Below are 71,655 nucleotides of genomic sequence, written 5' to 3' on the forward strand. Positions count from 1 at the left end.
TAGAAATACCAGAAGTTAATAACCTAGGCCAAGTGGGAGAAATATTAGGTATGAGATACCAAATGGTAAAACCATGGGTATGGGATGCCCTAGTTTAGTGTATTTCTCTATAAAACTTAGAAACTCAGTCTTATATATCAGATATATAAGTTATCACTGGAGTTTTAGTCCAAGTGGGAGTTTGTTGGGTTTTATGTCCTAAAACTCGTGGTTTGTAAGCATTAAAACTTATTATGAGACTTCGATAAAGTTTTTGTTGAATATATTGTTTTTTAGAAATCCAATAAACCTAAGTCCTTTGACTATTATATGAGTACTTGAACTTTATGTGGAGATATACAAGTGGATCAGGTTCGAGTAAATAGTCAAAATGATCTATAGTATATGAATAAGATTGGGTACCTTATTCTGGTAACACTATTAGATGCGGCCTACTCTGTAGTTGTTACAAAGTGTTATAAAGTGCTACATATGAAGTGATCCTAATTCGTGCATGTTGAGACATGAGAAGTGGTGGTGTCCTGTTCAAATGAATTTTATGCAAGATCGGACCACGAAACCTATTACTCTTACTTTATAACGTTGTTTACTGTTTAAGACTGACTATTTCAAGCGATGACCTAGGTAACTTAACTTTAATCCTGAGCTAACTATGAACTCCTGTTTGTTCAGGATTAACCTTTGATCTACAAACGGTGAGAGTAGACCAATTGCCTCTTCTCAATAAGCTTACCATTTTGGGAAAAAGACTGGATGAATAGTTGGAAACATAGGATGCAAGAGGGAATTCACTCCTACCCAATTAGGGTTAGTAGAGAGATTGTTCCCTTCAAGTGCTGATTCTGGGTCTTGAACAAGAAATCTCACCCTCTCATTGGTCTGAGAGGGATTCGATTTGTTGATTGGATCACAAATCAATTGTTCATTAGGGGATCAGTGCAACTTAAGGAATAAGAGGTAATTTCGGGGGTAAAACAGATATTCGACCCAGCCATTATTACGAGCAACCTGTGAAGGGTTAACTACTAATCATGGTTATATCTAGTGGATATAATATATCTACAGTGAGGGGAGTTCAGCTATGGGCTTTAGTGGAATCACCCCTTAGTTAATGAATAGGGGTTAGATCGGTCTAATGAGTTTAGCCGATTAATCTCGGATTGTTGAAGCCCATGATCTATGGGTCCGCAGGTCCCCCTACTAGCTCGTAAATGTGTAAGCTTTAGGATAGCTTGAGAAATTAATTTGAAATGTTCAAATTAAACGGAACCAGAGAATAAATATTTAAATATGGTTTAAATATATGAAGATGATTATTGTGCAAAAAAAAATTTAATATTTGATATTAAATTAATTAATTTTTTAAATTAATTTATGAAATTAATTTAAGAAAATAAATTTTGAATAAAAATGATTTTAAATCATTTTTTATTTTAAAAAGAAAATGGAAAAACAATTTGCATGGTTGCACAAAATGGAAAATGGATTTTTCCATTACCATCATCTTTATGCTCACACAAAAACCATTATCTTCTCTACTTTGATTCTCCAAGCATGAGCTGCAAGCCATGCACTCCATCACTTTGCATGTTCATCTAAATATATAAAAAAGATTGGAGTTGTTGGAGAAAATAGAAGAATACAAAATTTTGAGAGAAAAAAAATAACGGTGAAGAAGAAACTGTCTTTTTCAATTTACTGCTGTGAGCTTTTCTTGTTTCTTCACATCATCAAGTTGTTCTTGAGTCCCACAACTCTACCTAAAGCTCCAAGAGCATAGTAGGGAAGGCTTTGAGGTGGTTCACGTTGATATCAAGTGAAGATAACAGCTGAAAAGACGTTTTTCTTGGAGAGTTCATCAAATGTATGTTTTGAAAACCCATTTTTTGTGAAGAGCATGCTTTAGTTTTTGCCAAAATTAGCGAATTAGAATGCTTGTGGATCCTTGATACTTCCACTGCATGTTGTTTAACTCTTAAACCGTGAATAACTGACTAAACTCTTTAGCCACGAGATCCACCATTCGTTAACTGTCAGGCATTCTAATAAAGACTAACAGCTGAACTCTTCTTACTACAGATATATTTCTGTGTCCATTGGATATAACCAATCATGAGTACAATGATCCTTCACAAATGCTTGTAAGTACAACTGGGCCAAATTATCATTTTGCCCCTATAGTTACATCTCACTCCTTAAGTACCACTGATTCCTCTAATGAACAATACAGCATAGTCCAACTATTGTGAACACCTCTTGAGCCAAGAGAAGGTGTGTGGCACCACATCGTTCAAGCCCTGGAATCATCCCTTAAGGGAGCTATGTATCTACTTACCCTACCTTGGGGAAAGAGTGAATTCCATCTTGTATAGCTGAGTTCCCAGCTCCCAAATCAGACGAATCCCCAAAATGGTATGTTTGAATCGGTGACCTGGTCACTCGCATTTATACAAATCAAAGGACTGCCCTCAATGATAGGAGTTCTCAACTCACTCAGGATTGAGGTCATGTTACCTATGGTCATCCTAGTGAAGTGAAGTCTCTGTCATGAACGGTGTTATATAACGAGATGTTAACACTTCGTGGTCAGGTCTTATACAAACTCTTTGTATAGGATGTCCCCACTCGCATGTCCCCAACACGAATGATCAGGATCAAATCATCTGTGACAAGTCACAACACCTGTGACCATTCCACAAAGCGGGTCACATCCATAGCGTTACCAGGATAAGGTTTCTCTCCTATATCCATATACTACAGACAATTTTGGTTATCACTCAAGACATGATCCACTTGTATGTCACCACATACATGTTTGAGTCACATACAGATAACTAGGGATTTTATGTTTATTGGTTTGTGGTAAATCAAATAAAACAAGTAACTGAGAAAAATACGTGAAGTAAATATCATATATTATACAACACAAACGTTCGTACAAACTGTTTACAAACTATAGGACACGAGACTTTAGGGCATCAACCCCAATACATATATCTACTATAGTAATTTCTCCTCCACTTGATATAAATCATATCTATATCTAATTTCCTCCAAAATAATGTATCTCATATATTTAGTCAATTATATCATATATAAGTAACCAGTTCAATTATATCATATATAATCAAACTCCTTCTTGTCAATTTGAACATTTCAAACTGACCCAAAAACTAATTCTTTATCCAAGCTACCTAGGGGACCTTAGGGACATGTGGCTCAAAGCTTCAACGGTACGTGATTAGCTGACTAAACTCTTTAGCCACAAGATCCACCATCCATTAACTGCCAGGTATTTCACTAAAGACCAACAGTTGAACTCTTTTTAGCACATATATATTTCTGTGTCCATCGGATATAACCAATCATGAGTACGATGACTCTTCATAGATGCTCGTAAGTACAGCTGGGCCAATTTTCTGTTTTGCCCATGTATTTACATCTCACTACTTAAGTACCACTGATTCCTCTAATAAACAATACAACATAGTCCAACTATGTGTGAACACCTCTCGGGCCAAGAGAAGATGTGTGGCACCACACCGTTCAAGCTCTAGAATCAGCCCTTAAGGGAGTTATCTATCTACTTGCCCCTGCCTCAGAGAAGGAGTGAATTCCATCTTGTGTAGTTGAGTTCCTAGCTCCTAAATTAGACAAATCCCTAAAATGGTAGGTTTGAATCGGCGACTTGGTCACTCGCACCCATACAAATCAAAGGACCGCCATCAATGGCAGAAGTTCTCAACTCACACAGGATTGAGGTTATGTTTTCTATGGTTATCCTAGTGAAGTGAAGTCTCTGTCATGAATGGTGTTATATAACGAGACGTTAATACTTCATGGTCAGGTCTTATACAAACTCTTTATATAGGATGCCCCCACTCGCATGATCAGGATCAGACCATTTGTGACAAGTCACAACACCTATGACCATTCCATAAAGCGGGCCGCATCCGTATTGTTACCAGGATAAGATTTCCCTCCTATATCCATATACTACAAACCATTTTGGTTATCACTCAAGACATGATTCACTTGTATGTCACCACATACATGCTTAAGTTACATACAGACAACCAGAGATTTTATATTTATTGGTTTGTGGTAAAGCAAATAAAACAAATAACTTATAAAAATCAAGATGTGAAGTAAATATCATATATTATACAACACAACCGTTCGTACAAACTGTTTACAAATTACAACACACGAAACTTTAGGGCATCAACCTCAACAGTTTTACCGCCAAAATTACATCTTGCTCCTTAAGTTCCACTGATCCTTTAATAAACAGTTGGTTTGTGATCCAATCACTAAACTGGATCCCTCTTGGGCCACTTAGAGGGTAGGGCCCCTTGTTCAAGACTTGGATTTGGTACTTAAGAGAACAACCTATCTGAAGAAACTCTTATTCAAGAGAATCAGTGAGTGGAAGCAAGATCTTTCCAAGCCCATTGTGCAAGAATAAATGCATTCATAAACATACAAGAATAGTTATGCATACAACAAGAATTGAGAGACATACCTTTGAAGAACTCTTCTTCTGGAAATATCTTGCTCTCGTGAGCAATCGTTTAGCCAACCTCTCGTTGTCGTTACAATCACGAACAATCTACTCCTCAAATAGCAACCCTTCAACACTACCACTCGGTAACCTTGGTAATCTCGGAATGAGAATCCAGGAGGTGTGTGCTCTGTATGAATTTGGTAGAGGGAAGGAGCAAGAAAATGATCGAACTACATGATCAAGTAAGTGTACGAAAGATTTTTGTCTATCGCATAAACTGAGAGTACTTGATCGTTTAGTAATTTCTCGCTCTCGTAAGAATCGTCTAGTAATATCTCACTCTCGTGAGCAATCATCTAGTCGATCATTTAGTCTCTTGCTCAATCGTTTAGAGCCGATCGTTTAACAAATCTCACTCGATCATTTAGTCTCTTGCTATATCATCTAGTCTCTTATGAGGACTATCGTATAGTCTCTTGTGAGCAAACGATTAGTGAAGCAATTAATGAAGCAATCGTTCATAAAATGAAAACTTTTTTCATTTTATCCTTCAGTTATTCAAAACTGAAATTGACCTCCCACTTGCACGTTTAATGGAAAAAATAACCAACTAAACAATTATCTCATAATTGTTTTTATTATAAATAAATATAATAACTAAATTATCATATTATATTTATAACCTATAGTTTTAATATCACATCAGATGTAATATTTAAACCATAATTCTTTTCTCCTTTATTTAATATAAATCATATTTATATCAATTCCTTCAGTTAATGTATCTAATACATCAAATCAATTATATCACATATAATTCAACCAATTTAATTATATCATATATAATCAAATTCTCTCTTGTTAATTTGAACACTTCAAATTAACCTAAAAACTGATTCCCAACTTGAATCCATTGAGCCACCAAAGGGATCTTATGGACCTGTAGCTTGAAGCTCCAACAGTACGTGAATAACTGACTAAACTCTTTAGTCAAGAGATCCACCATCTTTTAACTGTTGGTCACTCCACTAAACACCGATAGATGCACTAATCGTACTACAGATATATTTCTGTGTCCATATAACCAATCAATAGTGCGATGACCTTTCATAAATTACTCATAAGTATAGCTAGGCCAATTTTACGTTTTGCCCCTATAGTTACATCTAACTCCTTCATCATGCGTCCATGCCTCACAAGCCTCGATGTATGGTTGTCCTGGGCTTTAATACTTAGCCAGATTTCCACCTGTTAAGCTCCAATTCAAAGCTACTCAAACGTTTACTCCAATACTTAGAATTTTTTTTCCCTTCAACATAAGATTTAACTTATACTGGCTTAATTTCCTTAATTACTTGCTTAAGTAGGGAAATTGAGATCCGAGTTTCACAATTACTTCCCCCTTAAGAAAATTTTGTCCTCGAAATTTGCTCGGACCTACTCTGATTTAAGGTTTCACAACAACCTCTGTCGCAAACCTTTATAACCTTGTCTAGCACTACGTTTCCACTGCGCTACTTTGATATTAACTTCCCTAGTTTGTCCAACGGTATTTCTCCTAGCCATCTCTTCGTCAAACCAAACTATCTACAAATAATTTTTTTATCTCAAACTCTAATTGAGAATAACTTAATTCATTCTTACCTTTCCCAACGGATCTTCAGGTAGCGTTATGAGTTCCAACTCAGGTTGTGTGCTAGGTGCGCCACTTCCGCTATTCCTTTTAGTCTTACCTTGACTAATTCTTAGGTTTCTCTTTAAACCTATGGAATCATCCCTCTAGGTTTCCTGAACTCAAATTTCAGGTTTCCTAGGAACTTATGCTTTGATACCAACTTGTCACACCCCCTTCTGAGCTTACCTCTTGAACCTGAAAGAAGGCGTAAGGACGACAGATACCACCCTTTTGTGATACCTACTGCCCATCTAAACATTTTGCACTCATTAAACTTTAAGTCAAGGATATAAACAATAACTATTTGGCTAAACTTATTTTATTACAAACAGTATAACATTTATACAATTCCTAGACTTAATTATAAAGTTTATATCAACAACTTTGAACCAGAAGTGTGGTTGTGGTGTGGCAGACCTTGACCTTAGCAACACCCTAAAACTCCTCATCTTTCGCTATCTGGGAAAAAACATAAAGAAAAGAATGAGCTTTAAGAAGCTCAGTGAGTGGTAAACAACTTATAGAGTCTCTTTCAACTCATATAATAATACAAGCATATCACAAGTACGAGATTAACATCCAAACCTCAGTCTTCTATGTTCCCTATATGCACATAGATTCCCGCTTATAAGCTCAGAAGCTAGGCTCGTCAACCCTCTAACCATCCCATACGAGGTTCCTTTCACAAGCTCAGGAACTAGGTCTGTTAACCCCCTGACCATCCCAACCATATATTCTCATGCTCGTTCCAACTACTCATTCACAACATAACATAAACATGAAAGATATGCTTAAGACCTTAAAAGAAATACCACTCACCTTGATTAGCAGGAACCTTTCTCTCTTTCCAAGTTCCTTAGTTTCCGATGGCTTCCTTTTGAATCCTAAATTCTATATTCATTCCGAAGCTCATATTACTCATCATTCCAGACCTTATTTTAAGACACTTCCTTCTACATATATGTTAGAAATTTCTTAACTAACTTATCTTAAAATCTCGGCCCAAAAATCCTCGTGGTTTGGCCGGAATCCTCAAATCATCAAGACTGGCCCAAGCTTACCCAAGAGCTCGAACCTTCTGTCTTTCCTTTACTCTCCAGCCCGATTCCTTTGATCCTTTCCTCCGGCAGCCCTACCTTGAAAATTGGACACTTAGGGCTTTCAAGTGGATTTGGAATCACTCAAAACGCACGAGTAGTTTGGGAGAACTCGTTCCAAGTTGATGCTACTTCATGACCTCATTGTCCGATAGCATCTCCACCTCTTAGAACCACTTGATCAACGCATGCTCTTCATGATCAATGCAAAGCTTCTTCCGAATCTATCCTCAAATACTCCTCCTAATATTCTTTGAAGAGAATTTATGTTATGAACTGAAGAAATGCCTTATGGTGGTATTTATAGGCCTTTAGCAACAAATCCTCATCATTTCTTAAGGTTTCAACACATGACACCTCCTACTTAGGAACTTTTAGAGTGTCTTCACCTTGCTTTGCCACCACCTACTTCCATGCCACTTCCTACTTGCATGAAGCTGCGTTGTCTTCCTCATGCACAAGTTCTCTTTGCATGAAACCCTATTTGTCCACCTCCTTCTATCTTAAGCTCAAACTCTTCTCGGTTTAACCACTTGTTCAGATGAATCTATTAGTCTGCATACCTTTCATGGCCACATGCTTACTTGATCGCATGACTTGATCATCGCATCACCCTCCTTTGTGCCACACTAACCTCAAGTCATCGCAAGTCCTTACTTGGCTGCATACTCCTCTCCTCGCATGGCTCACCCTTGGCGCATGCGTTCAACTAGGACTATGACCATCGCATGTTACTCGCGCTAACCTTGTCCTATGCGCCCACATGCCCCTCCTAACCTCGAATGTGCTTAGTGCATAATCAGTCTTAGTGCATAGGACATCATCACCACATGCCAACCCTTGGGTCAAGCTAGGTCTCAAGTCAACGCCTCATGGTTTGTCTTATCGCATGCCCTCACTGCATGCCTACTACTAATGTGCCCTTGCATCAATGCCCAAGGCTTGCCTTGCCATCGCCTTGCATCCTCTCATGACCAACGCAAGCATGCCCTTGTTGCTTAAGATCAACACATTCACCACCTGACCTCGCAAGCCTTGTGTACCGCAAGCCCCATCAATGCATAGACACTACACCATGCGCCCATCATGGCTTGGCCCATCGCATAGCTTCCATGTAGCTTTTACGCATACAGCACACAACCTTGTGCTCATTGCCGTGCATTGGACAACACGCACGCTCAGCCTCAATTTCCTAGCTTTGCGCTCATCGTCTACCGCTATCGTGCAACCCTACAAGCACTTGCGATCGTCCTCGCGCAGTGCCCCAACGCCCAGCGCCCACGCTTGCGCACAATCGAACGCATCCTTGCTCGCGCCTAACCCATCCTCGTCACTCGATGGCCCTTCTTTGTTGCTTGCTAACGCTGCTTCTTATCATCCCAACGCATGAGCAGCCCTTGTCACGCTAACGTTTGGGCAGCGCCTCATGCCAACGCTCAGCCAACATGTGTCCATCATGGTTTGACCATCGCTTAGTGTCTTGGTCGCACACCCTATACCAACGCATAGTCTTTCATGCGTCCACCACTTTAGCAAACATGACACCCTCCAATGTCAAGACCAACGCATAGCAACTTTCACCATGTGCCCATGCCTCACAAGCCTCAATGTATGGTTGTCCTAGGTTTCAACACTTAGCCAGATTTTAAAAAACACACCCCCTTTAAAACTATTTTTCTAATTTTAAATATCATATAATTTTTAAAAAAAAAATTAAACAAAAAAACATTTCAAAGCTTAGAGACCGAGAAAGATCTCTTTGAAAATTGACCAAATAGAGCTATTTTATTAAATTTGAAGATTAAAAAGGTACATTTTTTAAACTCGGTACAAGGGGTGTTCATGGGTTGGGTTGAGTTGAAAGACTTTTTAGACTCAACTCAATTGTTCGGATTGTAAATTTCTTTAATCTAAATAACCCTTATTAAAAAATGACCCAATCCAACCCAACCATGAAATATTTGAGTTGGATTGGTTTAGGTTAATCTAGTCATTTATTTAAATTTTTGTTTTAAAAAAAAGCAAAAAGCAAAAATCTAATTTAATTATTTTCATATATTGAATTAAAATTAACAACTCAATTTCAATTTATATAATGAAAAATTTCAACTATTTTTAAAAATTGTTAAAGAATAAATTATTAAAAAATATTAAAATTAAATAGAATTAAAATCAATATATATAAATAATTATATTATGAATAATAAAAAAATATATTTTAAAATTAATAATAAATTTAAATCGAACCGGATTCTACTGAGTTAAACAATATTTTCAAATTATCATATTTTTTTTAACACCTCGTACATATTCTTTGAAATTGGGAGATTTTTCGAACATATTTCCTTGTTTCAGATTAGAAAGGAAAACAAAAATCTTTGGAAAAAGAGAATCCCTTTTTTTGAGGTGGGGTCAGTGAATAAAATCAAGTAAAATAAATATTTGAATCAGAGAGAGAGAAAATTCGTCATCTTGGAGAGTGTAGATTCACGTCACTGTCCTGACTGTGGACGCCCTTCCATCTTTTCACCTTTTTTCAAGGCTCTCCTTCTTCTCACGCGCTTAACAATGGCGGTGCTTTCCATATTCTTCGTCTTCTTCCCTTAATTCCTTCAATACCTCTCTACTCCTTCTTCTTACCTTCTCCCTCTCCCTCCGCCTCTCGCACCGTCGCCTTCCTTTTTCATTTTTTTTCTGCGTTTTTCGCCATGGAGTTCAAGTTTCGTGCCGGCGATCACCGACCTCCGCCACCGCCACCGCCACAGTATGTTCCTCCTTGGCCGCTGGCTGTTTATTGTTTATCTAACCAAAGATTTCCAGGTTTGTTAACTCTCTGTTTGTTTGTCTATTTGTTCGCATTGCGATCTTTTGTATTGTTTCTGTATGTTTGGATGTTCTGTGAAAATCAAGCGGCTCGAGAGGTTGAAGAGATCTCTAAGGATTTTGGATGATGTGAAATAGAGAATAGTTTTTCCTTTTTTTTTTTGTTCATTCGAGTTGAGAAGCTTTTTCTGAATGCGCTGGTTTCTGCGTTTTTACTCTGTTTGGATTCCGTGAAAATCAAGCGGCTCGAAAGGTTAAAGATTTCTTCTGTTTTTGGATGATTTGAATAGTGAATAGTTTTCTTTTGTTTTTTTGTTTTTTTTTTCCCCTTCGAGTTGAGGAACTCTCTCTGACTGCGTTGGAATTCTGACCGGTTTCTGGCGTTTTCGATGAGAGGTTTTACAATTTTTTATGAGCAGTGAATGAAATTTTGAATCTAGGGAAAGAAGCTTTTAACTTTCATTTTCTGTGTGTATATTTTACCGATGAATTTTGAAATTTACTTTTCCTTTTTCTAGCACAGTTAGGATTCGTTACTTTTTTTCAGTTGCGGAAGCGGTTCCTCTTTTTTCATATCCCCTAACAGATCATCTCAAAAGGTTTTCGGTTACGATCGCACTTTATAGAACGCATTCGAGAGTGGAATCTTGGATTTCTCTTACTTTTCTCTGATTTAACATGATTTTCAATATCTCGATGGATTCAACAGAACCCTGTCTCAGACGAACCACGGACATACTCGATTCAAACAAGGAAATGCTCTGGGAGATGGAGTTAATGCGATTGAGAGAAGAGAAATTGCTGGCGGAGATTGAACGGCAGCGATTTCTGAAAGAGGAAGCGAGGAGAGAATTGATGTTGTTCGAACGAGAGATGGCGATTCGAGGAGTTGCGCAGTTGGCGGGATTTCCTCTCCGACAGCCGCAACGCTGGGGAGTGCCTTTCAGCGCTGCTGCAGCAGCGCCTTCTCCGTCTTCATGTCCATTGCCGTCGCCGGCGGTAGTGGTGCAATCGTTTCATGAATGGCGGAAGATGGAGCAAGCAAAAAGTTCTGACCGCCTAGGGTTTCGTGCAGTGGCGTTGCCGCCGCCGCCGCCGCCGCGGATTCAGCCATTAATGGTGGAAGACAAAAAGGAGCTTGAAGTACTAGAGGCCGTTAAAAGAGAACTCATTGTACTGGTTTGGCTCTGTCTCTATCCTTTTTTTTTCACTTTCCTTTGATGAATAGGGTTTTTCAAAATCATCTTAGTTTCCCAAAATCATCCTAATTTTCTAAGAAGATTAAATTTAACTACTTAGTTTTCTCTCTTTCCTTTGAAATTTATGCTTGTTTCATTGCTTTTTCTTCAATATAGTTTTCAATCTTTTGAAAAGTTTGAATTCTTAGTCTAAATATATCAAAGAAATGAGTTTTTGGAAACTAAAAAATAGTTTTTAAAGACTTATTTTTTAGACTAAAAGGATTAAATCTTTTCCTAATAAAGAAGAAAACTGTAATAGAGAAAATGGTAAAAATAAGCTTAATTTTCAAAAACAAAAATTCAAATACAAGGAGAAGTCCTTAAATTACAAGTTTAGTGACTTGTAACTTATAAGGTTTGTGCATCTTAGGTCTCAACGGTCTTTCTCAACTTTCAATTATTTATGTCCATTAAACCTCTAAATATGGTAGAAAATGTCTAAACATTTAATTTTGTGTCCAATAAATTCTCGATTTTCAATTTTGTATTTAACAGTTCCTTGTCCTATCCAATGTATTTAAAAGTTAATTTAGACACGGAATTGGTAGTTCAAGAATCTGTTAAACATTTTTTAAGTTCACAGACTTATTGGACATAAAATTAAAATTTTAATACAAATTTAGTGACTAAATAGATATAAACTTAAAATAAATTTAGTCCCTTAACTTAGAGGTTTAAATCTCTTTGGTTTTTGAACTTGTAAAAAATGTCTTTATAACTTTTAAAATGTCTAGTGGGTCCCTAAATTTTCACATCCATATCTATGGGAGCTTAACATATTTAAAATTTTGAAAACTGTATTGATTTTTATTATACATAAATTTAAAACACATGCATCATAGGACTCTAAAATTTTTCAATATTAAATGATTATTGAATTTAAAAAAATATCAAATAGGTCAATGACCTATTTACACAAAATTAAATATTTAAGGATCTATTGGACACAATTAAAAACTTGAGGATTTATCACACTTTTTAAAGTTTAGGGATCCTTAAATTTAAAGTTTAGAGATCGCACTTCTTGAAGTTCGAACCAAATATACGGTAGTTCGAAGTTTAATAACTAAATTTGTAAGTTAATCATGTTTATCAATGTGATTAAGGTGGTGTTCGAAATACATTTTGAAGTGTTTAATTTTTTAAAAAAAGTCATTTTAAAAGAAATTAAAGTATTTGACAATCATTCAAAATAGTTAAAATAGTTTTTCAAGTGTATTTAATCACTTTTTATCAAAAGTGTTCGAGTTTTTTCAAAATATTTTTTTCTCAAGTCAATCCAAACAGTCCTAAATCTGAATTTTAATAGAAACTCAAGACAAATTAAGATTCTAATGGTTGCCAATTTTGGGTAAAAAAGCTGTAATATAGGAAGATGAGGAACTAAACTAAGGTATTTGTACGAACTTTTCTTCAAATTTAAAAATTTACTAGGACAATAAGGTAGTTTTCCATTCTCTAATGTACCAATTATGTAGGAGTGATTGATGATCAGTTTTCTATTATAAAAACATGGTTGGAATTCTAGGAAATCACACTTCAATTAATGGCATTATTTAGAAATTATCATATTGTGGATGAACTAACTTCCTTGTCAAATGGTTTACAATAATCTGACTTGTGTCTTAAATTTGGTGAAATTTTGCCACTCCAGAGTTATGTTTGATGGTTCATACCAAAAAAAAAAGAGAGCTTTTTATAAGAACTGTGGATATGTGTGTGAAGTTGTTAGGGATATGTTTGTAATGAGTAAGTCCTTAGAAAAGTGCTTTTAAGTGCAACAAAAGTGTTTTTAAGCGCTTAGAAAGTCCAGTTCATTCTTTATAGATTTGAGAGCGGTGCTGCAGGAAAAGCCTGACCCAAATGTTTTTAGAGAAAAGAGAAAGGCCTCGACATCACTGTCCACCAATGACATCCAACTGTCTATTGTGAAGAAGGCTTCCAAGGATGAGTGGAGCTGTGCCCTGTGTAAGGTGACCGCAGCAAACAAAAGGATGTTTAATCAACACCTTCATGGCAAGAAACACCAGCGCAAAGAAGCAAGTCTGAGGGCTCAAAAGGAGATCAACATTTCCCGGGCTGCACCCGAGTCATTACTGAAGAAAAGGAGAAAGCTATGCAAAGCCACAGAGATGCTCAGTTCTGCTGCAGTAGGTGCAGAAGCAAAGGAATCAAAACATGAAACACTTCAAGGTGAGAAAAATGATGGCAGTTTCGACATGAATGCATTAGTAGTTCCAAGCTTTCTGAAATTAGGGGACAAAGAGGATAATAAGCAACAGAACAACCAGATAACATTTGGCCAAAACTTGATTGGTGAGGATGATATCGTGGCAGAAAAAAAGTTTAATTTCTGGTGTGAAAAGTGCAAAGTTGGTGCTTATGATACAAAAGTGATGTTAGCTCATGTGAATGGGAAGAAACACCAAACAAATCTTAAAGAAGTTGGTCAAACTGGGACAGGGCAGCCATTGTAGTAGCTTTAGCTTTCAAGAAATGTAGATACTGGACAGAAGAAGAGCAACGGTTGACAGGTGTTGCTTGGTGTTTTGGTGGGCAGGGTGGTAAAGTAGGGACAGTTTAGAATGACTTTTAGAATGGTAAAGCTAACCCCTAAGTGCTTTTCAAAGTTTTCATGGCGTTTGATTGCACAGTTAAAATCACTTTTAACAATTGTTCACATAGAAGTCTTAGGAGTCTAGTAATTTATGAGTTTATTTAGTTAATATATAGTCTCATTTTAATCTTTTAGTGCTAAATTATCCTTTACTTAGCTCTTGCTTTGGATAAAGATGCTTGTTTCTTGGTAGCTGTGGCCATGCTACAAAAAGCTAACTTGATTTGTACAAGCTTAGAGTGGATGGGCTGGTTGTGAACAATAGGGGTGTATATGGTTCCGGTTAAGACTGGGTTTGAAGAATTTTGTGGACCAATCTAAAAATTTGGGTTGGCTAATAATGAATTCAGTTTTAACTCAATCCAAAATTTTCGGGTTGGGTCATTGGTTTTTTTTTTATTATTATTTTGAATTTTGATTTTTTTTTTTTGCAACTCCTTTTCTATTGAATAATTTGATTTTTACGGATCAATAAACCTTCATATTTACAAAAGTCAACTAATCCTAAATATATTATATCAATTAATAATAAAAAAACATGTAATCCATGTAAAGTCAAAAAAATTCAATTCAAATGTTCAAGTTCAAAGTATTTATTTAAAATATTCAAAGGGACATTCAAAATAAAAATAAAAGGTCCAAGTTTTAATAATAAATATTGGCCTATTATATGAAATTTCAAATTCAATAAGAATCATTCAAAAGCTGTCATGACGAATGACTAATTTTGTGTATTAGTATCTCAAAATCATTTATCTTCTATAACCTTGTCAGACAAATATGAAGTCAAATCATTCTCCACTTCTTTCTTCTTCTCTCAATCTTTTAAAAGTTATCCATAGATCTTCCATTTTTTCGTCCACTTCATGAGACTTTGATTGTTGAGAATCATTGGTACTATGAACATTACAAGTCACATAGGAAGATCCACTTATCGTTGTGGTGGTTTCATAAAACATTTTTAAAGAGTTAATAAACACTTACATGTAACTAATTAGATGTAATTGGGGTCTTAATATTTTATTTTCACGGTCCTCTTCCTCGAAGTAATCAACAAAATCTGAGTCATTTTCTCTAAAGTTCTAAAAGCTTTCTCAAATTTAATTGCATGTCCAAACATTAAATAAATAGAATTCCACCTAGTTGCCACATCTAAACAAACAAGAGCCTTTTCACACAAGTTTTAAATTTTTTCATTCTCCTAGGTGATGATCGAACATATCTCACAGCATTACGAACACGCAATAGAATCATGCATATTTGGTCCATCATTCACAATAAGATTAATAATGTGGGCACAACACCTCATGTGTAATAGTTCTCCATCTAAAACAACTTATTTCCCATTTTAAGTCTTCTCTTAACATAAGAAATTGATAGGAAAAAAAAAGCTCTCAATCATCTTCCCAATAGTTTTCCCCTTATGATTAGCAACTTGACAAAAACTAAAAATCTTCTAATGCAAAACCCATTCAGAATCAATAAAATGTGTAGTGATGACCATGTAGTTCACATTTTGTAGTGAAGTCCTGTCGGTAGTAAGATAAACTCTTTGAGAGTTTTAAACTAGAAATGATTTCAACTTTTTTTTCTCCTCAAGAAAAAGATGATATAATCTCTAGCGATTGTGACTCTTGATGGAACATCAAACTTAGGACATGAAACACTACAAAAGTATCTAAAACCCTCTGTTTCAACAAATTTGAATGATAACTCATTCATAATTATCATCTTAGTGCTTGCTAGTCTACAGCTTGTTGGCTAAATATTGTCAGTCACAAAATTACCCTCTAATAACATATTGCCAAAAGTTTAAACATTGTCAAAAGTCTTTCAAATCTTGTCACAACACAATAATCTGTACTCCAAATGTCAATGTAAATTTTAACAGTTTTAACTTCCTTTTTCTAGAATTACCATTTTTTTTACCGAGCAAAGGAATATAAAGACACAAGATCTAAGAAAGCAGAAGATTGTTGGACAAAAAAAAAATGCATACTTTCATTGGAAGAAATAGAATCACAAATCCCAAATAAAACCCCCAAAATTAAATAGAGAAGTAAAAGTACTCAAAAGAGAGGAAAAGTACCCAAAAGATTACAGATTATAGAGAGGAAAAGGGGAAATTAAGTGATATTATGAAGTTAATTTTTTATTTCAAAAGTACCCAAAAGTGAAGAAGTAAATGAAAAGCAAAAACTCCACGGAAGCGTGACTCGTAAGGTGTGGACCGAATCGACAAGGGTTTACTGTTTAGGCGACAACTACGAGGGGAGGGAGGGACGAACGTAAGGGGATCGACGAGGGGATTAAGGGAAGGTCGGGACTGTGAGGGTTCGGAAGGCCGGTGACTGCGAGGGTTCGAACGACTCACGACTGGACGGATGAACGAGCACAGCGACTACGAGGGTTCGGACTAGACGAGCGAGCAGCAAGCGGGCGACTGACTGAGAGTTTTGAATTCTTTGTTTTTTTAAAATATATATGACAGCCGCTCAAGTTTTCTTTGTTTTTTTTTAATATATATATATATTCAGATCGGATTGGGTTGACCCAACCCAAATGTGAGCAACTTGAGACCCGACCCGGAATTTAAATTTTTAAAAAAATTTAACCCAACCCAATCCAAACCGTCTTACGGTTTGGGTTGGGTAATCCAAGTTGGTCGAATTATCGGATTTTTTGAACACCCCTAGTGAACAAGCCTTTATGATTTAATAAAGACTTGTTTGATAATGCAAGTTATATGAATACTATGAATACATAAACAAGTTAAGCAGTTAAAATGTCATCTTAAAAATAGTTTTTGGTGATTGAGAATGTCGATGTTTGAAGTTTGTAGTTTACAATTCTATATGGTCAATATAGTTTTTGTCATGAAGCGCAAATACTTCATGTGAGACAAAGAATCAATATCAGATACGTATCGGATACTGATTTTTTCAGATACGTATCTGACACGCAATTTGACGTATCTATTTCTATGCGTACTTTTTTTTTAACAAAAAAGACAAGTAACTCATCTAATATTTCCCAATCTAAAATTAGGCAACATATTTAAAATGCTCATTACTCGAGTCCAAAAGTAAAAGAAAAAAAAATAACGGACCAAATTCTAGACTAGAATCATCCAATCTCCATCTTCACTTTTAAGTCCCCACAAAATCCATCAAAATATAAATCATTTGGATATCTTCACCAATAAGCTTTTCGTTTATCTTCATATTTCTTCCTCTAATTTTCTTTTTCTTCTTTGTAATATAAGTCACTTTTCTATTGCATTTTATTAACTATTGTACTTCACATCTTAGATGTTGCTTTTTTTGTATTGTATTTTAGTGTTTATATTATATTTTGTGCTATTATTGTTAACTTGTATGCTAAATTTATCTACATCCTAGATTTTTTTAAAGAAAAAAGAAAATGTATCCTCAATATATCAGTATCCTCGTTTTTTAGAAATATATATATTAAAAATATTGCACCCTTAGACGTATCCGTATCTTAGTTTTTTAGAAATTGATGAATCATCGTATCCAATCGTATTTATATCGTGTAGTTGTATCCGTATCTATACTTCATAGGTTCTTGTCATATTTGTATCACAAAGGACTAGCTAAACTATATCATTAGGTTGTTTAGTGCCTTTGTTAGTGACTTCGAGTTGACAATACATTAGGTATATGTTTGATAGTAATTTTAATTTAAAATCACTTTTTTTCGGTTATAATCTATACCAGGTATAAAAGATTAGATATGGAGAAATTTTTTATGTCAAATTTGTCCTTCCATTGTAAAGTTTTCTATTGTTACCTTGGTGGTAATTTGGTCTATTCAATAACTCTCCTACCTATACTATTTCAAATTAATTAAAACCCATGATGATAGTGATTAATCTCATTGATGGTGTTGTTTAATTTAATGGACGGTAGTGGTTTAAATTAAATATCCATAATGGTAGTCTTGGAAAAATGTAACCTCTCATATTCTTTTATAAAAAATAAACAAATGATTAAATATAGTTAACTAATTCACTAATTAATAATTGATTATTAATAATAAATATATATGATAAAATAACAAAAAGTTTTAACTACAACATTTTTTTAATTATAATTCATAATTGAATTTTAAAAATTATAAAATTCAAAAGATTTTGTAACTCACATTCTATTACCTATATAATGAGCATTTTATTCCCCTTTTTCTTTACCAACACTTGAAGTTCTATAATTTTTTTTTCCTTAGGTTCTCTTTACTCTCAAAACTTATTCAATCTTTTAAAACATCTCAAGATGTCAGCAGTATATATTAAAAAATTCAAGAAGTTATACATGTCTTTTGGTGGTATATTAAAATTACAGGGGATGTATCATGCATGCGTGAATCTATATCTCGGATTCAAATTTTGTGGCATTGCAACTCCACTTTTGATGAAGTTGAATATAATTTAATTTCTCTATAAATATTTATAAGTTTATCATATCTAAGATTTTTTTCTTTTCTTTTTTGAGAAAAAGGATCGTTGATTTTTTTTTTTCTTTTGTTCCTTTATAATTTGTATATTTCTTAATGTAAATTTTTTGAAAAGAAAAGATTATTCACCTCTTACAGATTTATGTTTCTTTCGTTGAGGGGGAAAAAAAAAAACAAGTGTAATTTGATGCCTCACAAAGTTTTTAATTAATTAACTAATTAAAATTTGATCCTCAAGTATAAATAATGGATCTAAAGAGCTGGGATGTAAAGAGACTTCTCTTTAATTAAAGTGAATTAAGGGGAGAATATTATTAGATTACTTTACCACCTCAAGAAGTTAAATTTATAACATTGTCTTTTAGTTTAATGAAAAACCTAAATTATCCTTATTAATTTTTTAAAAAAATAATAATTAGAAGAAAAAACCCTCACATTGTGTTGTTACAATTTTATTAAAGAAAAAGTTACCTACTTTTCTAGAATTGTTTCAATATTTATTAGTATTTAATTCAAATTCAAACTCAAATTAGAATTTACATTATATTAATTATGTACTATCTTTTCGCATTCTCACATCTATACCTAATATATACATATTTTAAAGATGAAATGTTAGAAAACTAGAAAAAAAAAATCTCTTTATTTCTATAATTAATTTCTAGAACTTATGAATTTATCTTTAAGTATATTTACTGATGAGATTTTAAAGGTTTTATTTCTCTTCTACTTTCTGTGTTGCAATGTTAATATTTTGTAATTTTAAAAAATAATTGAAGTATGCAAATAGGTTGGAGTGCTTGAAAATGATATAATGTCAATTGAAGTTAAGTCAAAAAAATGTTTCGAGTTAAGTATATATATAAATAATCTCTCTGATGTATTTATTTTTTAAATAATAATAGTAATTAATATAAAATAATGATTGTTATTATTACTATTATTATGAAATTGAATGAATTCTACTATTTTTAAATTTAATTTGTGGTAAAGATTGTCAAATTAGTTCTAAAACTTTTGATTTTATAATCAACCATTTTTCAAAACTAGAAAAAGGAGTTACATTGAAAATAATATTTTCAATTTACTCAAAAGTGAAAATATAAAATGCAAACAATTTGTAAGAGAGCGCTTTATCAATTCGGAGTGAATCACTAAATCTAAGATTTATAACTTTACTTATGACTTCTAAAAAAATAAAAATAAAAAACTTTACCTATAATTATATTTAATAATAATGGATTTAAAAGTTACTAAATTTTATTAGTTAGTTTTTAAAAATAAAGGTCTAAAGTACGTTGGCACCAATAATTTAAATGACATGCATAAAAATAAGAAAGGAGAAGGATGTTTTAATAATTTTTAACTTTTTACAACCGTATAAATAACTATTTTTCCAAAATAAAACTAACCAGCATTGGATTCTTACTCAAATTCTTTTATAAAAATTTATTCCTAATAAACGGTAAAATAAAATGAAAATTTTATCAATATGATAATATAATTGAAAATATCATGTGCATTTGCACGTGTTAAAAAACTAGTCACTATAAATACGTTTTTAAGCATTCAAAATTATTTAAATGCAATTTTTAATTGAAGGATTAGAGAATATATTTCATAGTGATTTTGAAAATAACAAAAATGATTTTAATCATTTTAGATCCACTCTAATATGCCCTATGTATAGTGGAAAAGTAGATAAAAAAAAGTTGAAAGATTAGAAGAAATATGAAGTTAGTAAAGTCTTATTGTAATGACTTTCTAAGTACTTAAAGTATTTTTTTTACATAAAACTTTTTTTTAAGCATTTGAAAAGTCATTTCAAACTAAATTTCTTTAATTATGTTAAATTATATTTTAGTTAAACACTTAAAAAGTCATTCTAAATCGATAAAAGGAAGGTTAAATTGCAAATTTGATTTCTGTGGAAGGTGAAAGTTAGAATTTAGTTCTTATAGTTTTAAAAATTGAAATTCAGTCCTTAATATAGTCTTAAAAAATGTCAAAAATAGTAATTATGATTTGATAGCATCTCTGATTTTACCCAATCATCATGCACATCATTCGCTGATAATTCTCTCTAAACCTAATATACATTCGTTTATGTGTTATATTAGAAGGGTGAGCTATAAATAAATCTTCTAATTCTAAAGACATTTATGCAATCTGTATTTAGAATATTTCTCTCTAATAATAAACTACTCTTTACTTCTAGACATAATTAACATGTTATTAGTGAATTTGTGAATTCATGTATTGATTTATTTACTATTTACGTTTTTCTTATTTTTTTTTCCTTTCAAAATCATCAATTTCATAACAATAATAAAAGAAAAAGAAAAAGAAAAAAGAAAGAGGACAAAGAAGAGAGGACGAAGAAGATGATGAATGCACAAGTTAAAAACTAGGTTTAAATACTATTTTGGTTCCTAAACTTTAAGGTTTGTCCTATTTTAGTACCTAAACTTTCAAAATGTCTATTTTAGTCTCCAAATTTTTTAAAAAAATGCTCATATTAGTCCTTACTATTTATATTCTATTAAAAACTTAACGGGATGATTATTTGACATTTTTTCTTAGATATTAGACATCCATATCAAATAAACAAGTTGGGTATTTGATTGAATATGCAAAAATACGAAAACCCATCACTAGAAAGTCTTATGGCTTCAATTAGATGAGAAGGAAGCTATAAAAAAAATGGCAAAAAGAACTTTAAAAAATTTGCCGCTTGAACAAAATGGCTGAAATAGCTTGCGAGATGCACAATTTTCTGTCATTAATGGTAAATTACAAGCTACAAATCTAAAAATTATTTTTACCACTTCGTTTTCTTTTTTGGGTTTAGTTTCTCTGCTCTTTTCTAACTTTTTTTCAATTCACGCTTAAAGAGGAAGCGAAAGCCGACAAAAAATATTGTAGTCATGAGATTGAGAACAAACGTTATCTCAAATGTAAATCAGAGAAGAAAGATAGATATAACACATTGCAGAGAGAATCAAGAGAGTGAAAAAGTAGTGGTAGAAATCAATAGAAATTGAATTTAAATATATATATACACAAACAAAGACCTAAACATGAAATTAAGATAGCGTTATGAGAAATGATTAATGAGAGAGAGTGGAAGAGACTGGTTCAACTAAGGAAACGGCAGATTGTAGAAGAAGGGAGAAGACAAAGATGATGAAGACACGACGAAAAATTTAACTTTATAAAAGAAAATCAAACAAAGACTATTAGAGAGAATAAGGAACAACACACGCTAATCTATACTAAACTTTATCATCTTAAGGAAAGATGCCAAATCATCATTATGTTAAGTTTTTAATAGAATATTAATATTAATAACGGGGATTAAATTAGGCATTTTTCTAAAGTTTGAGGACTAAAACAGTCATTTTGAAAGATTATGGACTAAAATAGAACAAACCTTAAAGTTTAGGGATCAAAATAGCACTTAAACCTAAAAACTAAAATAGAAATTTGAGAAGTTGTTTAGGAAAGAAGAATAAAGGAAGAATTGAGGGGTGTTTGACACGCAGGTTTGGAATGCTAAGCTTGGAAATGTTAAGCATGGAGTTAGGATGAGAGGTTTGCAGAGTCTGGATTTAAGAAAAATATATTCTTGAGGGTAGGTTTTAGAAGTTTGGGTTTAAGAAACTTGTGCGACCTAGGAAGCCTGAGAGTGAAGTGCATATTTATAAAGCTTGAATTTGTGAAATATTTTCTTATATTTAATAAGTGGTTGAACTTTATATTAGTTTAAAATTTTCATCTAGTTATTTTAATATAGTTAATTTTAAATTAATCTAAAAAAGAAAAATTCTTATAAATAGAAAATTCCAAAAAATATTTATACTTTATAACAAAAAGTTTAAAAAGTATTTGTATTTTAGAACTTTTTGCTATAAAGTGGAAATATTTTTAAACATATTTTTATATTTAAAAGGACTCCTTTAAAAAATTTAGAAGAATATATATATTTTTTAATTTTGAAATAGAGATTTGGTTAAAATTATAATTTTATTTAATTTATTGTTTTAATAATTTGATATTTTGATTTTAATAGGTTTTGAAATAAAATGTTATTTAGAATTTTGTTACTTTATCTAATTTAAATTAGGTTTTTCTACGATATAGCTTAAATAAATATACTTAGTTACATGATTCCAGTCTAATGGGTTATTAATTTACACAACAAGCTAGTCCAATTTACTTTCTAGCCATCCTTACTATTCAATAATAATAATAATAAATACGAAAAGAAACATATATGAGATGTTTCTTGGAGTGATAATGAAATCACCTAAAATAAAGAAAACATATAAACAAAGAAAGAAAGAGAAAGAATTAAAAAAAGGTAATCCAATAAATAATAATTAAAAAACTCTAAATAAAAGAAAGAGAAGTTGTATTTTAAAAAAATATTATTGTAATTAAACTAAGGGTCTATTTGGAATGGCTTATAAATTTTTTTTTTTCAAAAATTCATTTTTATTTGAACATTTTATTAAAAAAAAAACTCATTGAAATTTAACAACTTTTTTTTAAAAAATATTTTTATATACAAATTTGTTTAGTTTATTATGTATTAAAAATGTTTTTATTAATGTTTTTTAAAGTTGTCTAGTGGCTGCCAAAATTTGACCAAAATCAGTGGTTGGAAGTTTGCCGGCAGGATCACTCAGAAGTGGCTGGTGGCATTCGTCAGAGATGGCGATCGGAGGTGGTCAATAACAGTCGTCGGAGGTGATGGTTGAAGTTGGCTAACAGCGGCCGAAATTTGGCCAAAGTCAGTGACCAAAAGTTTGTCGACAGAGTCGCCGGAAGTTGAGACCAAAGGTGGTCGGTAGCAATCGCCGAAAGTTGAGACCAGAGGTGATTGGTAGCAATCGTCAGAGGTGGTGATCGAAGTTGATCGATGATGGTCATCAAATGTAGTATCCGAAAATTGATGGACAAAAATATAATCCTTGGATATGTGTTTATTCAAAACTTAAAGAAAAGGTTACTCAACCCTTGAGACAAACCTTGACATGTTTATGTAAATAGGAAGTTGATGTGTGATTGTCAGCCATGCTTTGTCTCATGTCTTTTTTTAACCCAAATTCGAGGAGGTGGGTCGCTGTCTCCTCCACTTTAAGGCTTAACAGATTCCAAACGTCCTAAAAGAAAATTATTAAAATTGATCTTTACCACAAACAACAGTATATGGGTTTCAAGAAAAAAACAATCCATTTCAATGGCCTAAAATTATGTCGGAGTAAATTTAATTTAATGATAATTGAAGATTCGATCTCTTACCGTAATTTATTGAAAAAGAAATAGAGAGTTAAAAAGATAAAATGGTGCAACAAGTTTGATATTAAGCCAAATTTATTTTCAAACATAACAAAATTCATCTTTAAGGTTGAAAAATAACTCTACAAATTTAGTAACTTTGAAGTCTCTATCTATTTGGCTTAACTTTTAAAAAGTATTAATACTTTTATAAATTTTTGAAAAAATTACAAAAATCACCCCTAAATTATAGGGTTGGTCACAATTACACCCATAGACTTTCAATTTGATTGATTACCCCTTCTAGTTTTCTAATGATTGCAATTGATAAAAGCCTGAATCACTCTCTCTTAAAAATCGAAGGATGACAGTGGCATGGTAGGAAAAGATTAGCGAGTACTGAGGAGATAGAATAGGTTATGGGGAATTTAGAGAGAGGGGTAAACGACAAAGAATGAAGATGGAGGAGAGAGAACAAGAGAGAGAGGAAGAAACTACACATATCCATAAATAAAAATTAATTGAATAAAAGGGGTTAATTGCAACCATTATAAAACTACAAGGGGTAATTGATCCAATTGGAAGTTCATGAGTGTGATTCTAACCAACTCCATAGTTCATGTGTGATTTTTGTAATTTTTCCTAAATTTTTAATTAGATGTCACACATTTGAAATTTTCAGTTATGTGTCACATATTGGAAATTTTCAAAAACATAAATCTTATGTCTAATGAAATCTTAAATTTTAAAATTTGTGGGTAATAAATCTATAATTTTTTTTTTAAAAAAATGGAAAGTTGAAACTAAATTTATAATTTAAGTTTAATGATCAATAACAATTGTTGTTGTTATCATTATTATTATTTGGAGAAAGTACTAGACTAATATTAACTACATACTACAATTATCTAAGCATTTGGTATGATTAAAAAAAAAAAAAGGGTTATTGTCAGAAAAATGTCTATTAATTTGACTATAGAGAGAGAGAGGGAGAGATTGGTTATGAGTGTGAGAGAGAGGAAGGGAAGGGGATGGGTTGGTTTTTATTTGTTTCAATTTATTATAGTTCTTTATTTATTTTTTACATATTTTTTTCTTTATATTTATTGTTGCTTTTTTAAATTAGTTATTCTTATTTTTCTTTTGACATTTTTTAATTAAGGTATTCATTAAAATCGATCAAACTAAATTGTCTATTTGGTCTCGTTTAAAATTAAAAAAATATAATTTTTATGTTTGATTTGGTTTTGAATTTAAAACTGAATGAACTAAATTATTTATATTAGTTAAAAAAATCAAACTAAACAAAGCAAACAAATGGTTTGGTTCGATATATAATTAAAATTGATTTTTATCTTTTTTTTAAAAAAAAAAAAAATTAAAGAGAGAGAGTTGGATTTTGGCATTTGGAAGAAAGAGATCAGGAAAATGTATGAGGGTATTTGACTCACGAACATGAGTTGAACTGAGTTGAAATAATAATACCAACTCAATGTTTAGTCAAACAATTTTAAATATTGGTGGAGTCGAGTTGGTATATTTTACCAACTTACCCAAACTCTTCATTCTTTCAATGTTTTCAATGGCTCTATCCGTCAACCATTTGTTGGCGACTATTGCTATCACACTTTGGGAATTAAGTCCAGACTCCGACAACCACCTCTAATAATAACTCTGGCAACCAACTCCAGGCTCCGACAACCTTCACATGACTAACTCTAACAACCAATTTCGGGCTCCGACAACTACCTTCGATGACAACTTCAATGACCCAACTCTGATGACCACTTTCGCGTGACCAACTCTAATGACTAATTTCATGTTGTGGCAACCACCTTCGACCACAAACTCCAATAATCAACTCCGACAACCACCTCTGACGAAAATCACATTTGATGATCAACTTCGATGACCACCTTTGAGCGAGCAACTTTGATGACCAACTCGGGGTTTCGACAACCACCTTCAATAACAGAATTTCGGCAAGCAACTCTAATATCACCTTCATGTGACCAACTTTAGGCTCCAACAACCACATCGACTAAAAACTCTGATGAAAATCACTTTCGATAATCAACTTCAATGACTACCTTTGAGCGAGTAACTTCGATGACCAACTCAAGGCTTCGATAACTACCTCCAACGACAGATTCCGACCACCAACTCTAATACGACTAACTTCAGGCTCCTACAACCACCTCCGACTACAAACTCTAGCAAAAATCATCTTCGATAATCAATTTCGACAACCACTTTTGACTATTATAAGGTCGATGACTGTTAAAGTATGTTGTAGGGTTATTGATTATATAAATAATGATATTTTTTCTACATTAACTGCAATATTTATACGTAAAAATTTGTAAATATATTTTTATTTTATTAAACTCACATATCAAATGAGTGTTAAAAATATTTAGCAGTATGAATGTAGTTGAAAGTAGGTAGAATATAACAAAAAAAAACCATAAAGTGAAGATTTTTTTCAAATACTTTATCTTCTAACCAAAATTAGTGAAAATAGATATTTATTATTTGATAATCCTCCAAATTTGGAGAAATTGAAAATAAAATTGTCGAAGAAATGTGTGGCAGCTAAGATGACGAGAGATTCAATTAAAAAAAAATAATTTATAATAGGGTAAAAATATAGAGCAACAAGAAGAAGATGATAATGAAATCCTTTAAGAAAAACTAGGAATAAAAAGTTTTGATTTATCTTTGGTTTCCCATTTTATTTAACTATATTTTTAGAAGAAATGTAATGGATTAATAGTTGTTAATTATAAAAAAAAAAAAAAAAAAGAACGAAAAAAAAGTCTTAATAATAAAAGAAAAAATTTGTAATTTATATTTTGTTCAAATAAATATTAGTAGAATTATTGAGTAAAAAAGTTTAAAAACAAAAACAGTAATTTATTTAGAATTAAAAAATTGTTCTAGATATCCCGGACATATGAATTCAATTATATATCTTAAACACAAATATATAAACTCTACCTATAAGACATCAAATCTCAATTTGGTGTCCTAAACAATTCCTATATTATTTCTGGGTGTAGATAGGGAGAGAGAGAAAATTTTGCAAACAAGAGGAGAAGGATAATGGGGTATTGCAAATTTTGCAAGAAATGTCCATTAAATTCCTTCCCTAGAGAGAGAAAGAAAGAGAGAGAGGGAGAATCTTTTTGGATTTGATTGATTTAATAGAAAAAAGAAAAAGCCTTAAAAGCAAAGCAATAGCAAACCACTATCCAAAAACATCATCTGCAAAACCCCATTAAAACAGTTTAACAACACACAAACACAAATTCCTTCCCTTTTTCTCTTTCTTCTCTCTGAAAAAGAAAAAAGAAAAAAAAAAAATCACTCCCACAATTCACTGAATATTTTGTTCTCAAGATTTTTCACCATCCACCCATCAATGGAATCCCCTTTCTATATCTCATCCATGGCCCAGTTGGACCAAACCAAAATTTCCCCCCAACAAATTCCTAATTCAATCAGAGAAAAAATGGCTAAATTTCTCCTCTCTCTCTCAACTTCCCACGATCGCCCTATCATTTGGCCTTTCTTTGCCTTCTTTCTTAGTTGTCTTCTAGGTTAAGATTTAACCAAAAACCCTCTATTCTTTTCTCCGCCATTGTTTTTCCTTCTTTCTCCGCATTCTCTTTTCTGGGTCTTCTCTTTTTTCTGCCATCGTTTCGATTTTCTCTTTGAATCGGATGAAGAAAGCTCGAAAAGGGTTGGCTGTGGATTCAGAGGCGTGTGCTCTGTTCGAGACCTCGATGATTGGGGTCAAGCATCAAAGTCTCTTGCAGGATTATGAGGAGCTGCGTAATGTAATTTGTTCTTTTATCGATATGTTTGATCTTTACGGCTTCTTGTTCTTCGATTATTGTTGTTTGTTTTTTGAGGTTGGTTATTTGTTGATCGTGCTGAGTTTTAAGATTGTACTTTCTTGTTCTTGGGTCTAGAAAAAATGAACATCTCAACGTGAGAGGGCATTGAGTTGAGACTGTATTTTCTTGCTGGGAAAATTTTATACTTAATGAAATATTGCTTTTGATGTTTGTGATTTTCTGGTGTCTTTAAATGCTAAAAGAAAATTTGGCTTAGATAAATGGGGTTTGATCACTTTGGCCGTTTACCATAGCTCAACTGGTATATGTACGTGGCTTTTACTAAGAGATCATAGGTTCGAAACCTCCAACCCCGCGTGTTTTGTTTTGTGTTTAGTGTATAAGGGTCTGTTTGGATTGACACTGCTTCAAAAAACGTTTCTAAGTGTAAAAAAATGTTTTAAAACATTAAATTAAAATATGCATGATGTTCAATTAAATGAGATAATTTGTCTTTTGTCTTTTGTATTTTGTACATGTTTTAAGTTCATATGACTTTATGATCACGTTTCCAAGTCATGGTGCCAGGTTACATGGGATGATAACCATGTAATCGGTTTCTGTGATAGGATTAGTTGTTTGTCTCAACATTGAGGAAGATTAATCAAGGTGCGAATAAGCATTTGCTTTTAGTATTTGTTTAAGATCAATATACTTGAATTTAGACACTTAACATAGCTCAACTTAGTCCATAATATTGGCATAAACATGATTTGATCACTCACGAATATCGAAAATACGTGGGGGGGGGGGGGGGAGGTGCCTCTTCATTCAGTCATGTTTGTTTTAAGGTTTCAAGTGTTTTCACCTTATGGTTGATGGATGGAATTCCTGCTCAGTTCTACTTCTGATGTACACCAGTTGAACCATTTTCATTTCAGGAAACAGAAGCCATGAAGGAGAAACTGCTGATTGCGAAGCGGAAAAAATTGACCCTTTTAGCTGAAGTTCGGTATGGTCTAGCATGCTTCTTCTCCTTCCCCTCTATTTGTAAGTTTCTATCAGGAATTTGTTGATGTTGTTAACTGAGTCATGTTCATTTCTCAATTCCTTTAGATTCTTGAGGCATAGATATGAATTATTGAAGAACCGGCCTGCAAACACCCAACCAAAGGTTGCTTTCGAGCTGCCATGGGACCTTGAAATTGGACCTCCCATCACGAAGAAAATAAAGAGTTCTCGAAAAGGAGAAGCTTCTTTGAAACCTCTTGCTCGGGCTCATGACTTAAACCAAAGGGGAGGAATCTACAATGGGATGGAAGCCCCTTCTCGAAAATCTCAGTCGTTTTTCAATATAAACCAGAAGTCAAGGATGTGCAGCAAGAAAGAAGTCACTATACCCCATTCTGTTCCTATTTTTGATCAGAAAGAGAGAGTATATAGAGTACATGAACCTACTACCAGCAGGAACATGACCCCGGTTTTCGACCTTAACCAGATCTCGGTACCTACCATGACTCTGATTCTCGCTTCTTATGGATAAAAACTTTAGACTTTTCCAATCACAACAACTATTAGTTCTTTAATGTCTGTTTCTTGCTTTAGAGGGAGGAAGAAGAACTGCAAGCTGGTTTCGAACCATTGAGAATGGAAGATGAGTCGAAGAATATGTTTTCAAGAAGCGAGCACGATGCAAAGAACAGTGACTTGGTGTTATCATCAATGTGTAGGAATGATGGCAATGGATCAAACGGAGCGGGAAAAAGGAAGATCTCATGGCAAGATCAAGTGGCCTTGAGAGCATGAAGTTTTCTCTTATTGAAAGAACCATTCAAAATCTTCATTTGCATAGGTGGGAAAACTGAGATTCCTTGAAATTCCATTATTTTTATTATTATTGTTATTATTATTTTATAGTTCACACGAGAAAATCGTGCCCCTCCAACATTCGGCCATTGAAAATTTGAAGGATAGTAATTTAGTATGGAATGACTTTCTAAGTGCTTAAAGAAGAGTTTTTAAGCACTTAGAAAGTTATTACAAATAGACTTGGTCAACCGGAAGGATATCTAATATTTTAGACTCGTAAGTAGGGGGCAACCATCGTGATTGAAACTTATGAAGAATGTCTGAAATTACGATATTCTCCGAGTGATAGAAATAAAATTGTGCATCATATTTGTTTGGAAGCAAAATATCAATTTTTATCATCAATATTATGACAAATTTGGAACCAAAAAGTGTCATTTATCTTTTTTTATAAGTGGTCATCAAATTTGAAATAAATTTAGTGAATGTAGACACCAATATTGGAAGCAATTTATGTGTTTGCCTTTATGATTAATCAAAATTTGTGTACCATATTTGTTTTAAAGCAAAATATCAATATTTTGTAACAATTAATGTTAATATGTTTCTTTAAGTGATGAGGAAAGGTAGGTTTACATCTTTATTTTGTGAATAAAGACGCTATTATTTAAGAAACAATCTAAAATAAAGGGCTAGGATAGGTTGTTTTGAGAAGCCTAAATATAACAATAATTTCTAAGTGAAAACTAATAGGCATTCCTAATCACATGAAAATTCACATATTCATACACACATATATAAGAAAAATACTTAGGTATCTACTCATCTTTTATCAACTTAACTAATCGCTCAATCAAAATTTATCACATGATAAATATTTTTTTAAAAAAAATGAATTTTTATTGTTTAAGTAGGTAAAAATTGAGGGTCTCATTAGGATATGTATAGCTTAAGTTGCACTTAATTATTGGTAAACATACATACAACCAAAATTTTATAAATATAAAACAAAGAGGCAAAAAAAAATATATACTTTTAACCATTTAAGAAAGATTTGTATACAAAATCATCATGAATCTTTTTCATAATTTTCAAGTTTGAGAACTTGCGAGTAATTTTTAATGCTTTAGTCGATAGTATATGACATAGTTGAATTATATTCATGTCTAGTCATTATCTTCGGTTTATTTCTTAGTCGTAGTGAGGCAGTTCCCATTATTAAAAATATATATATTCTTAAAATTTGTTAATTTTTATTATAAAATCGACGTGTCATTAAAGCTTTGGCAAAATCCAACTTGTTCATAAAATAATATAAATATCATTTCTCCAAGTGAAGTATCTGAGTGACATGTCCTTACGCACGTGTCCATGTTAAATAGTAATTTAATAACATATCAATTTAATAGATTCTAACAGATTTTTTTTTTCTTTATAAAGGAACTTAATTAATAATTTTCAATACATTAGAAACACGATTTTGATGGTAAAAAATTAAAAATTAAATTAAAACGATTATCAAACAAATCTGTTTTTAAAAAAATGAAAATGAAAATAGAAAACATAAGATGGAATATAAACAAGCTTTTAAAAGATTACTTAATTTAGGTTTAATTAAGAATACGTTTTGATTGACTTTTTGAATTTTATAAAAAGCATTTTTAGGATAAAAGTCATTAGATTTAAAAAGTCACAAGCATTATTTATGTTGTAGTAAAAAAAGTGAAACATTCTTGGATATTGAAACATACAAAATAGATTTAATTGGGTAGATTAAATTCGTTATATTGGATTGAAACCATCGAATTAAGATGATATTTTATTTACAAATTTAACATACATGAAAGTTAAATTTGTAATTTCGTTAATTTGAATGAGTTATGTTTGATTTTAGTAAAATAATAACTTAATTGAATTAAATTTGACAAATGTTTCAATTTTTGAATTTATTTGGTTTTATTTTGTATTTTGGAGAGTTACGAAATTGCTAGCACATAAATAATAACTCGTTTTTTCATTTTAGTATCTCATTCTAAATTGAAGAGTTCTTTTATTTTATTATTATTATTTTACCTTGAACTGAGTTTAAAGCAAGTATCTAATAGTTTTACTAGATCCGAGTAGTTCGAGGTTTCAATTTTAATAGAATTAGTTGTTGTAGTTTACTTGCAGTCCCTGAGAGCAAACAATTGTCTTCAGGATGGTGTTTGTCAGAATCATATCTTGACTAGCTTTTGATTCTCCACAAACTTGAATTTTTTATAAGTTTTTTGTTACTTCAGTTTATAAGCCTTGTTATATCATTTGACTTACTTTCAAATTTAAATAATATTATTGTATATAATGTGTGTATTGTATCCAAGTGAAGTATAATCAATTTATTAGTATATTCAATTCTTACCTATCCTAAGTTTGAGATTGAAGTGGAGAGTTTAAAAGCTTGCATTAGAAAATTGTATGCAATGAACATAATATAGCCTACTTTTCGAGCCATTTAGGGCCCATTTTGATAATGTTCTCGTTTTCTATTTTCTGTTTCTCGTTACTTATATAACATCCTGAATTTTTCAAATAATTTTCATTGAATTATCTTGAAATATTTGGGCGTTATTTTGATAAATTGGGGCTAAAAGTTCAATTTGGGAGGCAAGATAATTAATTTAAAAGATATTTGTAAATAATTGAAATTTTAATTCAATTTAAAGAAAATTTTGATTAATTTACTTGGGGAAAGTGTGATTTTAAATTCATTAAATATTTGGAATAGTGTAATTTATATAGACTATTGGATTGTATATTCCATTTAATTTTGGTTTGGAGCCAAAATTAAGTTAATTAGAGAAGTTAATTGGTTTGAGTTTATTTTGAGAAGAGATTTGGAATTTTTGAATTATTTTGGATAAAGATTTGAATTTTTTTAAAAAAGGGAGAGATTTGGAAAAGATTTGATAAGAGTTTCTAATTCAATTAGAATATGGATTCCTAAATTAATTAGATTATGAATTTTCTAATTAATTAAAATATGAATTTCCTAATCAGAGAAAATGTCTCATTCAAAAAGAAATCTTATCTATCTAGTATCTACTATTTCAAGTTATGGAATCCCAAATAATCTAGGATTAGGATTATTTTCCCTCTACTTCATTCAAAAGGGAGGTCAGTTATAGAGAAATTTTTTTGTTACTTTCATATTTTTTTTAGCTCTTCACTGTTTACGTTTGCCGGTCACTGTCGCTTGTTGGATTTTATTTGGTGTGGATTAGTTATTAAAGTTGAAAATTGGATTTTAAATCCTAAATTATGGTTTAGGTGTAGATTTAAATCTTTGAATGAAGTTTAAAATAAATTTGGAGCAAACAAAACGTTTGGAACGTTAATTCAAGTTTCAGTTGGAGATTGATTTTTTGGATTAATTTTGGAATTTCAATCCGAGGTAAGTGACTTTCTAGTGATTCGCCTTCGAACCAGTCGTCCCTACTATTTGGACGATTTAAGACTATTTGGACGGTTTCTTGAGACTGTTAAGATTGATTTGACTGATTATTCTAGATTGTCTGGATTGATAATTTATGACTGAGTGAACTGCATAATTTAATGACATTGACTAATTGGACTGTACTATTTTGATCACGATGAATGTACTGTTGGCTGAGGGTATACTGAAAAATTTTACCCCTAAAATCAACGACTGTAAAATATAACACAAAGTTATATGAAAACCGATGCATGCTAAGTTATATTTTTGTTAGTTTTAATTATCTAGGTAGGTATACACATATGATTGTATATTTGCACATTTATGATTGACCATGGACATGCTAAGTTATAGAGTTTTTGTTAGTTTTAATTATCTAGGTAGATGGGTGTATACTGGTACCTAAATAAACTAGCTAACAGGTAACCTAGAGGGCCCAGTAGCTGGTCATTTACTGGGTATTGTTATACTCATCATGTCCTCTTTCATGTTTTCTTTTAGGCAATGACAGGAATGGACTGATAAAGGATAAATGAGATCCATGATAGAGCCATATGGGACATTAGAAAACGCTTTTGCACATTTTTTTTACATGATTTTTGTAACACCCCGCACATTTTTTTTTAGTAATAATGTAATTTCAGTAACTTTATTATTTGGAATTTCAGTAATTGTTATTAGTTGGAGGGAATTTTTGGGATTTTGGACTTCAAGTGTAAGTGCGGGAATTTAATAAATTTAATAGTATAAAATGAAAGGAATAATGAAAGAAATAATGAAAGGAATAAAATATAATTATACTTATTTCCCTTTTTGTTATTATTATTATTTTATATAAAAATCAAGTCCCTTCCTTCCTCACGCATCCGGCGCCCCCCCCCCCCCCTCAATTTCTTCTTCCTTCACCAAGCCCTACCTCCCGCCGCCGACCTCGACCAGCAGCCGATCTCCTCAGCCCGTCGTCCAGACGCCGCCGATCTGACCCTAGCCGCTTGCCGCCGAGGTTTTGCCCAGCCGATGCCCACCGTTCGACGAGGCCCAAAGGCGTTCAAAGCCCCCTCTCAGCGCGCTACGTTCTGCCGCTCGCCGTTCGCTGCTGACTGTCAAGCCGTTTGTCCCGTCATCCAGCCCAATCCGTCCAGCCTAGGTTCGCTTCACCTCACTGTCAAATCCGCGTCATCACGCCGGATTTGCTGCCTAGCCGTCGGATTTCTTCTGTCGCCGCCACCGTTGCTTATGCCAGAATATCGAAGTCCTTGGGTAAGATAAAAGTTTTTAGAATTTTCTTTGGGGATTTTAGAATACTCGATTGGTTTTGGCTAAAATTGTGAATGGCCATCATGTTTGGGCCATAGATTTGAGCGTTGGAAGAGTTTCAAGGTCGAAAGCGGATCGTGCGGCGTTGCAAAAGTTTTTTCGGGTTGGTCAATCAAACATTTGGTTGTGGATTTGATCTTGGACCAAGCCACAACTTTGCTAAGTTAAATTGGGGTTCATTGGATTAAATGTGTTATGTTTTAGTTTTGGCTCCAAAGATTGAATTCTAGTGTTTGTGTTTTGTGCTAGGGGAATTAATTCGAGAGTTACTTTGTTGGAGATTAATTGCTTGGGTTAATTTTGCATTTAACTTTGATGTAAAAAATCTTACTACTGGAACTGCTCACGGGCTAGGCATTAGATGTATGCTAGCATGATAAATGTATGACTGACAGTATAATATGATCAAAGTATGTTCTGGTACGAAATCTGAATTATTTATTTATGCACATAGACACTTGAATGCTAGTATGAGATGGTATGTGCTTCCATATGGTTGTATTTGATCTGATGATGTTAAGGTATACATGTATGTTGTAGAACCATGATGTTGAGGTATATGTGTATGTTGTAGAGCCATGATGTTGAGGTTATATGTATGTCATAGATTCGTACAGTGATGATTATGATGTTGAGACTGTGCAAATGTCTTTACTGATTAATTAGATGCCCATTAGATTTTGTGTTTCCTTTGGGATTCACCAGTTTGTGTTTCCTTTGGGATTCACCAGTTTGTGTTTCCTTTGGGATTCACCAGTTTGTGTTTCCTTCGGGATTCACCAGTTTGTGTCTCCTTCGGAATTCACTAGAGGTAGTGGGCATACTTAACTACAGTAGGATAAAACTCAGTCTCCTTCTTGTTTCATGTGTATATGTGTCCCATGAGAACTACAGCAGTGTATATGTGTCCCATGAGAACTACAGCAGTGTATATGTTTCACCAGAGGTGGGTATCTAGAAGACATAGATACCCAGTCTGACCCTAGTAGTGGGGTTACTTACTGAGTATTTTATACTCATTCTTTCTCATGTTGTTGTTTCAGGTAAAGGTGGAGATGCACCGGCGATGGACAAGTGGAATTCGTGATCGAGCCACTGGGACTAGTTTTTACGCTTCCGCATGGAAGCACCATCCGTATTGAATTTTAGTTTTGATGTTTAAAACTTACTTTTAAGAATCGTTTTTCAGACTTATTATTATCCTCTATGATTTCTAGGTACCCTACTATTGTTTTAATATTTGAATTTAATGAAAGTTTTTTGAACTTACCTTATTTAATTAGCATTTATTTCGCCATAATCGAGTGTCGTTTTGAGTCCCATGCATGCATGTATTTAGTAACGACCTAACTTAAGTCCTAGGGAGTCGGGTTGTTACAGTTGGTATCAGAGCCCATGTTTTGGGTTCTGTAGATTGACTTACTACGTAAGTCTAGATAGTCCCTGTGACCCAGTAACGGATCCCTCGTCATCGTCAGGTACGTTATACTAATGAAAGTTTCAATGCATATATGAGAACAGTGATGTAGTGTTTTAAATGCATGATGTTTGAGAAGGACCCAGAAATAGCTAGTTAAGTGTGAATTTATGACAGAACATGGCACCTAAACCTAGAACAAGAAAGACAGTTAAAGAAGAAATGCAAGCAGAGAGAGTTGAGAGTAGCCAGACTGTTCCGGCAGCTCCAAATCCGCCTGTGACCCAAATTGATGAAAAGGCGATGGAAGCTAGAATTAGTGAAGCCGTTGCATCCTCTCTAATGGGGAAGCTGTAGGAACTGATTCGTAGCATGATGACAGGACAGACTGCTCAGACCCAGGCTCAGGAGGAACCGGTGCCACCCGAGCAGTTGCAACAGACCCGACCGCAGGATAGAGACATGCAAGGCCTGTCTCTTGAGGCTAAACATCTGAGGGATTTTCGAAAGTATGACCCTTGCCCCTTTGATGGATCGTTGGGGGACCCCATTAAAGCAGAGATGTGGTTGTCATCTATTGAGACAATATTCCGTTTTATGAGGTGCCCGGAAGAGCACAAGCTTCAATGCGCAGTCTTCATGTTGACTGGTAATGCGGAAATCTGGTGACGTTCAGCAGAAAAGATGATTGACACTGGTGGTGAACTTGCAACCTGGGAGCAGTTCAAGGAGTGCTTTTATGAGAAGTACTTTTCGGCGAACACCTAATACAACAAACAGGCAGAATTCTTGAACTTGAGGCAGGGAGTTATGTCAGTGGAGGAGTATGGCAGGAATTCGATAAGCTGTCTCGCTTTGCTCCTGAACTAGTAGCCACCGAGGCAGCAAGGACAGAGAGATTCATCCAAGGCTTGAGGAGCAGACTGCGAGGGATAGTGCATGCCTTGGATCTCAAGACGTATGCTGCGGCACTACGGGCCGCTGTGAGGATTGATGCTGACTCCCATGTGGGAAAGGAATACAGGAGGTTGCTCGGGATTAGGACCTCCGCAGGTCAGAAAAGGAAGGCTGAACACAGGGTTTCTGAGCATCAGTAGAGGAGCCAGAACACAGTGAATGCTCCATGTCAGTGGGGACAGCAGGGTTCCCAGGTTGTGACTGGTAGGGAGAATAGGCCGATATGTACCACTTGTGGTAAGCGACACTGGGGACGTTGTCTAGCCGGCTCTGGGATCTGTTTTCGATGTGGCCAGAAGGGGCATATGTCAGATAGATGCCCGAGGAGGAACGCGCCTGAACACAGAGGCCAGCCCGTAAGTTCGTTTTAGGGAGGTTCGAGTCGTCAGCAACAGCAGGGTAGGGTGTTTTCTACTACTCGGCATGAGGCCGAGAAGTTAGACACAGTGGTGACAGGTACACTTCCCATTTTGGGGCACTATGCTTTAGTTTTATTTGACTCTTGCTTTTCGCATTTGTTTATATATGCTGTATTTGTGAGGCATGCCATGTTAGACTCAGAACCTTTGCCTTTTGCATTGTCCATTTTCACTCCACCAGGAGAGATCATGTTAGCTACAGAAAAGATTCATGTCAGGTAGAGGTAGCCAATCACGCATTAGATGTAACCTTGATAATTTTAGATATGCGCGATTTTACATTGGACATGGATTGGTTAGCTGCTAATCATGCCAGCATAGATTGCTCCCGTAAGGAGGTCATCTTGAACCCTCCTACAGGAGCTAGTTTTAAGTTTAAAGGGGTTGGGACTGTAGTCCTACCCAAAGTGATTTCTGCATTGAAGGCCAGTAGACTATTTGACCAAGGAGCCGGGGGCTTTATGGCCAGTGTGGTGGACACTAGAGAAACCGAAGTCACCTTGACTTCGGAGCCAGTAGTGAGGGATTTTTCAGACATTTTTCCAGAGGATCTTCCCCGACTGCCCCCGCAGCGGGAGATAGATTTTGTTATTGAGTTGGAGCCAGGCACAACCCCTATTTTGAAGGCTCCATACAGAATGGGCTCGGTAGAGCTGAAGGAACTGAAGGTCCAATTGCAGAAGTTGTTGGACAAGGGTTTCATACGCTCTTGGTGTCACCATGGGGTACACATGTTTTGTTTGTGAAAAAGAAGGACGAATCATTACTTCTGTGCATTGATTACAGAGAGCTGAACAAGATGACCGTAAAAAACAAGTATCCTTTTTCCAGGATTGATGATTTGTTTGACTAGTTGCTGGGAGCTACGGTATTCTCTATGATTGATCTCTGGTCAGGATGCCACCAATTGAGAATAAAGGACAGTGACATACCCAAGACAGCTTTTCGTTCGAGGTATGGACATTATGAGTTCATAGTGATGTCATTCGGTCTAACGAATGCACCAGCAGTATTCATGGATTTGATGAATAGTGTGTTCTAGGAATTCCTCGACACCTTTGTGATTGTTTTTATTGATGACATCTTGGTTTATTCCAAGAAAGAGGCCGAGCATGAGGAGCATTTACGGAAAGTTTTGAAGACGTTGAGGGCCAATAAGTTGTATGCTAAGTTTTCTAAATGTGAATTTTGATTGAGGCAGGTGTTCTTTCTAGGTCATGTAGTATCGAAGGAAGGTGTCTCTGTGGATCCTGCAAAGATTGAGGCAGTTACGAGTTGGGTTCGTCTAACCACAGTCAGTGAGGTACGTAGTTTCTTGGGGTTAGCAGGCTACTATAGATGATTTGTAAAGGACTTTTCTCGCATAGCCGCCCCATTGACTCAGTTGACCCAGAAGAGAGCAGCATTTGTTTGGAATGAGGCTTGTGAAAATAGTTTCCAAGACCTCAAGCAGAGGTTGGTTTCAGCCCCAATTCTTACAGTACTGGATGGATCAGGTGGTTTTGTCATTTATAGTGATACGTCCAAAAAGGGGTTGGGATGCATAGTGATGCAGCAAGGCAGAATAGTTGTTTACGCTTCATATCGGCTAAAGAAGCATGAACAGAATTATCCCACTCACGACTTGGAGTTAGCAACAGTGGTTTTTGCCCTCAAGATCTTGAGGCATTACTTATATGGAGAGAAGATACAGATCTTCACTGACCATAATAGTTTGAAGTACTTTTTCACTCAGAAAGAGTTAACACATGAGGCAAAGAAAGTGGTTGGAGCTGATGAAAGATTATGACTGTGAAATTTTGTACCACCTGAGAAAAGCAAATGTAGTGGCAGATGCTCTAAGTAGAAAGGTGGCTCATTTAGCAGCCCTCATTACCAAACAGACTCACTTGTGTAGGGAACTGGAGAGGGCAGAGATTGCAGTGGCTGTGGGAAAGGTCACGGCATAGTTAGCACAGTTGTCGATGCGACCGAGTCTAAGGCAGAAGATTATTGATGCGCAGCGAGACGACCCTTATCTGGAAGAGAGAGTTCGTAGGGTGGAGTCAGGCTAGGATGGCGAATTCTCAGTTTCAGCGGAAGATGGCCTTCTTTATCAGGGACGTTTGTGTGTGCCATCAGTTAGTGATATTAAAGATGAGTTGTTGTCAGAGGCTCATAGTTCCTTATTTTCGCATTCTCACATCTATACCTAATATATACATATTTTAAAGATGAAATGTTAGAAAACTAGAAAAAAAAAATCTCTTTATTTCTATAATTAATTTCTAGAACTTATGAATTTATCTTTAAGTATATTTATTGATGAGATTTTAAATGTTTTATTTCTCTCTTCTACTTTCTGTGTTGCAATGTTAATATTTTGTAATTTTAAAAAATAATTGAAGATATGCAAATAGGTTGGAGTGCTTGAAAATGATATAACGTCAATTGAAGTCAAGTCAAAAAAATGTTTTGGGTTAAGTATATATATAAATAATCTCTCTGATGTATTTATTTTTTAAATAATAATAGTAACTAATATAAAATAATGATTGTTATTATTACTATTATTATGAAATTGAATGAATTCTACTATTTTTAAATTTAATTTGTGGTAAAGATTGTCAAATTAGTTCTAAAACTTTTGATTTTATAATCAACCATTTTTCAAAACTAGAAAAAGGAGTTACATTGAAAATAATATTTTCAATTTACTCAAAAGTGAAAATATAAAATGCAAACAACTTGTAAGAGAGCGCTTTATCAATTCGGAGTGAATCACTAAATCTAAGATTTATAACTTTACTTATGACTTCTAAAAAAATAAAAATAAAAAACTTTACCTATAATTATATTTAATAATAATGGATTTAAAAGTTACTAAATTTTATTAGTTAGTTTTTAAAAATAAAGGTCTAAAGTACGTTGGCACCAATCATTTAAATGACATGCATAAAAATAAGAAAGGAGAAGGATGTTTTAATAATTTTTAACTTTTTACAACCGTATAAATAACTATTTTTCCAAAATAAAACTAACCAGCATTGGATTCTTACTCAAATTTTTTTATAAAAATTTATTCCTAATAAACGGTAAAATAAAATGAAAATTTTATCAATATGATAATATAATTGAAAATATCATGTGCATTTGCACGTGTTAAAAAACTAGTCACTATAAATACGTTTTTAAGCACTTAAAATTATTTAAATGCAATTTTTAATTGAAGGATTAGAGAATATGTTTCATAGTGATTTTGAAAATAACAAAAATGATTTTAATCATTTTAGATCCACTCTAATATGCCCTATGTATAGTGGAAAAGTAGATAAAAAAAAAGTTGAAAGATTAGAATAAATATGAAGTTAGTAAAAAGTCTTATTGTAATGACTTTCTAAGTACTTAAAGTATTTTTTTTACATAAAACTTTTTTTAAGCATTTGAAAAGTCATTTCAAACTAAATTTCTTTAATTATGTTAAATTATATTTTAGTTAAACACTTAAAAAGTCATTCTAAATCGATAAAAAGAAGGTTAAATTGCAAATTTGATTTCTGTGGAAGGTGAAAGTTAGAATTTAATTCTTATAGTTTTAAAAATTGAAATTCAGTCCTTAATATAGTCTTAAAAAATGTCAAAAATAGTAATTATGATTTGATAACATCTCTGATTTTATCCAATCATCATGCACATCGTTCGCTGATAATTCTCTCTAAACCTAATATACATTCGTTTATGTGTTATATTAGAAGGGCGAACTATAAATAAATCTTCTAATTCTAAAGACATTTATGCAATCTGTATTTAGAATATTTCTCTCTAATAATAAACTACTCTTTACTTCTAGACATAGTTAACATGTTATTAGTGAATTTGTGAATTCATGTATTGATTTATTTACTATTTACGTTTTTCTTGTTTTTTTTTCTTTCAAAATCATCAATTTCATAACAATAATTAAAAAAAAAAAAAAGAAAGAAAGAAAGAGGACAAAGAAGAGAGGACGAAGAAGAAGATGAATGCACAAGTTAAAAACTAGGTTTAAATACTATTTTTGTTCCTCAACTTTAAGGTTTGTCCTATTTTAGTGCCTAAACTTTCAAAATGTCTATTTTAGTCTCCAAACTTTTTTAAAAAAAATGCTCATATTAGTCCTTACTATTTATATTCTATTAAAAACTTAACGGGATGATTATTTGACATTTTTTCTTAGATACTAGACATCCATGTCAAATAAACAAGTTGGGTATTTGATTGAATATGCAAAAATACGAAAACCCATCACTAGAAAGTCTTATGGCTTCAATTAGATGAGAAGGAAGCTATAAAAAAAATGGCAAAAAGAACTTTAAAAAATTTGCCGCTTGAACAAAATGGCTGAAATAGCTTGCGAGATGCACAATTTTCTGTAATTAATGGTAAATTACAAGCTACAAATCTAAAAATTATTTTTACCACTTCGTTTTCTTTTTTGGATTTAGTTTTTCTGCTCTTTTCTAACTTTTTTTTCAATTCACGCTTAAAGAGGAAGCGAAAGCCGACAAAAAATATTGTAGTCATGAGATTGAGAATAAACGTTATCTCAAATATAAATCAGAGAAGAAAGATAGATATAACACATTGCAGAGAGAATCAAGAGAGTGAAAAAGTAGTGGTAGAAATCAATAGAAATTGGTTATTGATGTATCGGGACTTGAAATGTTACTACTGGTGGAATGATATGAAAAGAGGGTTGCAGAGTTCATCAGTAAGTGCTTGGTGTGCTAGCAGGTGAAAGCCTCGAGGCAGAAACCAGCAGGTTTGTTACAGTCATTGAGTGTACCAGAATGGAAGTGGAAGCATGTGTCTATGGACTTCATCGTGGGGTTGCCTCAGACAATCAAAGATTTCAATGTGATATGGGTTGTGGTAGACAGACTTATGAAGTTAGCACATTTCATACCTGGGAAGTCCACTTTCTCAGTGAATAAGTAGGCACAAATATACATGAAGAAGGTGGTGAGATTGCATGGAGTGTCCGTGTCCATCGTGTCGGACAAAGACCCTCGTTTCACGTATAACTTCTAGAAAAGTCTTCAGGCAACTTTGGGGACCCGGTTAGACTTCAGTACAACTTTCCACCCTCAGACTGATGGCCAGACAGAGAGATTGAATCAGATACTGGAAGATATGTTGCGTGTCTGTGCCATAGAGTTTTCAGAAAGCTGGGATGCTCACTTGCACTTAATGGAGTTTGCTTATAATAACAACTACCAGTCCATTATTGGGATGCCACCATTTGAGGCCCTATATGGGAAGAGTTGCAGGTCCCCTGTGTTGTGATGAGGTAGGAGAGAGGAAATTGTTAGGACCTGAATTGGTGCAGACCACGAATGAGGCAATACAGAAGATCAGGGCTCGTATGCAAACAGTTCAGAGTAGACAGAAGAGCTATGCCGATGTAAGACGTAAGGACCTGGAATTTGAGACTGGTATAAAAGTGTTCTTAAAAGTAGCACCCATGAAAGGTATTCTGAGGTTTGGCAGGAAGGTAAAGTTGAGTATGAGATTCATTAGACCTTTCAAGGTCCTGGAACGAGTTGGCCCCGTAGCTTACCATTTGGCATTGCCTCCAGCACTGTCTTCAGTTCATAATGTCTTCCATGTTTCGATGCTAAGGAAGTATGTGATAGACCCATCCCATGTAGTTGACTACGAGCCCTTACAGTTGAATGACAACTTGAGCTACGAGGAGAAGCCTATAGAGATCCTTGCCAGAGAGATAAAAACATTTCGCCGCCAGAAAATTGCTTTTGTGAAAGTCCTGTGGCAGAATCACCAGTTCAAGGAGGCTACCTGGGAGCGAGAGGATGAGATGAAGGCCCAGTACCCGGAGCTTTTTCAAGAATGAACTTTCGATGACGGAAGTTCTTTGAGGAGGAAAGAATGTAACACCCGCACATTTTTTTTATTAATAATGTAATTTCAGTAACTTTATTATTTGGAATTTCAGTAATTGTTATTAGTTTAAGGGAATTTTTGGGATTTTGGACTTCAAGTGTAAGTGCGGAAATTTAATTGTTGGCGTGAAATTATTCAATTTGAAAATTAATGACAGAAATTAATTTTCTTTTGAAAAGGAAATGAATTTAATAATATAAAGAATAAGGAAATGAATAAAATATAATTATACTTATTTCCTTGTTTTTTTTATTATTATTATTTTATAAAAATCAATTCCCTTTCTTCCTCACGCATCCGGCGCCACCCCTCCCCCCAATTTCTTCTTCCTTCACTGAGCCCTACCTCCCACCGCCAACCTCGACCAGCAGACGATCTCCTCAGCCCGTCGTCCAGGCGCCGCCGGTCCGACCTTAGCCGCTCGCCGCCGAGGTTTTGCCCAGCCGACGCCCACCGTTCGGCGAGGCCCGACAACGTTCGAAGCCCTCTCTTAGCGCGCTACGTTCCGCCGCTAGCCGCCGCCTTGTCATCCAGCCCGATCCGTCCAGCCTAGGTTCGTTTCACCTCACCGTCAGAACCGCGTCGTCACGCCGGATTTGCTGCCTAGCCGTCGGATTTTTTCTGTCGCCGTCACCGTTGCTTGTGCCAGAATATCGAAGTCCTTGGGTAAGATAAAAGTTTTTAGAATTTTCTTTGGGGATTTTAGAATACACTGGTTGATTTTGGCTAAAATTGTGAATGACCATCATGTTTGGGCCATAGATTTGAGTGTTGGAAGAGTTTCAAGGTCGAAAGCGGAACGTGCGGCGTTGCAAAAGTTGTTTCGGGTTGGTCAATCAAACTTTTGGTTGTGGATTTGATCTTAGACCAAGCCACAACTTTGGCAAGTTAAATTGAGGTTCGTTGGATTAAATGTGGTATGTTTTGGTTTTGGCTCCAAAGATTGAATTCTAGTGTTTGTGTTTTGTGCTAGGGAAATTAAATCGAGAGTTGCTTTGTTGGAGATTAATTGCTTAGGTTAATTTTGAATTTAACTCTGAGGTAAGTAATCTTACTACTGGAACTGCCCACGGGCCAGGCATTATATGTATGCTAGCATGATACATGTATGACTAACAGTATGATCAAAGTATATTCTGGTACGAGATCTGAATTATTTATTTATGCACATAGACACTTGAATGTTAGTATGAGACCATATGTGCTTCCATATGGTTGTATTTGATTTGATGATATTGAGATATACATGTATGTTATAGAACCATGATGTTGAGGTATATGTGTATGTTGTAGAACCATGATGTTGAGGTATATGTGTATGTTGTAGAGCCATGATGTTGAGGTTATATGTATGTCATAGATTCGTACAATGATGATTATGATGTTGAGACTGTGCAATGTCCTTACTGATTAGTTAGATGCCCATTAGATTTTGTGTTTCCTTTGAGATTCACCCGTTTGTGTTTCCTTCGGGATTCACCAATTTGTGTCTTCTTCGGGATTCACCAGAGGTAGTGGGCATATTTAACTACAGTAGGATAAGACTCGGCCTCCTTGTTTCATGTGTATACGTGTCCCATGAGGACTAGAGTAGTATATATGTTTCACCAAAGGTGGGTATCTAGAGGACATAAATGCCCAGCCTGACCCTAGTAGCGGGGTTACTTACTGAGTATTTTATACTCATTCTTTCTCATGTTGTTGTTTCAGGTAAGGGTAGAGATGCACCGGCGATGGACAAGCAGAATTCGTGATCGAGCCACTGGGACTAGTTTTTACGCTTCCGCATCATGAAATTTAGAGTTCTTTTCATATTTATCTTAACTTTTAGTTTTGATGTTTAAAACTTACTTTTAATAATCGTTTTTCAGACTTTTTTACTATCCTATATGATTTCTGGGTACTATTGTTTTAATATTTGAATTTAATGAAAGTCTTTTGAACTTACCTTATTTAATTAGCATTTATTTCGCCATAACCGAGTGTCATTTTGAGTCCCATGCATGCATGTATTTAGTAACGGCCTAACTTAAGTTCTAGGGGGTTGGGTCGTTACAGTTTTTGTTCATTTCATTTGAGTATGTTGTCAGATGACATGTTTTCGCTGATTTGCTTTGAATCATTTTTCTTTGTAAACGTTTTACTTAGGATCCCAAATAAATGTTTTGGTTATTAGATTTATTATTAAATAAATGTTTCAATTTAGAATGGTCATTTATGTTTTCACTGAATTTACGTTATGATGGTCAAAATGTTTGAATGAAAATGTGCATTATGTCATAACGGTCCTTGTCTGACTACTCGAAAGGTAGGGTCGTTACACCTTATTTCTTGTTTCTCGTTTCTTCTTATGTTTGATAAGTATTCATCTTTTCCGTTTCTTGAAAATAAAAAATTGAAATAGAAATATAAATTTGTTTGATAACTATTTCTTGTTTCTTGTTTTTTTTTCTTTTTGTTTGTAACAATATAATAAAAATAAACAAGATATGACATAATTAAACATCGAAAAAGATATTATCAAAAGTTTATGTAATTTAACACAAGTAAGTCTTGATGACCACTAAATATAATCACAAACTTGATGTGTGTATATATATATATATTGTAACTTATAACTATTATAACACATATATAATTTTATGATGTTTGTATGAAGTTTGTAATAGATATCTTGGATTTTGATATTTAATATTTGAGCTCTATGAAATTTTAATTATTAGTATGTGTTGTACAATAACCGAACAACCCAATCAATTAAATAGCAAATTTAATATTTGGGTTGTTGGGTTGTAACCTTATTTAGGTCATTCCCACGAGAGAAATAGCAAATTTTAAAGTTTTATTTGGAAAAATGGTAAAAAGGTTTCAAAATCAGAAAAATAACAAAAAAATTTAAATAATAGAAAATTATAATTAGTCAATGACTAAACTACCTAAAAACAATTAAATTAAGTGCAAATAATAATTCAAATATACAATGCTTAAAAAACAACTCAAATATTACAAATACATCGTATCTAAACATTCCATAAGCAATAATTAAAAATCACCTCATATAGTTCATAATTTTGGTTGTCAATAGGACATGTGTGTGCGAGGGAAGCCTACGACCAGGCGACAATGGTTGTTAAAAGTTTATGGATGTCTACAATGATGAACTTCCTCCAAGGTGAGAGGAGGGTTGATTGTGTAAGTAAAGTTGTTGCTGGTAAGTGAGTATTTGAAGAAAATGCAACCTTTGGATGATGTGACTAGACAAAGAGAATCCGTCAAAGGACAAGTTTAGAAACCCTATTAGATTTAAGATTGTGTGTGACATCAATCCCAGAACATCATTGTCGAAAACGAAAAAATAAGAAACACGCGTGCAAGCGACCAAGGTCAACCTAATAGGAATGAGAGTTTTTTTAAAAAATAATGTTATTTTAAAATTTATTGACAAAAATAGGTTGGTTTGAAACTTTTGACAAAAATAGGGTTAGTGAAATCGTGGACCCGTCTACGAGTTTTGAGTCAGCACATAAATCGTGTACCCGTTAAGGTCAACCACGAATTAAGGCTAAATCTTTTTCTTTTTTTTTTTCACATTTTTTCCCGATTTCTATCTTCTTCCTTTATTATTTTTTTTTTTGTATTTTCGGAGAATTTTTACTTTGAAATTAAAATTTTTAAAGGTTAAAATAAAAATTGAATCGAATTTCTAGCCATGAATTAATTCTAAATCTATTTTTTATTTTCACATTTCCCCCCAACTTCTGTTTCTTCTTTTATTTTTTAGTGTTTTTCATTTTTGCATTTTTGGAGAATCTTTTATTGTAAAATTTAAATTCTTAAAGGCCTACGATAAAATAAAAATTAATCGACGAATTAAAACTAAATCTTTTTTTCCACATTTTCCCTCAACTTTTGTCTTCTTCTTTTATTTTTCTGTCTTATTCTTTTATTTTTTTATTTTTTATTTTTTTTTTTTTTGCATATTTGGAGAATCTTTTACCGTGAAATTCAAATTCTTAAAAGCTTGCGGTAAAATAAAAATTGAATCGAATTAATTAATTATAAATCTATTTTTTTTTCACATTTTCCCCCAACTTTTGTCTTTTCTTTTATTTTTTAGTGTTTTTTTTTTCATTTTCAGAATTTCACAATAAAATAAAAATTGAATCGAATTTCTAGCCCTAAATCTATTTTTTTTCACATTTTCCCCCAACTTTTGTCTCTTCTTTTATTCTTTAGTTTTTTTTTTTATATATTTTTGTAGAAATCTATTTTTTCACGTAGATTTGTTCCTGTCATAAAAATCGTGTACGTTTTGCTACCCTATTTTTGTCAATATTTTTTCGAATGATTGTCCAAAGCTAGTTGAGACGATGGAATCCAAGGGAAGGTCGCTGAACCAATTGTGGTATGCATAAGATTGAGGAGGAGAGACAGAGATTTGGGGAAGGGGGCAACAACTAATAAAAGAGAAAAAGAATATGAGATTTATGGGTTTTTGTTATTTTATTTTATTTAGATTGTTGAATAATATATATATTATTGTAAGAAATTACAAACGACCGATCTTTGATATTGAAGATGTATAGTAAGATTATATTTTCTTTAAATTTTTTTATTAATTCAAATTCTATTAAAGTTTATAAGATTTTAAAAGGAAATCTAGAATTTAAAATCCTATTAAAATTTATTTTGATGCATGGGTTTTAAAAAAAAAATCTAATTTTTCTTTTAATTCTCTTATATATATATACTTTTTAATCCTTTTCTATCTCTTTACAAATTCCATATTTTTATCAACATAGATTAAAAAATTTTAAATCCAAAAATTTCAACCCATAAGAAAATGTATAAAAAAAAATTGAAAAGAATTACATGAAACCGAATCCAATCGAAAGAAGTTACAACATGATAATAAAATATATAAACAAGTTGAAAAAATAAAAGCAAATCAAATTTGATTAACAAAAGATATATTTGAATATATTGGTGGAAAAAAATCAGGAAAATAATACAATTATGTTATAATTCGAGATCACAAAAATAATGGCTTATAACTTCACATTACAATTATCATGTATGTGTAAATGTATATTGTTATAACCAAGAATTGCGAAAAATGTGGGTTAAAACCTCATAATTTTACATCACAATTACAATATATGTTGGTAAAAATCTTATAACTATGCATTACAATTGCACAATGTGTAAATGTAACTTAATTAATTTTTTTTAACAAGGCACATGCATTTTTTTTTAAAAAAAATAAAATGAATCTAATAATACATACATACATATATGTATATACACGTACAAAAACTTAAAAAAAAAAAGTGAAAATTTTGAAAAATATGAAAAAAATTTACAATTAATTTCATAACAATATGTATAGAATAATGAAAAAGATTAAGATACAATTAAATATGGTCACGAACATTTAAAATAATGATTGATTAGTAAGATAAAATCAAATTTGATCGATAAATTTAAAATTGGAAGAGAAAAATAAGGAAGAGATTGATTTATTTTGAATCAATTTGAAAAATAGTTATTAAAATCTAATTTGATAATAAAATATAAATTTGAATTTCAAAAGGGGCAAAAAATTCAAAATGGTGTTCATTTTCTATTTTGGCAAATCTATTAGGTTATAATTATAATATATTAACTTATGTTGAACCAATCACACTGTATTTTTATCTCAGTTACTAATCAATCTCTTCATGTATTTTTATCTAAGTTATTGATACTAATGGTTTTGATTTTCCACCAAATCTAAAGATATATTATAAATAAAAATAAAAATGGTGATTAAAGATATATTATAAATAAAAATAAAAATGGTGATAAATAAAGTAAAATTTTAATTATGAATATTTTTTAAAATTGGTTAAATCAAATCAAATCGAATATGAAACTCCAATTCAAATTTCAAAATGAGATCAAAATCTGTACATTTATCTCATGAGCCCGTTAGGTTGAATCTCATAAACAACTATTCCAATTATATTGTATTTCTATTGAGAATTGATACACGGTCTCATAACCGAATACTCCATTTATATTATATTTTCATTGAGAATGGATATACGGTATAGCAATTACACAGTAATTTAAAAAGTTGTTATCTAGGGGCAATTTGGAGATTAAAAAAATATATGTCATATTTACAATACGCTTTTGCCAACAATTTTATTAATTTCTTTTTTTTTTTTTGACAAAAATTAAGAGGATCCCTCCAATTTTACTATTTCCTTCAACTTCTCTTCCGGTAGCTAATCCACTCATCTGAATTTTTGGGTTGGTCTAAAAATCTCCCAACCCAATCCAACCAAATCCATGTACATGTCTATTATTTTTGTAAATAAAAAAATAAAATATAAAAGATGGAAATAAATATAAAAGAATTTTTTTTAGAAAAAATGTCAATCTTAGAACTTGAAATTTGAAATATAAAAACAATTAATATACATATTGAAATACAAAATAATATATAAATTTAAATATAGGAGAATTTTAAAATTTAAAATTGCAATAAAATATAAATATTGGAGAATTATTTTTTAATTAACGAAATTAATAAAGAAAGAATAAAAATAAAGAGATGTAATGAAAAAAAACAAAAAAAAAAAAAAAAAAAATCGAAAATGTCCAAAACAAATAAACGCTTTCAGTGGGATTTGAACCCATGATTGGTAGAAGGACTAATTACCATAGGTGCCTGAGGCTGAGGGAATGGTAAAATAAAAATAGAAAAAACTGCTTTTTGTTGTTTCTACCTTTTGTTTAGAAATATTTCTTAAAATTTTGAAACAAGAAATGAGATTAGTTATCAAATAAGTTTATTTTTTAAAAAGTGAGAAACATTAAATAGAAAATGGTAAGATGTACATGGATTGGGTTTAGGGTATTTTTCAGACCAACAAAAAAAAATTAAGTTGGTTGGATTGGCAATCCAGAAGATCTAGGATCTCTAACCCAACCCAATATAACCTTGCTATAACTTATTTTTTTATTTTTATTTAAAAACATGTAAATTTATCTTCAACATATGTCTAATAGCTAAATTTTCATAAAATTCAAATGTTAAATACCAAATATCTATTGTATTTATTACAAACTTTAAACAAATACAAATATCATAACATTTTAAAAAAAATATATTAAAATTTTATAAATTAATCAATATAAAGTAACTAAACTTTAAACAAAGATATATATATATATATAATTTCGTTTGGGTTGAGTCAACCCAACCCAACCCAATCCTTATATTTTGGGTTGGTAGTCCGGATTGTTTGGGTTGTTGAGTTATTTGGACACTCTATAAAAAACGAAAACGTTATCAAATGGACCCTTAATTTCTCCAAACAAATTCAAGCTTCGACTCTTTCCTCCAAACATATGTTTGGTCTAAGAAGCCAAATCTACCCTTAGCCCAACAGACCTCTCAATCATTTTTTAAAGAAAGGTTAAAAGGAAAAAATATCAATTTTCATCCATAAATTTATTAAGTCGTATTATTTATTAGACACTTTCAATTTCATCCTATCGAATTCGAAACTTAAACTTGTTTGGAGTTGTTTTTTAAATGCTTAAAAAATAATTTTAAGTAAAAATAAATATTTTAAAGCATATTCCAAAGAAGCTTTTAAATAAGTGTTATGATTTTTACCATATGTTGAATTTTATTTAGTTCATACACTACTTTTAAAGAAATGCAATGTAAAAACTCCATAAACCCATATACCATTTTCAACAATCTTTTAAACGAATACTTATTGGGCGGTTAAACCTGTGAGTTGTAATACTTGATCAAGTTAAAAGGTTGTAATACTTATTTAAATTTGAGATACAATTTTACTAAATTAAAAGTTTGGAGTAAAATATCAAAATAAGCACAGTTCAATTGACGTATGAGTGTTTTAGTAATAATAAGTTTTATGGCTTGATTCTCCTACTCCCAATTGTACTTTAAAAAAAAATTAAGAGTAAAATTACAACTCAATTTTTTTTTTAAAAAAAAGGACAAAATACCCCCTCTCGTTCGCATGAATTATGTGAACGATGTTAGAAAATATGGAAATCATGGATCACAATGTTAATTTTATCTTAAACTTGTTACACTACATCAATTTTACATTAACTTTTAATTTCATCAAATTAGACCCTCAACTTAGTTAAATGTTGCAATTTCTACTAATTTAGAATTAATTTTAACAAAATGTCATGAAATAGCTATGGTTAAACTCACTCATTTCAACAATATCAAATTTTGCACAAATTTAAGTTGGATTGATTTACAAATTAACCAATAAATAAAGCTTCTAATCCTCACAAATATTAACAAAATATAACTCCGGTATAATTTTCTTTCGAAATCTTATCAATATTATACCAAATTTATGTTTAATATTTCATTAAGACCATGTTTACTATATAAACGTAATCAACCAATCATAATATGAAAAGTAGGTTCATTTAAATATATTTTCAGATGACTAGTTAACAATATTGTGTGAATTATGAATAATAAATCAATTCATTATGATTGTAACAATTTGATTATGGAGTTAGTAAATATATCCTAAATGCATGAAATAATTTTTCTACTTACTTTAAAATAAAATTATAAGAGTAAAAATGAAAAAAACACCTATCAAAGGTTCTATTTGAATTAACAAGAGAAGAAAAAATTTCACAAAAATCATTTTTATTTAAACTATTTTGTAAAAACAATTTAAAATACACTTTATAAAACTCAATGCATTGGACAAAAATTGATAGACATAAGACATGTATAGAAATAAAAATATAGAAATTCCTTCCCAAATAAGTAAAAGAAAAGCTTTGAATGTTATTAAGGTCTTTATACTTTGAAATTTGTTCAAGTTTAGTCTTATAATTTCAATTGTCTAATTTTAATTTAAATATTTTTAATAAATTTAAAATTTAATCCTTCATAATTAAATTTTACTGAATTGATTAAATAATAATAATAATTTTATGTAAATTTACCATATGAATATGTTTTCAAAATTTTATAATAAATATTCTAATAGATAAAAGAAAAAAAATTAAAAATCAGCAATAAATTAGTAGCGAGGATTAAATAGAAGACTATCGAAAACACATAGACTAAAATTGGACAATTGAAAGTATATGAATTAAAATTAAAAAAAAATCAAACTATTAAGACTAAGGCCATGTTTACTCGAGTGAAATCTTAATGTAATGTGAAAAGTAGATCCCACTTTTGGTGTTGTTTACTAGTTTCCTGCACCGATCCTGAGACCCACTTCCAAATATGCAATACAAAAATGAAATTGATCGAAGAGTGAAGGATGCTCAAATCAATTGTGCTAAAAATTATGTCGTATTGTCACCATTACCATTACAACTACTATTATTGTTACTATTTTCAAAGGAAAAATATGAATTTTGACACATTTACTTTTATGTTACCGTTATGGTTTGACCCTCATAAGTAAAGATAAAAGTAAAAGTGACATAATTCATAATTCTAGGTAAACATGATAAAAAAAAAATCTAATTATGTTTGCAATTGCTGTCTACGACGATTAATCTGTCAATGAAATTTTATTACGATTACATCAATTTTCATTAAGAATCGGTAAATGTGGCTAAATGATATTTAATAATAATAATTAAAAAAACCAAAAAAAAAAAAAAAAAAACGTTACCGTTTGCGCCGTCGGCTCGATGGCTGGCTGAGCTGGCGTGCGGTCCATTTTTAAAATTTATTTTTCAATGTTAAGAATTTGTGTATTTGCCTCAAATAAATAAAACGCGGAGACAAATTTGGACTTCCATTCCCTTGTTCTTCTTTTTTCTTGTAGGAATTCTTCTTCTTTCTCATAAAATTTTCCTTTAGATCTTTTTTTTTTCTTTTTAATTTAATTTCTCCTTCTGTAGTTTGTTTTTTGATTTAGATTTTCGAGAAAGGTAGCGTTTACAGGTTCGTTTCTTCTCGTCCTCGTTTTTTCCGATTGATTCATTTCCTGTATTTTCATTTTTGGATCGGAACTGTTACGATTTATGTTTAAATCTTGTTTGATCTATGCCCTAGGTTGATTTTTTCGCTGTAATTACACATCGTGGAAGGTTTTCTCGTTTGTGGATTTTTTTTCTTTGTTTCTGGATGATGTCTTCCTCGATTTGATAATTAATTTGCTCGTTCGGTAGAATCGACATGATTTAAGATTTGTATGTTTGGTTGCTTATGAAAATGATGATTTGGTCAGAGTTTTTCTCAACTATTTCTGTTGCTTTGTTTCATTTTGCTCCCTTTTCTAAAGATGTTTTTAGATTCTAGTTGTTTTCGACCTTTCGATTACATTATTATTTTCATGTAGTAGGAAATCACTATGATTTCAGACAATCGGGTTGGTTGCATTGAGATTTTAGGATTGGAAGTTCGGCACCCTAGAATTTTGCAGCGAGAATGATTTGGGTGAAATCTTGGAAAATCACAATTAAGCTCTTTCCTTGTCAGAGTTTCCTCCTCAATGTAACAGCGGCCCTAATATCTCTATACCCGCTTTATCGGCATCTTCCCTGTCGCCGTTGAGTTGGTGTGCAGTTCTTCCTCTGTTTGTGCACTCATTCTTCAGTCACGTCAGCCATGGTGCTATATTGCTTTTTGAAGTCTTGGAAATTTGTAGCTTTGAGCTCGTGTTTAGTTCGCAAATGAAGCTTCGAGGAGAAAAATATTTCTTTTGATTTTATAAAGGGGGAAAAAGGAAGTAATTCTACCAAAATTCTCTTTATGAACTTGTTTCTTTTAGATCACAACATTGTTATTTGGTTAGCTGACATTCTAGACTATCTTGTTTTCGTTCCACATAACTCAAAGGTTTTAAGAGTATACTCAATATGGGAATGGTTCCATTAGGATTGTGGAGGGACAAGAGAGGTTGCTTCACTCAAGTTACATACTTTATATCCTTAGGGAGAAAAGCCAGTATCGTCATTGTTCAAGGAAAAGATCAATTTGGTTGGAAAGATTTATTGTCCTTTTGGTCTTTAGGTTGTTTAATGGTTTGTAATAACGAAAGTTTCTTATTTGCTTCAAAATAGAAGCTTTTCCCTGGGAGTGATGTTGTACGTCCTGGTCTTTTATTTTGTGATTTCGAAGCAAATAGTGATTTATTGGATGAACTACAGTTAACTTCTAAATCCATTAATTATTCTAGAATCCATGTTATATCAACTGAAGAAAGTTCCATTAAAGTATTAAATGAATGTGTTTATTTGCAGGGTGTTTTAAATAGATCAAGATGTTAGAGCAGTTGCTGATATTCACTAGGGGGGGTTTAATCCTATGGACTTGTAAGGAGCTTGGAAATGCCCTTAGAGGCTCTCCTATTGACACTTTAATCAGATCCTGTCTTTTAGAGGAACGATCAGGTGCAGCATCTTATAATTATGATGCTCCAGGTGCTGCTTACACCCTCAAGTGGACCTTCCACAATGAGCTTGGCCTTGTATTTGTGGCGGTGTATCAAAGGATTCTTCATTTATTGTATGTGGATGATTTGCTTGCAATGGTGAAGCAGGGGTTTTCTGAGATATATGATCCAAAGCGGATGGTCTATGATGATTTTGATGAAACTTTTAGGCAACTTAGAATGGAGGCTGAGGCTCGTGCTAATGAGTTGAAAAAAACAAAGCAGGTGGGAAAGCCATTGAACAATGCCAGGAAGCAAGGGCAGGATAAAAAAACTGGATTTGGAGAAAACAAGAAAAGCAACAGTGGTTTGGCAGAAGATGGTGAGGCTGAGCGTACAAAAGGACATAAGTTGGAGAATGGTTACTCCAATGGCAATCATGTTGTAGAATCTAAACTGACTGCTGTCGTTAATGGAAAAGAAAATGCAAGTTCCAATGTTGGGGCTTTTGATGTAAATAAACTTCAGAAGCTTAGGTCTAAAGGTGGGAAGAAAACTGATACTGTTGCTAACAAGGGCTCCAAGGAAGAGCCAAAGAAAAAGGTAACAAAGAAGAATAGAGTTTGGGATGAGAAACCTACTGAGGCAAAATTAGACTTCACAGATCCTGTGGGTGAGAATGGGGATAACAACATCGAAGTTTTGGCAGCAGATCAGGGCCAAAGTATGATGGACAAAGAAGAGGTATTTAGTAGTGACAGTGAGGATGAAGAAGATGAGGATGGTGACAAGGGCGGTAAGCCCGATGCTAAGAAGAAAGGATGGTTTTCAACCATGTTCCAGAGGTAAACTTTTTATTTCATGTATGTTCTGCATTCATAACTTCATCTTTCTTGACCAGTTTATTGACAATGTAAAAAAAAAGGTTTTGCATTATGGTCAACTTACACTCTTTAGTTTTTTTAGCTTTATTTTATGCAGTAGGTCAATTATGTTTCCCTTCAAATTCTCTTATGCATGAATCTGGCATTTTTTTCATCCACCATTTTTGTTTCTACTTTCTTTTCCCCCATATTTCTAATTTCTTCGTTGTTTTGATGTGTTCAAAACGGTCCTGGTGAAATTATTAAATTTATATTAGACTCATTACCTGAGCATTTTATGTATTTTAGCTGGATGGTTGCATTGGGTTTTGTAGTTGAGTTCAAATCTTGTGACTTACATTTTCAATGACCTAACAGCCCTTTAATACTGCCATTTAGTAACAAAAGTTATATTGTATGGAAATTCTTTTGAAGTTATGATATTAAGATCAACCTATGTGTACCTACGGATCTTTTTTTTTCATTGCATTTTGAGCAATAGTCTCTTTTTATTATATCAATGAAAGGTTCCGTTTCCATTTAAAAAAAAAATAAACCTATGTGTATGTGTTATATAGAACTTTTGAGATGAAAGTGGGGTCTGGGGAGTTTATCTTATTATTTGTGTTCTCCGTAAAGCGAGAGCTATCATAAACTGACAACCAGAAATGCCATCTTGTTCTTATGACATGACTTGTGATTACTTTGACGTGTTAATTTAGTGTAGGATTATTGATTTTTTTTTATTTTTTATTATTTTTTTTAAATTCTGGGTATTTTCGTATTTCTAGTATCTCAGGCAAGGCAAGTTTGGACAAGGCAGACCTGGAACCCGCTCTGAAGGCTCTCAAGGACAGGCTTATGACAAAGAATGTGGTATGTTATCACACCATATTTATCTCATCATCTCTTGTCTGTGACTTTTGGCTGCAAGTTAACAAGATATTTCCTGGTTGGATTTTAGGCTGAGGAGATAGCCGAGAAACTTTGTGAATCAGTAGCAGCTAGTCTCGAGGGAAAAAAGTTAGCTTCTTTCACGAGGATTTCTTCAACTGTGCAGGTACATCTTTGAATAGCCAAGTGTCCAGTGTTTATTCTCACCTACTTCATTTCTAATCTAATTTTGTAAGTGACCAAGAACCTTGCTTTAATTTCCCATTACAGGCTGCAATGGAAGAAGCCCTAGTCCGTATACTGACTCCTAGACGCTCCATCGACATTCTGAGGGATGTGCATGCTGCAAAAGAACAAAAGAAGCCTTATGTGGTAGTGTTCGTTGGGGTCAATGGAGTTGGAAAATCTACTAATCTTGCCAAGGTCAGGCCTCCTCCTTCCTGCATAAGTTTGTTCCACGTGTTTTGACATGACTTTTGATGATTAGAGAGTTAAATGCTTCAACTTTTATATACAGGTGGCCTATTGGCTTCTGCAGCATAAAGTTAGTGTCATGATGGCCGCTTGTGATACATTTAGATCTGGAGCCGTGGAACAGCTTAGAACTCATGCTCGTAGACTTCAGGTATATATGATTTCAGATTGATATTCTAATTTTTCATTAATCATGATTTTGTTAATCAGGACTCACTCAGTCGCCTGTATTTATCCTCAATCATTTTCAGATCCCTATATTTGAGAAGGGCTATGAGAAAGATCCTGCGGTTGTAGCTAAAGAAGCAATCCAAGAAGCATCCCGCAATGGATCAGATGTGGTTCTTGTTGATACAGCTGGGAGAATGCAGGTTTGTAACTTTTCTTATTATCCAAAATTGGAGTGTGGATCTCTTGTATATTTTGTAAGATTATTCATATGATCAACCAAATATCTGTATCTCATCAAGAGAGAACAAAATTGAAGCGATTGTATTCTAAAATAGTTGGTAGTTTTCTAAATATTGGATGCAAATTTGTGTGAGCATAACTTACGTTAATTAACATGTACACCTTCTCTTGAGGTATGAACCTTGTCGTATCCGAAAATTTATTGTATTAGTCTTCAAATTTATTATCCATTCATATCTAACATGTTGCAACTGTCAGGATAATGAACCACTCATGAGAGCTCTCTCAAAGCTTATCAACCTTAACAGTCCGGATCTGGTCTTGTTTGTCGGGGAGGCCCTCGTTGGGAATGATGCCGTCGATCAACTTTCGAAGTTCAATCAGGTTTTGTTTCTGTACACATGGATTTTTCACAAGCTTACCTTTCGACGGTATTGATTTTCGACTAGCTCTTATCTTTACTCTCTTTGGTTCTTGTCACTGCAGAAACTAGCTGACCTCTCAACTTCACCCCAACCTAGACTGATTGATGGTATCTTGCTCACAAAGTTTGACACCATCGACGACAAGGTAAATAAATTTAGGAACATTCCTAGCTTATTACGGGAATCCTAACTAGTCATTTATTGGTCAATATAACGCGTCGAGGTTACTTGCAGGTTGGAGCAGCATTGTCTATGGTTTACATATCTGGAGCACCGGTAATGTTTGTCGGCTGTGGACAGTCGTATACCGACCTCAAGAAGCTCAATGTCAAATCAATCGTCAAAACGCTTATCAAATGAGGCCTATGCCAGTACAAACACTCCCTTAGATGTATTTGATCATGAGATTTATGAGTTTGTTTGTGTTGTTTGATTGTCCCCTATGACCACCCAATTCCCACACACATATATATAACTTCAAGTATATGGACTCAGTGGTGTAATGTTTATCCTCTTTAGCTTGTTGGATTGTGGATTGTTTTTTCCCCTTCTCTTCCCATGGCTTCTCTGTATATGATGAGGTTGGCTTTTTTGGCCATTTTAATTATGTGGAGTTTTTTGTTTTTTGTTATTCTCTGAGTATAACATTACTAATGTAGGATCAAATATATTTGGACATATAAAGGAAGGTACATGCAACTTTTTCAAGTATGAGAATTTATTTTTTAGAAATTCACTTATTATTATTCTGTTTTATTTTTTAAATATTAGAGGTTTATTTTAGTTAATGGCTCCTTTGACCGGGTTCGTTTGGAAACATGAGTGACTTTTTTAATTTTAGGTTAAATTGTTATAACTAAAAGAAAACACACTCTTGAATTTTGGGTTGGTTCGATTTGATATTTTCAACGTTTGAAAAGTTTTGTTTCAATACTTGGAAGTTTGAGGTTGTTAAATTTGTAAATGAAAAAGTGTATTTGTGTGTTAGTCTAGTGAATAAATCTAGACACAAAAGTAAATTTGATGGTTAGAGGCGGAAAAAAAAAATCATAAACAAAAGAACCTAAAATTAGGAGTATAGGGCTGAAATTAGGAAGGTCAAGTTTGGGTCTCAATTCTCAAATACACCATATATTTTAATTTTTTTCTTTGTTCACATATACAGATCTTTTCATCTATAAATTTAACAGCAAAAGCCTATAAAATCTACCAAAAGTTGTTTTTAACAAAATTTAACTTGTTAAAATGAAACGTTACAAAGTTCAAGAGTAGGATTGAAACCAAACTCATAGTTCAAGGGCATTCTTTTATAGTTTAACCTAAACTCTATTTATCTTGTTAATGTGAAACACAAGTAATGATTAGAAGTAATAAGAAATATTAAATTTCAAGTTTAGTTCCTAAATTTTGAAATTGCATCTATTGAGTCATTAAATTTTAAAAGTATTTAATAAATTTTTAAACTTTTAATTTTTATCTAACAAGACTTTGAACTTTAAAAAATGTCTAACAAAATTTTAAACATCTAACATCTTGAAATTTCAGAACTTTTGCAAGTGAAAATATATTAAAAAATTGACATTCTCAAAAATTGATAAAGAAAAATATAAAATAGACCATCCACTACAAATCCCCACATCAAAACAAATAAAGAGAAGAGGAAAAAAGAGAAGAACAATCTCTCTATGCAACTCTAGCAGAGTGGTTTTTCCTCCCAATTGAAGCATTGGATCTCAGCATTAGCGATGAGTGGAAGAGATATTCATAAAGGAGGAGAATTAGTAAAATTAGAACGCCTGCAATCACAACTACATATACTTCTCGATTCTTTTACCACGCGTTGGGATCTCCTTGTATGAAGCTTTATATTCACCAACTTACCAGCAATCTGCAACACAGCAAACCAAATTCAATCACAAATTCCATCTCGATATTCACATTCGTATCTACAATATCATTATTAACGGATATTTTTGTAAATAATTTTTTTTAAAAAAAAACTACTTACATTGATTATACTTTCAAACTAATATTAAGACATTATTAGTATTCGTATTTCATATTGGAATTTATAGAAGATATTTTTTATGTTTTATGTGTATAGATAAAAGATAACAAAGATATTGATTAATCTTTAGTATTGATGTCCAGCTTCTCGATTTACAGATATGACGTATCGACGGATATTTCAGTCCCCATCACAATTACATTCATTTACTTCACCTAATTTGCACAAACCGTACCAGCCACCAAATTTCATTGCTCAGAATTGGAATGACAGAAAGTTAATGAATCACCTCCAGCAGTTTCTTTGATTTTTTCGACTCCTTTTGTCTTGGATTTTTTCTTTGTGAACTATTTTATTTCTCCTCAATAAAAGTTAGTTTCTTCGTAAAAGAAAAAAGAACCAATGCCGTTAATTTGACCGAGATGAGATATTTTAACAAACTCTTTTGCCATGCCACCAAAATCCAACCATGCCGTTAATTTGACCGAGATGAGATATTTGCCAACAGACAAATTGTTAATATCACAAGATCAGGACAAGTAGAGATGAAAGACAAGGAGGAACTAACCATTTTCCAAGCCAAGTCTTCCGGACCCATGGGTTGAGCAGGACTGGAATAAAGGAAATGTTTTGAGAACTGACAAATGCCACGAAATAAGAGAAGAAGTTAGTTTCAGTTGCTCTAATTTTGTATGAGAAAAGAGATATTGTGAAATTTACAAAGAGATGGGAAGAGAGCCAAGCAAGCTAAGGAAGTTAACATAAAAAAAATTCTTCCAATGGGCACAAAGATAACACAGATTGCAAATGTGAGCACTGAGCATGATAAAAGTAACATGATGCTAAAATTAATCCATTGCTGTTTCAGAAACTCGAATGTTGTTGTATTATAATTCAAAAAAGACCCCCCAAAAAATAACCATAATCTATATTAATCAGAAAGAATCTAAGAAGAACAGACACTTTAGTTTGGTTAGTGTGTCGTGTCTAACACGTGTTGGACACTTGGACACTCCAACACTTGTTAGACACGTATCGAACATTTGTTAGTGCAATAGATGTGTTAGACATTATTTGTACAAAATCAAAATAGGACCAACGTTTAGTATACGTGCATCAAACCTTCTTACATATACTAAGTCAACTTATATATGACAAAAATAATAAAATTGGATAGTGAAATACATCAAACTAATTTTTTAATCATAGAAATGAATAAACTCATTAACTTTGAATTTCCTTTTTGTTTAAAAATAACATATAGTTTAAAAAATATATGTTTTTAATAAACGTGTCCTTGTCGTATCCGTATCCTAAATTTTTTTTAAAAAAATAATATGTCATCATGTCAGTGTCATGTCATATCCGTGTCTTGTATTTGTATCCATGCTTCTTAAGAAAGAAAGAATCAACCAAATTGACTAGTATATCTCAGTTGAGGAACCAAGAGCATTCAAGATGTAAACACCAAGCATTAGAATGATACGTGATCCTCCTCCCTATATACTGCATGCCCAAGAAGTAATAGGTAGAAGTAATGCATAAAAATTGTTCATACCAAACACTTTGACAAAGCAAGCAATAACACTATAGAGGTAGTAGAATCATTCAAATTTTGGAGGAGCTACACACCTTGGCGAGATTTTGTTGCAATCTTCTGATATCAGCAGCACTAAAACTCCTCAAATATGTTAAAAGCCATCCCGCTTTTAGAGCATCACCAGAGGAAATAAATAAGGCAAACTGCATGAGGAAATAACCATTTGAGCTCAGGAGATCATAGAGAAACACTCCACAAGTTCTCGTATACTTCTTTTTCAACTTCTTGTTCAGTAAGATGAAATCATGCTATTGATCATGCAGATAAACATAGAATTTAGAAATGATCTTTCCTTTTTCTACTTTCAAGATATTTTTTTGTATGATGTTGATTGACCGATGAAATTCAATTTCAAATTTATATAATCAAAGATTATATCAATTGCAATATTCTTAATGTAACGAATGTCTCAAATTCATTAATGTAACTGAAAATTAAATATGTTTACCAACTTTGCTTCAAGGTAAATATTAAAAAGAAAGCGATACTAATACATCATTTTACCTTCCTGTAATCAAGTATTCCTTCAAATGGAAGCTCCAATTCGTCACTAACAATGACAGGAATGCACCCGCTGACAATAGCATCAAACAATCTGGCAGATGATGGAGTGTCGCCAGCAGGACTTAAGCAAAAGGTGGACCTGGGGATGGAAGAAGAAATTTGACAATCTGAAATTTGCAATGGTTACAAAAGAAAATGCAGAGGGTAAAATAAAAACTTATATATTACTTGCGCATTCCAGTCTGAGCTGCTGCTTTCCCTCCTTCTCCAGCCGTTCCCTCTTCTATTGCTACATCATCTGCACCACTTAGCTCTGCAACAAGTTTTGCCCGTATCTTTCCTCCCTAAGAGTAAGTAGAATAGTCTATCAAGAGCTACGTCATGAATTATGATTCTAGTCTATTACCAAAGCACTCATCCACCGCCAGCTGAATTTTAAATTTTATATGGCTGAATTTGGTTCCTTTTTAAGAAATCAACACATATCATACCAAAGAAAGCTCATGTATTTCACTAAAGAAAGTTCATGCATCTTATTATACATTAAACAAATGCATAAATAAACAGTATGAAGTGGAGTAAATTCCACTGATATTTACCTAAACTTACCGCATTTCTTTTGAGCCGACCACGAAAGAAGAGCAGTATGCTTCTCTTTGATTGCCCATCTGATAAGCATTTGCTGTCACATAAATCAACATTTGGAACATAGGGAAGAATAAGGTCCTTTTCCAGATAGACTTGCCCGGGCTTGTACCTAAAATATTAGTACATGTCATTTAATCAAGCTTCACAGCACATTCAATATCTTCTAAGAGGTTCTAACATCTTGATGCCTACCAGTTTCCTGTCGAGTCCATATCTGGCAGCAGCCAAATGGCATTCTTCATAAATTTTCTAACGGTTTTAAAAGACCATGGATGATGAACTGGAAGTATGTGATCCCTGCCTTCAGATCTTTTCCATGCAGGTTGATCTGTCACCCACTTTAATGCCTCCTGGATCCACATGTAAAAGTCCATCAATGCTTTATGGAGCACAAACAAAACCACTGTATTTTGAACAAAAATAACATTCTGAAATAATCATATCCATGCTCCAGCCTCCAGGAAATAGAACGCATTGATACAACCGATCTTCAAATTTTGTTTAGGAACTTTTTCTTCCCAGTAAACCCTAAAGTTTTGAGACATTAAAATGAAAGAACAATAACTCTATCTACCAAAGCAATGATCAGATAAGCTACCCTCTACTGACTGGACCAAGTCAAACCTCCATTGGCGAGTGAGAAAAGCAAATTCAAATCATTAGTGGGATAAACGAATCCCTGCGTACTCCTTATTCCTCTACCACTAAGATTCTCAAAAGTACACCTCCACATTGCACCACCGTAACCCATCAACAACAGTTTCAAATGCCACAAAAGTCATTTCCCTTAGGCTGTTTTCTTCTAGGTATAGGGATATGGTGAACTAAGCCTGTTAATTGAATACCTTGGTCATTGTAACCATTGATTTCCACAGTATTTAGTTCCATAACCAACGGGATCTCTTCCTATCCTAAAGAAGGACTGGGAGTCAGATTGGAAACCCAATCCTCCCTTAGAACTACTACCTGCTACTTCTAGATTAAAAGAAATGGTCTCCTAATATTATGTCCTCTCCTGATTGATTAAAGAAATCCACTTCTGCCTTCAAAGAAATTGACATAAATTAGTTCAGCAGTACAAAGTACTAGAAATGGTCCCCTAATATTATAGCCAGCTGTTCGCCTTTAATTAGAAGTAGAAGTAGAGGGTGCTAATCAAGTAATTGGGCACATAATCAAACTAACCAATCAACTCACACAACAAGTGCGAAATAAAGCCGATGCTTTAAAAAACCTTATCAAATCCTTTCATGACTATGAATAAAACAAAGAAAAAAAAGATCTTCCTTCAAAAAATTTGATAATGAGAGAAAGACTAATATCGATATAGGCATGTCCTGCATAACAATTGAAAGAATAATAAAAGAAAACCTTGGAAGCTCACTCACACCCTGTAAAGTGCTTTGCACTGTTGTTTCTCCAACAAGAAGAAGCTGATAGTTGTGAAGAAGGGAATATAGAAGAGATCTGCTTCCTCCTGCCGATAAACCCTCACCACACCTTTTAGTAGTCTCTCTGACTCTGGAGCAATTAAGTCAGCCCACAGCCAGTAATCAATAGAATGCTACAAAAGAAACCCATTTTTTTGGCAATTTAGTTACGACAAATAGAAACATGTAATTATGATATAAATACTGAAGTAAGATCTATATACACCAAAGCAATAAGCTACGCATCAACTTCTATATGACTTTGCCCATCCCTTCATAACATCAACAAGGAATGAGATAAACGTATCCATATGAAAATGCCATAAAAATAATCCACACATTGAAACAGTAGAATACCTGAATTGCCGTACATTTTCCGGAATTTATAATAAAATAATTCAACCTTTTTTTTTAAAAAAATGGAAAGTTCATAATTCATAAAACACCATTTTCAATCCATGTAAGAAATGCGATTCAAACTAGTTCACTTGTTAAGTGTATATATAGTAGATTAAACAGTCCTAATCTATAAATAAAACTTCGAGTCGATATTAGAGCTTCTTGCATACGGATTAATAATGGCATTTTCTCTAAATTAATATTGATAATCACACAACAATGTCCTCTTCTCTCAAGTAATATTGGAAATCACTCGAGTATAGTGTAAATTCTCGAAGCCACAAGTAAGGTGAGCGTAAATACATAACCTACACTAAGAAACTTTCGATTATATGTAAATACCTGTTCAATAAGGCGGTGGACAGGGCTGCCATTGGAGGTGAGATTAGAGGTCTCTCTGTAGGTATTCCTAAACGTCCAAAGCAAATCGTAAGTGAACTTCCACGGCATTTCATAAACATAAACTCTAATCGGCGACGCCAACGGATAATACGGATCTCGAACCACCCGCTCCATTTCTGCCTCCGAAAGTGCCTCATCGAGCTTCCTTGAGGCCTCTTCAACATCTCCGGCTACAGGAGCCGTATCATCGCGTGGCGGAGGGGATTTTGGAGCCTTGTGAGTGAGGAAGTGCTCGAGTGAAAGGACGAAGGAAGTTTCGGGTTTGAGAGAGGAAATTGGAAGGTGGAAGGGAGTGGGATTGGGATTGGAAGGGGAGAGGAAAACAAGGATGAAGAGGACTGAAAGTGCGAGAAGAGAGAGTGTGAAGAGTAGAAGTGGAGATCGATTGGATCTTTGGATCTGAGCAGCCATTGATGAAGAAAATGGAAGGTTTCTCCCTCGCATGGCGTTGTTGAATTCAACTTCTTCCAAATTTCTGTTTCCGCTAAGTAGAATTGTGAATTCCGAAGAAGAAGATATGAATTACATAGCCAATCACCTTTTTCTTTTCTCATTTTAATTACAATTTTGTTCCTCTACACTTTTTTTTAAGTTAAAATTTAATCGCTATAATTTATAATTAGAATTTAGTCTAACTTAAAATTTAAGATTATTTTTTGGTAATATTCTGTATTTTGTAATTAGTCCGTGAAAATTAAGTATATTTACTTTCCATTTCTTACCATCATTTACATTTTTTTAATACAATATTTTAATTTTTAGTCAAATTTTAAAAACAAAAGCAAGTTTTCAAAAAAGTTACTTTTTTTTAGTTTTCAAAATTTGACTTAAAAATAGATAACAAATGAAGAAATTTTAATATGAAAGCAATGTTGTTAGGCTTATTTTTCATTAAATTGTTTCATTTAAAAACATTATTAGGTATTTAAATTAATAACAAAAATACCTAATTCATGTATTAAATGAAAATATGGACCTATTAGATTTATTCTTTAAAATCAGGGGACTAAATTGACCAAATTGAAAGTTTGAGGAACAAATACATCCACTCCTAAAAACTCAGAGACTACAAAAGTAGTTTTTCCTTTATCTTAATGGACTGTTTGGAAATGATATAGGATATGGGAAGTTTTAATGTCTGAGGGAGTTCTGATCGAGTATGATCGAATATATTCAAGCATTGAGATAATATACGATACACGGAAGGAAAATGACGGTGAGATACAAAACACGTTCTCAAAATGGGTCCACAAACAATTAAAATCGGTGAGATAGGATAATGGGCCTCCAAATACTGAGATAATATAGGATGTGGGGATATACTATCTCAGGTTGGACTCTCAAATATTCCCTAAGTGAGTTTTGATCAAAAGAAAGAGAATATTAAGTCTAGTGAAATATTGCAAGGACAAACTCTCTTAAAATGCAACTTTTATTATATTTGACTTAATGAACATAATTGAACCTTTAAAAAAATTTAAAACTACAATCAATAGTACATATGAAAATTCAATAGATAAGTAGAGGTTATTTAAAAAGTTGAAATGTAATCAGGATTAATGAGAATCAGAAAAGAATTGGAATGCGTGAAAAATTGAAGGTAAAATGAAAATGAGATTGTGAAACGTGAAAACAATGAGAAAGAGGGTTGGGTTAAAAACTACATGAACGAATTGAGTTAAATATTACAAATCGAGCCCAAATCGCTCAATCTAAACATGGATTTTAGATTATATTACAATCCAAACTCATTCCAATACGATCCCCAAATAGCTCCTTAGAGTGAGCATGTCTTGGTGATAATTGATATATACTCATTTTTTTGAGTGATAATTGACATGTACTCATTTCTTTGAGAACATAGGTTCAAATCTCCGTAGCCCATTTGATGTATGAAAAAAGAAACTAATAAAATAATATCAATTACGGTAGAATATGCTCACATTGAAAATAATAATCTGAACTTACAAGCAAACAAATTATTATTATATTTATAGAGGACGTTTGGGGTAAGGACTATCCTAAGACCATAATAACCACATCTTATTACAATAAATACTATTTCAAACCCCCTATTTGTTACGGTATTATTATTTGCTTCAGCTTTTACTATTTTACATTCATAACTTTTTTATTTTTTTACTACAATTTTACTATTTCTTTCTCAAACTAAAATAGTTTACATCCTAAACACATACTATTATAATTCAACTATAATAACTGGGACTATAATAATCAATTCTTTGTCCCAAACACCCCATATAAATTATTATAATTTAATGAACAATTTATCATAACTAAAAGTACTTCTAACAAACAAATGAAGAAACTATTATATTTGTTTTTCTTTTCAAATATTTTTTTTTAGTAATTCGATAGATTGGCCTAAAAAGTTGAATCAAAATGTTAATTGGTCTAATTTTTCAATATAAGATTACTCCTTTTCAAACTTGTTTTCTCTCTCTCTAAAACTCCCTTCTCTAGTATGTGCAGAGTTGTTTCTTCTATCTTCAACAAAGTGTGATGACAACAAATGAAAATTTTCCAAATATAAAACAAACCAAATGCAGAGGACAAGAGTGAGAAAATAAAATAAAATAAGCAAGAGCAAGATAGTGAACTAAAACGAGAACAAGATCGAGGAAAGAAAAAGAAGTCTAAAAAGTGGCTTGGTAACACCAACAAAGATTAGAAAACTTTTTTTAAAAAAAAATCAGCCTTATTTCGATACTATAATAATACTTTTTTACAGTGCAACAAAGGTTGGAATGAAAAATCGAACATTCGATCTCTAAAGACAAAATCATATCAATTACCATTAAACTAAGATCACTTGGATAGCAATAATACATCATATACATCACCCAATGAAAATCCAACGAGTACCTACTTCCAAATGAACCCTAATGTGAACGAAAGAAAAGAAAGTTGTATTATTTATAAATGATAAATCTCATGGTGTGTATAATAATAATATATACGCACACGCCATCATACGGTATCAAATCCAAATATCAGAAACTTGAAAAACGTGCAGAAGTTTAATGTAGAAGTTTACAAGATGCATCTAAACATGTAATGTACGAAGAGGTTACATAACCATTTTTTTTTCAACATCAATTAAATCTTTCTAGATTGACACGGTGAATTATCATCTGTTCAAACCAAGCTCAAAAGGAAATCAGATCATTGTTTTTTGATGAATCGGGCTTCTTCGATTCGTGTCCCCGATCAGATCCACTTCCACCTTTCTTGCCAAATATCATTTCGTCGAGATCATCCATCATGTCATCACTGCTTCCACCAAGAGATCGACTGCGAGAAGTAGCCGGTTTTCTAACCAGAGCGTCTTCCTTGGCATGACGGGGAGATTCATCAGGTTCCACAGCAACAGGTATCATGGCAGGTTCTGGTTCACGCTGCAAAGTTGAAGGCTTCTTCATATCTTGATACTTGGTAAGGACTTTCTGAATCTCGTCGTTCACATTCAATGCCTCAAAAAGTAGGGCCTCGTTGTCTCCAGCAGTCTCGATAATTCGTTGGACAGTTAATTGCGACTGACGACATTGTAGTACAAGTGTGCTAGTCAGATCATCCTGCAGAGGGAGAGAAACAAGGTAGGATCATTCTGTTCGTGATCGAATTGAAAGGATAATCAACTTGAACATCTACCGATATCTCCAGATCATGTACTTCGGGAGGGGGGGGACATACGTTGAGCGACACAAGAAGAATCCCACGGATCACAGGCACTCTTTTTATGGGAAATTTAAGCACAAAGCAAAAATAGGGAGTCTAAGGCCAAAGTCCTAATGAACTAATATATCAAAGTTCAATCTCTACTCTTAAGTCTTACTTAAAGAAATGTCTGAATCTATCTAGGAGAGGAACGAAAGAAAAAAGTGTTCAACTCCCTCAAATGGATTCCGCGATGGAATGATATTATAATCTGATCAACTGATGTAAGCCTTTGTCTGATTCGTTAGAATGATTGGCTCCGTTTTCGGATCCAGGAGTTTCAGTATAGTAGGCGAGTACAATGGGAATCAATCAAGGTTCTTTTATGGCAGTCCAGCTATTTGACTCGGAAACCGCAGTGTTGTAAAATAATTTGCACCTTCTGGTTACTCGAAAGGCCAGGATGATCCCTACTCTAGAGTCCATCATTTTACAAAATTTCTAGCAAAAAGAACCCAGAAAGTGAATATTCTTAACACCAAGCTCTCAAGACAATATTCAATGTGGGATTGTCGAGTTCCAATTTTATTTAAAGTATCTATGTCTGGGAAGGGGTACCCCTCTACTGCCCGGCCTTGCCTTAGGCTGTTCTTATTCTTCTTTTGAATCAATTTATTCTAATGTTTTTTGTCAAAAAAATAAGAAAATAAATCTGATTTCAAAATATCCTTTTGTCATGGTTCTCACCAACGTAAATTTCCAAGCACCTTTAACCAATCCCTTCATAACCATGAACCTCAATAAAAGTTGTGCAGTTGTGAAGTTCAAATTTCAGGAGGAAAGAAGGGGGCGGAATTGGCTATAATGGTTTTATATATGGCAGTTAAGAAAAAAAAAGTTAAAACTTCAACCAAGGGGCAAGAACTAAAAGGAGGTGTTTTTGTACTCTATTTCTTACATGTACCTTTAGTAAACCTTATTAGGATATTTGACTACGAAAAGAGTTCATGTTTCGAGCTGATGCCAGATCATGAACAAGGTCCAAGCATCCATTTATAATTTAGTATCACATATTGAAAAGTTTAAGGTATGTACATATTGAGTGAGAGAGAGAGAGAGAGAGAGAGAAATCAGAACACTATGAAAGAGATGCATTACCTCCGAATTATCCTGAGGGGGTGATGAGGATAACACTGTGGAAAGAAGCTCAATACTGTTCCTTGCAACGTCAAATGCTTCCTTTGTTTCTTCAGCTGTAAAGGTATGCATGGGAATGTCATGATGAAACTGTTCTGTATAACTGGCTTCCGTCTCCGAAACTGAAACTGTGCGAGCAGGGGTAAAAATGGGTGCAAGACTCTCATTGTCCCGACCAGGGAATCGAATGCCTCTTGATTTTAAACTCTGACAGATATAAACAGAAGAGAGTAATTATAAATCAATTTTCTGCCCCTCGACCCACAGGGAAAGCATCTAAAAGAAAAACTAGCAAAATAAATCCCAAATTGTTAACTCTCCAACTTTTCATGCATGGAAGGAACTGAGAAAAAGTCCAAAACTAGAGAAAAATACTGTTTCCGTATTAGGGGGCATTGAAGATTCGAGAATGATATCAATTTTCATATATAACAAAATTTTAGAACCTAGGGGCTTTCTCATTTAATAATTAAGCAGGTGTTTCTACGCATGAGATAATGATGCTTTTAAATTTTCAACAATTTCAATGGAAAGATTCACTTTCTTTTGCAAAAGAAATGGGATGCCTCAAAAGGGATAGGAGTACATTTAGGAAGTGCGCTCCTGGACTTTGTCCTAAGTGATATACAGGAATGGATAAAACTTCCTCCCTTTTGGGAGATTAGGTCGATCCATCCCACTTCACTTTAACACCGGAGTGGACCTTTCATCCTTGGGTGAAACTGAGTGGATTTGTAAGGGATTCTTACGACATGGACCCACTACACTAAGATCTAAAGTTTGGTCTTTGATGATGTATTAAAGTCATGGGGTTAGAAATCCCACCATATATATATCTCTTTTTTTTTTTCAATCCGTACAGCCAAAGACCTCCATCCTAGTTCAGCTTCAGCCTTACCATCCACAGAGTTAAAAAGGTAAAGGAGAGACAAAGGTTAGAATACCTTTGTGAAGAACAACATGAGCACACATTCTTTGGGGCAAAAGACCCATTTCATTTCCTAGAGAGGATTAAAAAATTCTCCCTATCAGAACACTTGAGAAGTCCCTACACAATTCGTAGTTTCACCTTTATATAGGGGAAGAAGGAAGGGAGAGAATATGCCATATGTAATTCTTCTCATACTGCTTCCACGTGTACAACTTTATGCACGAAGTACTAGTGCTTCCTATTTGTGCATTCAGCCAAACCACTCCACATGTACAACTTTAAGTACAAGGTACATGCTATTTGTGCATTTAGTCAAACCACTTCCAAGTTCATTAAGATGAAGAAAAACACATCAAATGCCCTATATTGCTACACTTCAGAGAAGTCGTTGCATGTCCATTCACTCAAGGGGATAACCAGATTATAAATAAAATAAAATAAAAAATTGATAAGTTTAAAACCTCCTTTTGGAATGAAAATCCAGTCTTTGGAATAATATTGTTTGCCCGGTTCACTTTTCCAAATAATGTTGCTTTAAGGACTGCGACTCCAAAGTGAGCATGAGCATGAGGTTAGAGACCGCGTGATAATTCAGAATTGTTAAAAAGAGTTATTGTGTCAATACATTTCCCAGTTTCTCATTCCAATTGGTTTAATGTTTGTTGCTTCACAAACAGTCTGAAGGCTTCCTATATTATTACTTAGTTAGGAACATACTGAGCTCTTTTCTAATGTCCCATATACTTCATCTGTACCCAAAAAATAAAACAAATTCAAGTCCAGACAAAATCAAACCAACCTTGATACCAAGGCTAAAACCCTAACTCAATTTGAAATACATTTAAAGGAACTCCAACAAGCATATACATAGCAGGAGAGAACTCGTTGCCCCCCTCCACACAACTCGTTGTGCAGGCGGGGACACATGTTGGCCTCCCGTGCGCACCGTCGTGCGGATGGCTTAAATTCGAGTCCTCGGTGCACGTCGTCGCGACACTACGGTATATACATAGCAGGAGAGTAAATACAAAAGCATTTGGAAAGAACACACCAAGAAGCTACTTCCCTTTTAATTAAATAAAGCTTTTCTTCCCAAGATAAGCTTGTTCCACACTTCATCTATCCAAGCATTAAACATAGTTTGTTGCCAAGTTACTACAATTTGCGTAAATTTCTTTAAAAAAAATATTTAAGATACTCACTATACGCATAGTATCTATCATTCTATGTGTAAGCTTAGAAAATGGAAACACCGGCAGATGAAAGATTCATTACGAGAGGAAAAAAAACCATCCTTCTAAACTTAATCCACTGAGATCATGCAAAGCCCTAAATCTTCTTCATAATCAAATTCCAGATGTTTAGAAAAGAAAGTGGGTACAGAAATATACGGATTACCTGTAGTCAAAAAGAAAAAGTAATAAATAGCAGAAAACAAGAAATATAAGAAATATACAGATACCTTGTATGTTTCTTCATAAACAGGCAAATATCGAAGCTCACTAG

The 71,655-nt window shown here is 33.2% G+C and overlaps 5 protein-coding genes, 1 long non-coding RNA gene and 1 pseudogene across 10 annotated transcripts in view; 5 read left to right on the plus strand and 2 right to left on the minus strand.

The window, feature by feature from the left end:
• Positions 1-9,745: 9,745 nt before the first annotated feature.
• LOC120080381 (uncharacterized) lies at positions 9,746-14,321 on the plus strand. Of its 2 annotated transcripts, none has more exons than XM_039035026.2 (3): positions 9,746-10,099; positions 10,812-11,281; positions 13,191-14,321. In XM_039035026.2, exons 1-3 carry the CDS (start codon positions 9,988-9,990, stop codon positions 13,818-13,820), a joined length of 1,212 nt encoding a protein of 403 aa, XP_038890954.2. In that variant the 5' UTR covers positions 9,746-9,987; the 3' UTR covers positions 13,821-14,321. The 2 variants fall into 2 exon arrangements, with proteins under 2 accessions (XP_038890954.2, XP_090170569.1); XM_090314443.1 differs by having other exon boundaries at positions 9,746-10,043.
• A 12,431-nt stretch (positions 14,322-26,752) lies between these two features.
• On the plus strand, positions 26,753-29,492 carry LOC120079432 (uncharacterized). Its single transcript, XM_039033606.2, has 4 exons — positions 26,753-27,561; positions 28,503-28,573; positions 28,678-29,065; positions 29,167-29,492. The coding sequence occupies exons 1-4, from the start codon at positions 27,445-27,447 to the stop codon at positions 29,365-29,367; spliced, it is 777 nt and encodes a 258-aa protein (XP_038889534.1). The 5' UTR covers positions 26,753-27,444; the 3' UTR covers positions 29,368-29,492.
• A 4,171-nt stretch (positions 29,493-33,663) lies between these two features.
• LOC150035667 (uncharacterized) lies at positions 33,664-35,436 on the plus strand. Its single transcript, XR_016530362.1, has 2 exons — positions 33,664-34,105; positions 35,206-35,436. It is a non-coding gene; the product is annotated as an uncharacterized LOC150035667 (long non-coding RNA).
• Positions 35,437-35,799: 363 nt separating this feature from the next.
• On the plus strand, positions 35,800-44,831 carry LOC150035668 (uncharacterized; annotated as a pseudogene). Its single transcript, XR_016530361.1, has 2 exons — positions 35,800-36,992; positions 44,588-44,831. The product of XR_016530361.1 is annotated as an uncharacterized LOC150035668 (transcript).
• A 7,826-nt stretch (positions 44,832-52,657) lies between these two features.
• LOC120079821 (signal recognition particle receptor alpha subunit family protein) lies at positions 52,658-57,983 on the plus strand. Of its 2 annotated transcripts, none has more exons than XM_039034235.2 (10): positions 52,658-52,853; positions 54,155-55,130; positions 55,940-56,024; positions 56,113-56,208; positions 56,313-56,465; positions 56,560-56,667; positions 56,768-56,887; positions 57,186-57,311; positions 57,414-57,497; positions 57,587-57,983. In XM_039034235.2, exons 2-10 carry the CDS (start codon positions 54,175-54,177, stop codon positions 57,710-57,712), a joined length of 1,854 nt encoding a protein of 617 aa, XP_038890163.1. In that variant the 5' UTR covers positions 52,658-52,853; positions 54,155-54,174; the 3' UTR covers positions 57,713-57,983. The 2 variants fall into 2 exon arrangements, with proteins under 2 accessions (XP_038890163.1, XP_090170626.1); XM_090314500.1 differs by having other exon boundaries at positions 52,664-52,730.
• Positions 57,984-58,900: 917 nt separating this feature from the next.
• LOC120079441 (Exostosin family protein) lies at positions 58,901-64,906 on the minus strand. The gene is made up of 9 exons (XM_039033619.2): positions 64,284-64,906; positions 63,503-63,676; positions 62,305-62,462; positions 62,074-62,221; positions 61,693-61,808; positions 61,465-61,603; positions 60,993-61,103; positions 59,929-59,997; positions 58,901-59,240 (listed from the first exon to the last, which is right to left on the minus strand). Exons 1-9 carry the CDS (start codon positions 64,785-64,787, stop codon positions 59,115-59,117), a joined length of 1,545 nt encoding a protein of 514 aa, XP_038889547.1. The 5' UTR covers positions 64,788-64,906; the 3' UTR covers positions 58,901-59,114.
• Positions 64,907-67,252: 2,346 nt separating this feature from the next.
• The window catches only part of LOC120079713 (Target of Myb protein 1), a 5,959-nt gene continuing 1,556 nt past the window's right edge, over positions 67,253-71,655 (minus strand). For both annotated transcript variants that reach the window (XM_039034040.2, XM_039034041.2), the window contains exons 2-4: positions 71,612-71,655; positions 69,180-69,425; positions 67,253-67,939 (exon numbers count right to left, since the gene is read on the minus strand). The exon at positions 71,612-71,655 is cut by the window's right edge and continues 518 nt beyond it. In XM_039034040.2, coding sequence (XP_038889968.1) covers positions 67,514-67,939; positions 69,180-69,425; positions 71,612-71,655 — 716 coding nt within the window. In that variant the 3' untranslated portion in view covers positions 67,253-67,513. The remainder of the gene's footprint in view (positions 67,940-69,179; positions 69,426-71,611) is intronic.

Source organism: Benincasa hispida, chromosome 6, assembly GCF_027475165.1.
Source record: "Benincasa hispida cultivar pf3 chromosome 6, pf3_genome.v1.1, whole genome shotgun sequence".
Lineage (NCBI taxonomy): Eukaryota > Viridiplantae > Streptophyta > Magnoliopsida > Cucurbitales > Cucurbitaceae > Benincasa > Benincasa hispida.

Excerpts from the sequence above, each read along its gene's own strand:
- LOC120079821 (XM_039034235.2), top strand. The coding sequence starts at position 54,175 with ATGTTAGAGCAGTTGCTGATATTCACTAGGGGGGGTTTAATCCTATGG. Across the intron at positions 56,888-57,185 it reads ATACAGCTGGGAGAATGCAG|GATAATGAACCACTCATGAG; the intron begins GTTTGTAACTTT and ends TGCAACTGTCAG. Across the intron at positions 57,498-57,586 it reads TTGACACCATCGACGACAAG|GTTGGAGCAGCATTGTCTAT; the intron begins GTAAATAAATTT and ends GGTTACTTGCAG.
- LOC120079432 (XM_039033606.2), top strand. The coding sequence starts at position 27,445 with ATGAAGAAAGCTCGAAAAGGGTTGGCTGTGGATTCAGAGGCGTGTGCT. Across the intron at positions 28,574-28,677 it reads ACCCTTTTAGCTGAAGTTCG|ATTCTTGAGGCATAGATATG; the intron begins GTATGGTCTAGC and ends CAATTCCTTTAG. Across the intron at positions 29,066-29,166 it reads TCGACCTTAACCAGATCTCG|AGGGAGGAAGAAGAACTGCA; the intron begins GTACCTACCATG and ends TTCTTGCTTTAG.
- LOC120080381 (XM_039035026.2), top strand. The coding sequence starts at position 9,988 with ATGGAGTTCAAGTTTCGTGCCGGCGATCACCGACCTCCGCCACCGCCA. Across the intron at positions 10,100-10,811 it reads ATCTAACCAAAGATTTCCAG|AACCCTGTCTCAGACGAACC; the intron begins GTTTGTTAACTC and ends TGGATTCAACAG. Across the intron at positions 11,282-13,190 it reads AAAGAGAACTCATTGTACTG|GAAAAGCCTGACCCAAATGT; the intron begins GTTTGGCTCTGT and ends GCGGTGCTGCAG.
- LOC120079441 (XM_039033619.2), bottom strand. The coding sequence starts at position 64,787 with ATGCGAGGGAGAAACCTTCCATTTTCTTCATCAATGGCTGCTCAGATC. Across the intron at positions 63,677-64,283 it reads TCCACCGCCTTATTGAACAG|CATTCTATTGATTACTGGCT; the intron begins GTATTTACATAT and ends TTTCTTTTGTAG. Across the intron at positions 62,222-62,304 it reads ATGGACTCGACAGGAAACTG|GTACAAGCCCGGGCAAGTCT; the intron begins GTAGGCATCAAG and ends CTAATATTTTAG.